We start from the raw sequence: 72,089 nt of genomic DNA on the forward strand, positions 1-72,089 counted from the left end.
TATTTTTTGAGCATCTCCTATGTACCCTACACTCTTCTAGGCACTGGATTTTCAGTAGCGAACACAACTGACAAAATTGCCTCCTTCGTGGAGCTTATCTTCTCTAGGCGAGGACAGAGAAGAAACCAAAAACTTAATATAAGTAGCATGCTTGTAGAGCACCCAACTTAATGGAGAGGCAGACACAGAAACTGAAAGACCGGACAGTGTGGCAAGTGGGATGATAAACCCAAGGCCATTTGCTAGTGTGGAGGAAGGCATACACAACTCACTCTGGGTAGGGGACAGGATGGATGGGAAGGCTTCCTGGCAGAACAAACACCTACACTGAATCTTAACAATAACTAAGGATTAGCCAGGAAGAAAATTGGGGAGGGAGTAGAAGGAAACAGTTTCAGTATGAGGAGGTGATGGACTCACGCAGATGAAAAACAGAATGTGTGTGGTGTGCTTGCAGTGCAACCAGCACCTTGGTGTTGCTGTAACTTGTAGGGGGAGGCAGGGAGTGAGGCCTGCCAGGGAACCACACTAAGGAGCTTGGTCTTTGTACAGCTGAAACTGGGAAAGGAGAGAAGAGTTGAGACAGGAAAGGGACAAGACCAGATTTTCTAGCACCTATTCTGTGCCTTTGTGGAATAGCACCAGGTACCAGACCTGCAAAGATACATGACGTTATCGGCCCGTGACCTGAAGATGTTCCTTCTGCTCTGCCCATGTTTTTTGTCCCTTTTCTTGTTCTACTCCAGACCTGCTCAACCTTGATCCACACCCAGAACACCTGTCCTCTCCACTCAGTGCAGGTTGGGTGGTCAGCGTCCAATCCCCCTCCTTTATTTTAGCCCAGATCGAGACTCAGGATGGAGGATAACAAAATTACTCCCTAATTCCCCGTCAAGATTAACAGCGGGCTTTAGTTTGAGAATCATTCTATCATCTAGTACCAGGTAGCCCTGTGCTTCACGGCACCAGAAAACTGTGAAGACCAAGAGACCTGATCCCATGGCTCCACGTTAAGCCTTCAAACAAATCTACCTTTATTGGCAGACTTTGAACCAATTTGTTCTTCAAATTGATGCACGTTTCCCCTGAGGTCTGTGGACCCCTCAAAATGTGAACCCCATCACTTTATATGCAAAATTTGAGAGCATGTGTATATCTGTTAAGAATAACCACTAAACGTTTTACATTTTAAAAAAACCCTAAAATTATTTTTACCAAGTGGCTATATTTAATTTTTTCTCTCCAACAAGTATTCTGTAGGGCTTTTCATCATTGCATTTGCATCTCTATGTACCTAGTCTTATCCCTTTTGGTCCTTATGTTCTTTCCGTTGCTTGCCGAAAGCATGTACCACCACTAGGTGTTATAAACTCCCTGTTCCCTCCCCAAAAACTATTTCCCCTTACTTCTCTCACAGCCTTCCCTTGACGACTCACTTAAAAATACTGAAACCCATCTCTTTTTTCCTAACACGATGGCTCCAATTTCTACATTTCTCCTTGTCTTGGCCCAAAAGCATACTTTTGTAGAGCTGCAGTTAAAAATATTATGTATTTATTCTATCCTAAATTACTAATCTTCAGTATAACAGCATAATTAATCTTCATTGTATTCTAGGTTATCACAATTTATGACTCCCTTATTGTTAAACATTTAGGTTGTTTCCAGTTTTTCATTATTACAACATAATGTTGCCAACACACCTTTAGGCATAGAGTCTTTGTCTTCTGATGATGTCCTTGTGTTAAGTTCCCAAGAGCAGGATTATTGACGTCAAGGTATAAATATCTTCATGGTCTTTGATATGGGGTTGGCATAATGCAAGCAAAATGTATTAACGTCTGATTGATACATATTCCTGACCTTAAGAGAGTGGCAAATTAAATCACGGATGCAGCATCTGCACACCGCTCATCTTGCATTCACTCGGCAGGAAGTTAAGGTCACGGCTTTGAGCATGTTCTTTCATTTTTAATCAACTTCTGCTCTTAAATCTTGGAGGTACATAATATCAACTACCAAGGTTGAAGATCACATCACAAAAAAACCACAAAGACATTAAAATGTTATTACGAGAATATTATACTAGTGCCATTTTCGGCTTATGACATTTGTCAATGTCATTTAACCTTACAAAAGACAAATTTATTTAAAAAGGCATTTGCAAGCAAAATAATATTTTATTGAAAATAAGAAGTTACAGTACTTTAAGACAGATATTTTTCATACGATGAAAAATAAGTTAAAAGAAAAGGAATTGACTCAAGTGCAATGATATTTACTTTTCATTCAAAAAAATCACTTGAAAAACATAAAAATTGACACTTTTATTTATTCATGGCATAAACATGTATTTACCTATTTGTTATCAAAAAAACTTTAATGGAATAATTTTCAGAGTGACCTTTCAACACATCATCTTCCTGGACCCAATTTAAATGGTAAATTACTATTAGTATCTAATTCATGTAGATTACTGGTATGTGTGTGTGCATAAGAACTAGCTAATGTGAAATATTAAGAATGAGAGTGATTCGTCATTTCGTTTATCACAGGGCAATAAATAGAATTTCTAAAGCATATTTTTTTTTACCTCCTACGTCAAAAACAACCACTTTCGGAAAGGTGGTTAGCCTGGTGAGCACTAGCAGCATAAACAAGATTAACCATAACACTACTGAAGTGCTTACTGTTAAAACCAGCCGCTTCATGTCAGGGAGCAACTTCTTACACTTTTCAGATCAAAGTTTCTCAACTTTCTTACAAGGGGAAGGTAGTTGAGCCAAAAAGATTAAAATAGACTCATTTTTTAAAAACTCATTTTACCAAATTATTTTATTCCCCAACAGAAAATATTCACTGAGCTACTGTCTTCAATAATTTTACTTATTATTGCCATTAGCTCTATTTTGTATCTTCTCCCTTTCAAATGAAGAAAAGTGAGGTCAAGACCTGATGTGGTATCTAGTACCAGTAAACAAACGCACTAGGCAGACCCTGTATTGACAACTACGATGAGGAGACGCCACCCGGAAGCTACAGTAAGACCTGTGCTTTGCCACCACTGAAATGGCACTAATGTAGATCTTTAATTAATAAATATTTTCATAGTATTTTGCTGTTAGAGAGCTTTCCTGTAACTATTATGAAAATACTGAATGAAATAGGCTCTGTTAGGACATTTACAACATGCACATTACACAAAATGCTTACAAAAATGTTAAGTGCATCACCCAAGCAAGAGGCAGAAATGGTTTTAATTAAGGAGAATCCCGTGAAGACAGAATTAAAACATAACGTGGCATTTGCTAATACAGTACTTCTTTCATTTGGTAACACCACACAAATTGGTCTTTAACCAAGAAAAACTCTAGTTCTTATTTCTTTGTAGAGAAATCTGTCCACGTGGGGAAAAGAAGATCTTTTGACCAAACAAAGTGTTTGAGAACCAGTGTTTTGACAAGTCAACTCTCAAACTAGTGAAATCCTTTCCAATGTAAGGGAATGGTGATCACTGACTCAGATCAGAGGTCATCAGAGGTAAACACAGCTTTCCTTTCTCTCCCCACCCCAGGAGTAGAAACGGCACCCAGACACCTGATGAGCTTTCAGAGAAGAGGGTATTTACTGTGCCTGCAGATGAAATGCTGAAGTCATTTTAGCCATAATGTAATGGACGAAGATAATGGATACAAAATTTGACAGGTGCAATCATTCTTCTTTTTCCAGGCCCCAAAATAAAAGCAACAGCTGGTATAATCAAAATATCTCTCCAAAAATCTTTAGAAAATGTTATGAGTCATTAAAATAAATTTTCAGAGGAAAAATACTTCCACTGATTTTTTTTTGCAAATAAAATACATTATCAAAAATCCTTAAATAAGTGCATTTGTACTTTGCATCTACATAGTATTTTTTGTGAAGAATTAAAACTACTGTCCCCGTTTAGCCCCTCTTCCTTTCTGCATTCCAACTTTCCTCTCGTATTTAGAGCACAGATAGCCTAGTGAAGTAAGCCCTGGAGGTCGGCTGAGCGCTCACTGCATGAGGAAGCCTGGCTGGTAACATGCACAGCATTTGTTCAAGCTGAATTTAAAATATTTATTGTGATGATCAACTATTCAAAATTTTGTTGAATCTGATGAATTCCATAAGGAAAATGAACAACAGGTAAAAAGGGTAAAAATAAAATTTCACACATAGACTAGAAATATTATCTGAAGACAGCTGACAAAAACCTAATAGTGCTTTCTATTAAATAATGGTTTTCAAGTCATTTTATACCAAGCTATACATTGTTTTTAAAAAACACCTTATTGATAAAGATTATATATAACAGTTTCCACGATGATTACTTTTTCTGTAACTTCTTCTGCATCCTTTCAATGCGCCTAAAGGCTCAACATAACAGATTTGACATAAAAGTATCACAATTATTGGTGATATCTAATGCAAACATTTTAAAAAGTTTTGATTCTTATGAGTTTGTACCAAAATAAAGCTTCTGATATATCTTGAGGATTATATTTGATGACTCGTTAATGATGTAAGCAAAAAATACATGAACTAAGTTAATATTTACATATAAAAATAGAGACTATATGCACTACAGTGATCCTGATGATACCGTGTGTTACAAATTAGAGTACCACTAGCTGATTAAAAAGGTCAACACGTTTTAAAGTATGAATTTAAAAAAAATCAGGATTCTTAATGTTTTAGACCTTCCACACCAGCTGAGATCTTTGTTTCGGTGAATAACTGGGCTTGAAGAAGGTGGAGCAACAGAAGGTGTTTCTCTGCAGGAAGCCTCAACATTTAGTAGGCAGTTTATTACTGTCTCGATTTTTCCTAAGCATGAATCTCATTATTCTTTTATTCTGCCCATTCAGATCACTAAAAGGCTGTAATAAGGAAGCCACAGGCTGGAGAGAGGGCACACATCCTGTATTTTGTCAGATATCTATTTTCTGCCATTAAGAAAAACAGTGCCTACAGCACCAGGAAAGGGAAGAAACAGGAGTGGGGCTCCAGTCACACAGCACACCAGGGCAGCTTCTGCCAGCCAGCAGTTACACCAGCAGGTGCTTTCTATTCTGTTTAAAAAAGGATGGCTCCTCCCCCTGCTGAGGCTTAATGACCGTTGGTGGGCTTTTCAGAGTTCCTGACTCTCTGCTCAGGTCATATACAATATTCAAAGATCGCCACTTTCAAAATAGCAAAATATAATTAAATAGATGCAACACTAGAGTTAAACTAAACATAATTTACTCTTTTCCTTGGATGTGATGTGAAAAATAAAAAATCCTGAACTTGGAATCAAAACAGATTCTCTCGATCTCAAGGCTGAGCGGTGTTGACCAAGTTACTTAACCTTTCTGAGCATCCATTTCCTCAGGTTAAAAATAAGGGGACTATATTGGATCACCTTTAAAGTCTCTTTCGAATTTGGCTGCAACACTAAGACAGAACCTGGCACAGTGCTTCTTGGTTTTCATTATGAAGATCAACCACCATTACAGAAGAGTGTAAAAATAATTCTGGTTTTTGGGATTTTCTGATGCTTACATTATAGCTAATCGAGTTTTCTATACTTCCAGGAATTAACCATAAGTATTTGGCTCTCTAATAAAAACATAATTGAGATATCTTTAATTAAACACAACGTATACTTTGACATTCACTGGGATGGTCTGGAGATTTCTGTCCCCGGTGTCCTTCTCTAATTCTCTTATTGTTGAAACCCTGTTCTCTCCTCAACTGGGTGGCAGAGTAGCATGGGGGTAAAAGAGAGAATCTTGGTTAAAGTATTTCTGACTGAAGAAGAATAACAGAAGTCTTTTTATTCTTTAATCTTAACATTTTAATTTTTTCAACTTTGAAAACTAAAATTTTGAAATTACTGCTAATACTTATAACCAAGAATCTGTCATAGTTTACCACTACTGGTAAAGAATTATAATTTACTGACAAAATATCGATACTGTGCCAAAAGAAAACAGAGTTTGGTCCTATTTTTAGGTTTATGGCAAGGTATTCTACTAGTTCTTATTTTAATCACTTTCAAAACTGAGACAAAAGTAGAAGTCTCATAATTCTGCTTCTACTATTTCAAACCGGATGTAAAGCACGTTGAATTCAAATTTAGAGAGGGACCTTGCGGAGTGCCAGCTATAACTACGGGCACGGGCGTAGGATAAAGAATTTCTTCAACAGTTACATATGTACCTAACAAGAAACCAACAACTCCAGTGAATGCTATGGAAATATTTTTCAGGATCATCCATATATTGTAGTGTTCCTTAGAAAAGGTAAGAATTTCAACTAAAGGCGGCAGGATCAGGGCCAGCGTGCTGCTGCTCACAGCTCCAACGAAAGAAATGACAATGTCCAAACGAGGAATCAGAATTGCTCCAGCACCTAGAAAACAAAACCACACATTTGTCTGGCTTAAATATCTAATACTTATGTGAATACTAAATGTAGATATTTTCAATGCATTACAAGTAATTAATGCAAGTAGGCACTATTAAACTATTGCTTGTGAAAGAGTATGTCACGTTTTGCTCTGAGCTAATAAAGAAAACAAACCAAAACAGTGAGTGAAATTTCTTGGACTTTGACTTGTCAACGGAGTTTCTTATATAAACAACTTTTAATTTTTTGCTGTGAAATTCCGGGTGAAGAAGTTCGCATAGTTTACTTCCAAAGCATTTTCATTACTCTGCTATACAGCACATTCTAAAATGCACAAAACCTGGGGTGGTATGACATAAATAAATCCTTAAATAAGTGGGGAGAAGGGATAGCTATTCCTTACACTAGAATTCCAACTAACCAAAATATAAGGAACAATGGAAACAGAAAATCATTATTAAGCAAACACCACAAAATAGTTGTTTCAGGAAAAGACACTGAAGGATGCTAAAATTAGTGGGCAAAAACAGTAGGAGAACAGGATATTTACATAGTCTCAAAATATCTCCTTACAAGATACTTCTTAATTATAAAGGGAAAAAGAGTACCTTTACAGTAGAGAAATCTTTCAGACACCATCTTAGCCGGGTGATCAAAGTTAAAATCACCAGTAATAAGACATACTGACACTAGGAAATGATGCATTGAGAAGTGCAAAGCATCACCTGTGGAATTGTTGTTAAAAATGCTTAACTTCAGGGGCCGGCCCCGTGGCTGAGTAGTTAAGTTCACAAGCTCTGCTTTGGTGGCCCAGTGTTTCGCTGGTTCGAATCCTGGGCGTGGACATGGCACCGCTCATCAGGCCACGCTGAGGCAGCATCCCACATGCCACAACTAGAAGGACCCACAACTAAAAATACGTATGGTACAACTATGTACCAGGGGGCTTTGGGAGAAAAAGGAAAAATAAAACCTTTTTAAAAAAACTGCTTAACTTCAATCTAATCATAAGAAAGAATCACAGAAATCCAAATGGAAGGAAATTCTACAAAATTACTGACACTTCAAAATGTCACGCTGAAGAAATAGAAAGACAAGAACTGTCACGAATGGAGGAGACTAAGGAGACATGACAACTAACCTCAAGTGGGACCTTGGCTTGGTTCCTGGATCAGAAAAAGGTTATCAGTGGGAAAACTGGAGAAATCAGAATAAGGTCTATAGATGCATTAGTAGGATTGCATCAATGTCAATTTCCTGGTTTTAATAACTGTATTGTGGAATGTGAGCTGTTAACATTACGGGAAGTTGAGTAAAGGGTTTATGGTAACTCTACTTTCTTTTACAACTTTTTGAAATTATTTAAAACTAAAAAGTCAGAAAAAAAATAATGCATCACTGTGGTCAACAGGATTTTCTTTCAAACCACTGATAAGTTTTCTGCAAGTTTTGATCTGGCACTTTCTTAATCTTATCTTTATCTTACCAAAGGATATCAACAGAAGGTTTGCAAAAACCAAGACTCATATTCTTTCTTCAAATAGTCCTTAAATGGTTTGGTGAATGACTGACAGTTTGGAGTTGCCACGAGAAATAACTGAGTTTGCTCACATGCAAGTTGTGACAACTATATCACCACTGCCACCAATGACGATCACGTCACCATAGTTCTGGCTGTGAGGACTCCAATTATGCACGTGTTGGCTCTCCTTTACTTGTCTTCTAAAGCTATCATCTTCCTCTCTCATCTTTGTTATCCCTTTCTTGTATTTCTAAATTTGCTTCCTTTTTATTTTCTCACATCTAGCCTCTTTGTCTCTTACTAAACTGCTATAAATATATAATTTAACTTGTGCTCTTTGTAATTAAGTCTTAGGTTTACAGTCTACTGGTTTCTCTACTTCTTAATTTTTAGTTTAGGCTTTTCTTTCCTTCTTCGATTCTCTTCATGGCTCTCAATGTTTTTTAGGAGTATGTGGAATTAATTTGGAACCACCATGTTTCTTGGAACCACAAGTTATTATTTACCATTTTCTATTTAAATTATGAAAGTTAAATCCCTAAAAATTATTTTGAAACTATAAACCTAGCCTCATACCTACAGGATTGAAGTATAATAAACCTTCCTAAATAAAATAACTGACTTTGAAGAAGTTGGAACTCTAAACTAGAAATACTTTATAAAGTGGATTCCCTGTTTAATGGATGCTTGCTACATCCTTTTAACATTTCTCTCAAGGGAACTATAATGTAAATCATAACTCTCAAACAGTTAGGACCTCTGAAAATTCACTGAATATATCCATTTTGTGGAGGCACACTTCACCTACTTCGGTAAGCGGCAGTATAAAAGGAAAGCCAGGCAAACGTGACTAGAACCTTGCCATCTGAAGAGACTTTCATTTTGGAATCTGTTTTTCCTCATTAATGTTTTCAATAATCCAAGCTGCCACTAGTAAATCAGGTGAAATATTGCTAGAAAACCAAGTGAAGGATTTTAGAATTTATTCATTCACACTAAAATTCCATTTTCAAACACTTTCAAATAATGAAATTTATCAATTGGATAAAGTCATCCTTTAAATGTTATATAACCAATAGGTATTTGCTAGTAAAAATGGCTTAATATGTTATTTGGTAATGTTATTAGCAGACAAGGAAGAGAAGTATATATACTTTAGGCAAAACCAACATTTTTAAAAGCTCAAAATTACAAAAACAATAAGTCAAAGGACAATTTGGGACAAGAATAGTTCATTCGTTACAAATATTCACTATAGGATTACTATAAATGGGTTGCTCTATGTCATTTACAGACAGCTATTATGGGTAGATCTATTAAGTACTAATTAAGCTTATTCACTAATTCCCAAAACTATATTATAGAGAAAAAGAATGTATCCTTAAGGTGCAAAGTTTCCTCTGATATGGAAAACAAAGCCTACTTTTTAAGTCCATTCTTTGCATCTGAGGAATGAAAGAGGCTATATCAGAGAAAAAAATAAAATACTTGATAATATAACATCAATAATAAAACGGTGGGAAACACTTAGAACATAAATTTTAATTACACAGTTGTTAATTTTGCTCTCCATACACCTACTGACTCTAAAATAGAATATTAGGATACAGAATGATACTTTTTCTCATCTGCAGCGGCAACTAACTCAAAGAGGGTTTTAGTGTCTTTAGTATTCTACAAACTACTAAAGATTTACGCTTTTTGGTACTTATCTAGTCATAGACTACTAAAAAGCAGAAAGCATACTCTCAAAACCAACAACTCTTCAAATCAGAAGTAGTAGAAGAGTCAACGAACTGGACAGGAACAGAAATAAACAGGATTTAACATATTTTTCAGATTCAATTCAAACGTGGAATCAAAATACTGGTCTCAGTGTTCATTACAATTCAAAATTTAACATCTCTTTCCACAGGTTTGCTTTTAAATTAGTCATGTACCCACATAACAATGTTTTGGTCAACAACGTCTGCACATACAAAGGTGGTCCCATGAGGTTAGTACCATAGAGCCTAGGTGTGTAATAAGCTATATCATCTAGGTTTGTGTAAGTACACACTCTATGATGTTCACACAATGACAAATTGCCTAATGATGCACTTCTCAGATGTATCCCCATCATTAGGTGATGCATGACTGTAAAAGGTATTTATCGTTGTCCATGGTGGCCTCTGGCCAGTTTCTATCCACTCTTCTTCCTCACCTGTGAGATGCCTACATGCCAAGTAAGTGCCTACAGGGAATATGTAGGAAGAGGCTGACCCATCTTTTCAAGCTTTTGAGTTCCACTAAGAAGATATTCTGAAATGATGATTCAAATGCTAAATGCAGACTTGGACATAACCAATATAATCCAAGTTGATAAGCCCACTACTTTGAAAACCAACACTACAAATTTGGATTCAGTCCTTGGAAAGGATTACGGAACACTGAAAGATACTCAGTGTTCAACGCAAATCCAGCTGAGCCGCCACTCTCATGGCTAGTGTTACACAGCCTGCTCTATGGACATTACAAGGTCCTGTCGGCTGTCTACACGCACATTAGTAAGGAACCTGCCTAAAAATCTTTTCAAGTGCTTTGGAGAACAGATAAAAAACATTTCAGTCATGAATATCAGTTGGCTTTTACTTAAATTTGGAAGGTTGGGCCAAAGACTCAAATGAAGTTCAGTGTCCAATGATGTATCCCAACGAAGCAGAAGCGAGTATCGCATGATTTCTGTTCTCTTTGTGCAAAGCATGCTACAAATATAACCCTCGTATATGCTTGAGCAGCTTTAACTATTCTTAACTAAAACAAAGAAAGAGCAAGGAAAAAGCTACAATGCTCTATGCTTCAGCACATAGGTAGCTCCAACATAACGATGGCAGCCAATGTGCAGAAATGGATGAAATTATTAAAATTTCTGATCTCAACATTTTTCTCAAGCTCATTTAAGTGAATTTCAGTAATTAATTTTAAAAGGAGACACACTTTAAGAATAGAACTGTCTTACACCTATTGATAAAAGGACTTTTACTGAAATTAGTCTTTTTATTTAGTATAGTTGTCAAAATTTCAATAAAAGCAGTGTACTAAAAAAATTTTCAAAAAACAATTTTTTTAAAGATTTTATTTTTGCTTTTTCTCCCCAAAGCCCCCCGGTACATAGTTCTATATTTTTAGTTGTGGATCCTTCTAGTTGTGGCATGTGGGACGCCACCTCAGCGTGCGGTGCCATGTCTACGCCCAGGATCCGAAGCAGCTGCCGAAGCGGAGCACGCAAACTTAACCACTCAGCCACAGGGCCAGCCCCTCAAAATGTTTTAAAGTAACTTTTTCATATTAAATGTTTCATTGGTCATCAGAGAATGGGTTTATTGACTTCATTCCTCAATATGATTCCCTTATTAGTTGATACAATTCATGTAAATACTACTTCGAAAAATAAGTTTCATTTCCTTTTCCCAGCTTTGTTTTTTCTTCAAACAAAATGGAATGCACCAAGTTCTTTCAAATCTAGGCATAAGCTCCACCTCAAGCTGCTCAGTGCAACTTACAGAGTTGCCCAGAATTTCTAGCTGCACCATTCTCTAACCTTCAACGGGCCAGGAAGTTTATTAATATCGTCCACAGAATTTCCAAAGCTGCTTGTTCCCCAGAACACCAGTAATCTGGTCCCTGCCATCAATCTAGGCAATCCCATCGTCAGTTGTTGCAGTCATCCTTATATTTGTGGTTACAATAATAAAGGTGACAATAATCACTTCTAGCCACTTCATTAATATTTTAAAACCCTATGAAAATGCCATAAGGAATTCTTACCTTCGTTTCATAGTTAAGAGGGGCTCAAAGGTGGTATGTAACTTGCCTAAAGACACCAATAAGTAAGCAGGCCTGAGTGTGAACCATCGGATCAGGGTGACTCCAAAACTCACACTCTTCCCACTATACCAAACTCAAGCTCCCTCTCTACAAGCCTCCATTATAATGTTATCTCCTGGAGGTATTTTATAATGTGAAACCCTAATAAGAGATTATAGACACTCCTCCAAATAATAAGTAAAATTAGCCACTGAAATTATTAAAGACCAAAACGAAACAAAACCCATTCCTGTTGGTAGTGATGGAGAGTTAAACTGTTATATATACAACAGTGAGCAGATAGGAAAAACCTGAGGAAAACTAGAGCCAAAGTAAAATGTGTATCAACAATATAAGGGGTCCCTTATGCATCTGATTTAAATACATATTTTAATCACCACTGACATCATTTTTAAAATAATCTGATTTGTTCTTTTAAGTGTGATAGGATCTGGTTTGTGTTTTTCTCATATAGTAGTAGAATAAAAAAATTTTAAACCAAAAAGTATCCCAGCTAGGTGAATAAAATTGCTTCAAAAATATTAAAAAATATACTTTCAGTAGCTTCATTATAGGAAATTCAACAATGAAAATTATTATGATATAAATATGCAGCGATACTTACAAGTAATACTAACCAAGAAGGACCTCATCACAAATTCACAGATTTGCTTCCATTTAGCGTGAAATTTGGATGTGATCACAGGGATAATGATCTCTGCTGGAACATAGAACTGGATTGAATATGTCACAAAAATGCCAAAGGAATATAGAATTTTCACTGATTGATATAACCTGTTAAAAAAAAAATTTCAAAATTTAGTCATCCTTTTCTTTCCAGCTTTATTGGGGTATAACCGACAAATAAAATTGTAATATATTTAAAGTGTACAATGTGATGATTTGATATACATATACATTGTGAAAGGAGTGCCACAATTGAGTTAATTAACGCATCTATTACTTCATATATTGCCTTTTTTTTTTGGTGAGAACGCTTTGGATCTACTCTCTTAGCAAAACTCAATCATACAATACAGTGTTATCAACTATAGTTACCAGGTTATACATTAGATCCTCAGACCTTTCTCATCACTAAAAGTTTGTCCCTTTTTACCAAACTCTCCTTTGTTCCCCCATCCACCAGCCCCTGGCAACCACCAATCTACTCTCTGTTTATATGAGGTTGACTTTTTTTTTCTTAGATTCCACATATAAGTGATACTATGCAGTATTTGCCTTTCTCTGTCTGGCTTGTTTCACTTAGCATAATGCCTTTCAGGTTCATCCGCATTGTTGTCTTAATATGAATCTAGCTTTCTTCCTTTATTTTTAATGTTAAGATAGACAAGAAATCCAATACAAACTTACCACTATCTTACTAATTAAATGCTTGTTTATAAAAAAGCCAGCTGATCTCTATGAAATTTCTAGATGACAGACAGACAATTCATTTTGACAAGCCTAGAAAGCTTGACCGTGGCATGCAAAGTTTTGGGACATCTTGTTGGAAAGATTTCATTTTAGGCTAAGCCAACGTTCTGAGGGTTAAGCTGAGCTCCGGGAAGAGCTAACGTTTTCTCAACTTTCTTTTAAAAAGTTGAGCATACTGTGTGTCTTTGATATCTCAGTGATCCGTATATAGAAGAAAAACTTCATATTGAACTCTGAGTTGGTTCTCCTTGTTTGATAATCTTTGTGGGTATGTCATTAGTTGCAGAAATGTCATCATTCTTAAGTCCAAAAGGAAGGCATCTAAATGATTTCAAGTTGCAAAGTTCTCTAGATTATATAGGAATTCCACCTATGTTAAACTTACATTAATAAGGGAAATAAAGTTGTTGGGTTGGGTGGTGGTTGTTCTGTCCAAGTAAATTTATCCTTTTGATGCCCAGTGCTTCGAAACAGCACAGCAATTTTCAGTTTTATAATTATCTTTATAATTATATTTTTTCCCTGCATGGTAGACAGCCTCTTGTCAAAACTCAGCATGCATGTCTTGATAAAGACTTTGGTAGACTTCCTTTGTCTGGCAAAAGACGACGTTTTAAATGATAACGACAGAGAGAGAAAATGTAGAAGCATGGGACTCAGAGGGACATATAGAACCTACTCCCTTGGGTTACAGCTAATAAAATGGTATGTTGTATTTTTTGAAATTTTGAATATTTTATAGCAATCAAAATAAAAACCCAATCACTCTTATATTCTTTAAGAAGCAAACGAAAGAGCAGACTATGGATGGAAAGTGCAGCAGCATTAGGGGTAATGAGTAACACGGACGTCCTTCTTCAGCAGAAACGTCATTGATAGCCACAGCCTTCCCACTGAAAAGTTCTACTCTCTCATCTAAGAGGCCTATGCACAGGAAGAGTGTTTCTTTCTTAAGAAAAAAGGCAATCATTTTAAAGGGATAGAAAATATTCCACTTTTGGTAAAGAAAGCCCTTGATATTAATTAGGCTTTAAGCTTATTTCTGAAGTCTTAAGACTTAAAGTAGTTAAGATCATAAACAGTTGTCTAAACTGTGGCCAAGAAAGAAAGAATTCATAAGTCTCCTCCCATAATGTATTCATCATAGGAGTGAGTAAAAAGGAAATAAAAAAGGTGAGTAGAAATAGATTTGAAAATACTACGAACATCATAATTAAGAAGAAACTCCTTATGGCTAGTGACAATAAAATCTTAATTTTAAAATGATCTCAGGATATATTTCTCAGCTTGAGGCTCAAAGTTTAAACATAAATGGTCAAGTTACTGAAATGTATAAAATAACTAAAAGACTCCTGCTTCATATACTCTCATACGTAATTGTGGAGAATCAGATGAATATTCTTATTAGATTATTATTCAAACACTTCCTTTTTTCTAATTATCTTTTAACTTACTTGCTTTTTTTTGTTTGTTTTTGAGGAAGATTAGCCCTGAGCTAACTGTTGTCAATCCTCCTCTTTTCACTGAGGAAGACTGGCCCTGAGCTCACATCCATGCCCATCTTCCTCTACTTTATATGTGGGACGCCTACCACAGCATGGCATGCCAAGCAGTGCCATGCCTGCACCTGGGATCTAAACCGGTGAACCCCGGGCTGCCGAAGCAGAATGTGCGCACTGGGCCGGCCCCCAATTAACTTACTTGTTTTTAAAGTATGGTTAACAACATATTTAAAAAAACATCATAATGCATAATTATAATTACTTTTCTACTGATATAAACAAGTTATATAGGCTAGTAATCTGATTTTTATTAATGACATTCAATAACATTAATTATATACAATTACTATCATTTGGTGTTACACAGAGTGAAAATGGGAAATAAGTGGCTTGGGTCTTTTAGAAGCTGGCATACTTGCTAATCATCAACCAAAGAACACTAATATAGAAATAAGAGTGTTTAAGAAAAGCCTGCAGTCTTGTAAAATCAACTGTTCCACTCTTACTTCTGTTCTGTTTCAAGAACCCACTAATTTCTATGTTTGACATCTAAATTTTCAATCATTCTAGACTATTTTTCTCTACTCAGCTTTTCTACAGATAATATCAACCTTTGTTCTCATTTTGGTTTTAAGCAGGCATCTATGGCAGGGGCCTTTATGTCTAAGTCTTAGGAATGAAGAGTTGAAGGAAGAATCTACCCAGTAAACTCTCTCTCCAAAAAATACACTTTCTTTTTATTTTTTTTTTGAGGAAGATTAGCCCTGAGCTAACTGCTGCCAATCCTCCTCTTTTCACTGAGGAAGCCTGGCCCTGAGCTCACACCCATGCCCATCTTCCCCTACTTTATATGTGGGACGCCTACCACAGCGTGGCTTGCCAAGCGGTGCCATGTCCACACCTGGGATCCAAACCCACGAACCCTGGGCTGCTGAAGCAGAATGTGCGCACTTAACCACTGCGCCACCGGGCCAGCCCCAAAAATAAACTTTCTTAAACTCATAGGAACTTGTTTTGAGGATATATAAGGACATAAAATAACTTTTAAATAATATTTAGTGTACATTAAAAGGCATTTAAAAATTCACTCCCAAAGTTCTTGCAAGTTAGACTCTGTTCTATTCTTCACTGTATTTCCCCCAACGCACTTAGTAGGTGACAGATACTTATTAAATATTAATTAAATTAATATTAATGGTCAAAAATGGGTTTGGAGAGGTAATTCTTAGAAATTACATCCAATCATCACAACTAAAAATACCTCACAGAATATAAATGATTATTGCTTGAAAACAAAATCTGCTATACTGGTAGCAAATAAATTTAATACCTTAGTAAAGCGCAGAAATGTATTTTTTAAATAAGTTTGCAGTCGATATATGAAACCAGATTATGGGAGGAAAAACAACTAACAGGTCCAGTGAAAACATGAGTTTTGAAAATACAGGATTTCAAAATTTTTAATGCTTCTATTCTTCTCTCTACATTGGCTCAAATCAATACTTAACCTAAATTCACAGATACGAACATTTAAAAATTGTTTAAAAGCCAACCTGGGAAATAAGTTGTTGACTGGCTCGCTCTCTCTCGGGTTGAATACAGAAGCTACTCTGGGAAAGAATCTGATACATGACTTTCCCTCAGGGCCGCTTCATGACACTCGGGTTAAGAATCTTGAGGGTTTAAGCTCTATTAAGAAGAAAAGGAGTCTTCTTGAGGACCAGCTACAATTCTTACCAAGAACCTCACCTCGCTCTACGCTAAACGCTAAGACAGCCAGGGTTATGTGGCATCCACCGCTAGACTGACTGCTTTGAACCACCACGCTTGCTACATGCTCACTGGAGTGTCAGGATTATGAAGAGATTGTTATCTCTTCACTGCTGTTTCTCTTGTGCCTGGAACAGCACCTCGTACATAAAAGGCACACAACAAATATCTGTTAAGTGAATAAAGGAATTTGGTAGACGTTCTTCATTTTGGATTCAATATAATTAATGACAGTCATTCTGATGAGGAAAGGCAGAGGCAGTTTTGGGCCAGGATTTCCAGATACAGGCAACTTTAATATTGGAAGAAGATTATTAAGAATTTGTGAGGGAGAGGACAGAGAAAACAGTCCAGGATACATGAATCTTCTTTCTCTAGTTACCTTAAATTTCTTTCTCTATTTCTTTATTTATTGTGCCTCTTGGTGAGTCCATTCTTGCCTAAACATTTTCATCTCGGGCAACAAGCTCCTTGGAGTTCAACCCCTTGACCGCCTGTGGGATCAATGAAGATCAATTGATTACCTGCCGCTACCAGGCACCCAGCTCCTGTATTTGCTACAAACATGGGCTTAGACTCGGGGGCTGTTCTGTTTTGGAGGGAAAATGAAGTCCCAGTTTAATTATCTTAATAAATTAAAATGCCTACCTCATCCCTGTTCTTATATGCTTCTACCCTACTTTTTGATTCAGCCTTTCCTATCCAATATCTGCTTCACAAAGAATGCCACATGTGAGACAGCAGAAGTCACCTTACTGCTTCCCTGTGTCTGTTCGTGTGAAAATCTAATACCCTTGATATTTCTTAGAAGTCCATGTCTGCTGATTTAATGAGTAACGTATGAATTTAGTCTAGGCCAGTATTTTTCAAACCCTCATCATGACCCATTAGTGGGTTAGGATATCAATTGAGTGGATTGTAAGAAGTTTTTTCCCTAATATATAGACTAGAGTAGAGAATATCACGGAACACTGTATGTAGAAAAACTAAAGGTTTTTACTTAACCTTTCACTTATTTCAGTTATTTACATGTGTGTGGGCGACGTGTACCACAAAGATTCTTATGCACAAGGACACATACACACTTACTTCTATTACAGTTTTTCCATAGAACATATTTTCCTTTCTTACTGTAGGTTGCCATTTACAAAGTTAGGGGCTGGCCCAGTGGCGTAATGGTTAAGTTCATGCACTCTGCTTTGGCAGCCCAGGGTTCACAGGTTCAGATCCTAGGCATGGACCTACACACTACTCATTAAGCCATGCTGTGGCGGCATCCCACATACAAAAGAATAGAGAACAATTGGCCAGATGTTAGCTTAGGGACAATCTTCCTCACCAAAAAAAAAGTTAAAGAGCCACTAACTGAAACCAAATAAGCTGGTATAGTAAACTGTGATGGGAAAAAGAAGAAGGAGTATGGAACAGACCTTGTGTTTCAGACTGGTAAAAAGAAAACAACAAAACAAAACTGAACAAATGAGACCAACAACAAAAAAAGATGTTTGTTCCTATGATGTATATACTATCACTCAAGAGGACACAGTGACAGAACCCAAATAAATACTATTGGCTATGTTAAGTCCTCTTAAGAACTTAGACCATCACTGATACTCAATGATTACCATCAAGTCTCTACATCTCCAACCTTCCCTGACAAGAATGACAGAAGCTGGAAACCACCTTCTGGTTTAAATTCCATAAATTACTATCAGAGGAGTCGGAGAGTATAATCTAAACACAATCGCCCAGAATATTTTCTAATGATCTGACACTCACTCAACACAAACTCAAAAGATAATACCCTTCTTTTAAAGCCTCTGCTGGGGGCCTGCCTAACTCCACAGCCATTTTTTTCTTCAGACTAATCTCACGCCAACTTTTCCCATTTGGGACCTCCTTGTTGGTGAGGAGATCCTGTAAGTTAAAGTGCTACATAGTAACTCACATCAGAACCTGAGACCATTTGTGTGAAAGAAAAGAATCCACATAAAGTGAAAGGAAAAATTCTACAAATCAATCCCGATGACAAGGAACACCATTTTATGGTCTGTGTTACTGTCACATGACCTTATTTAAATAGATTTTTGAACTCCAGTATTCAAGAGGTTCATCAGCTCCTCTTGGTGGTTTTGCTTGCCCCTGCACTGCGCCTGTCCTTCTCAGAGCACATATTCCCTCCTCGGTGTGGCAGTTGCTAAGGGTTCTCAAAGCTTTAGGCTAAACATGGTGCTGAAGCATCAATTTCACTCAAAGGTTTTTTTGAGGGGGAATTATTTTTATATAAAAAGCAACATGGAGATTATGAACTAGAATGTAAAAGTGTACTTGTTTTTAATAGAGCATGAATTGATGCAATCCTTGAGGCAGGCTATTTGGGATAATGCACCAGGATAGCCAAGGGAACGCTTTTTTTCTCTTCTCTGCCATTTGGGTTACTTCAGTGGAAATCTCAGAGAAACATGCTAAAACATCACTCAGCTAGGACTAGTAGTGGTGCCTTGGTTATATTATCAGGCAACAGGGTTTTAAGCCTAGAACACTATTTGACAAACATTTACAGCCTAAGTGCTGAGCAAGGTGCTAGATTGTGGAGATGCATCACAAACCAGGAAGATGCAGGGTTCCGGCCCTCAAGGTGCTCATGTTCTAGCTCAGAACTGTGATTTTACTTCATTATCATCTTTTTTTTTTGTTTAAAGGTTTTATTTTTCCTTTTTCTCCCAAAGCCCCCCAGTGCATAGTTGTGTATTTTTAGTTTTGGGTCTTTCTAATTGTGGCATGTGGGACACCGCCTCAGCATGGCTTGATGAGCAGTGCCATGTCCTTGCCCAGGATTCGAACTGGTGAAATCCTAGGCCGCCAAAGCGGAGTGTGCAAACCCGACCACTCGGCCACGGGGCCGGCCCCTCCGTATCATCTTTAAAATATATTCTTTATTTCAAAAACTAAATGCAAGATGTTGAACAATATCATTCATAACTAGTTTTCAAAGATGATGCCTCAATAAGATTGAGGGTAATAAATAATTAATAATAATTTGGAGCCTCTCTAATCCATACTTGCTTTATCCTGGGGCTGCTTTCTAATTCCATCTTTTCTTGTAAAAATATCCCTTACGAACTCTGAGACTTTAAGTCAATAGGGAATCAAAAGCCCTTTACAGGGCTGGCCCAGCAGCACAGGGGTTAAGTTCATGACCTCTGTTTTGGCAGCCTGGGGTTTGGAGATTAGGATCCTGAGCACAGACCTACACAGTGCTCATCAAGCCATGCTGTGGCAGCGTCCCACATGTAAAATAGAGGAAGACTGGCACAGAGGTTACTTCAGCGACAATCTTCCTCAAGCAAAAAGAGGAAGATTGGGAATGGATGTTAACTCACAGCCAATCTTCCTTACCAAGAAAAAAAAAATCCCTTTACAGCTTCTCAAAGCTAGTAGCTATTAGTCCCTAGGATCCTGTGGCAGTCATTGGCTGTCATACTTGGCCAGTACAGGGTACAGTGCACATTCTCTAACTTTGTAGGTCTACTTCCTGAAGCACAGGGAGAAAAGGGAAGAAGAGATTCATATGTGGTATATCAAGAAAGGAATCTTAGCCATAATTCCATGATTATTTTAATGCAAGTTACTCATTTTACGCAAGACTGTCAGTGTATAAGACAAGCATCTCCTCTCCAGTATCTATCAGTCGTGGCTGTTATTTTCGCTGTCCCGGCTGCAGAGACCATAAAGAAATAGACTACGGGCCACAAGAGGCATATCTCCACAATGAAAAGGTATTACCCAACAGAAGTTCTCTAAAGGAGAATACTTATCTTGATGTGCTTTCCTGTGTTTTCCAGATTTTGTTTCTTAGGATATTTGTACTAGGCTTTCCTCTAAGTGAAAAGCAGGTGTCTAGCTAGGCTTTCATGAATAGAAACTATGATCTGATAGTCCGTTTTTAATTAAGACTTGCAACTAGGTCCATTCTAACTGGAAAGCCATAGCAATTAAGGATAAGGCGAGTGGTGGGAAGGGGAGGCAGAAAAACGGAAGGATTAATGAGAGCTACGGCAGGGACAGTATCCTGCCTTCACATTTAGTTGTGAATACCAAAAGGACTCCCTACTTATCTTTGCCCACTGTCCCTCCACATGGTCTCAACTCTCTGGGGATGGGAACATCTTAACCTAACATGCACGCATACTCACTTCAGTTTCTTCTCCTGTAAGATTTTCTTTAAATATTTTTGTAAATTAAGAGTAGGGAAGAATTCTGAGCTTGTTTCCACCTACATTTTATACTTGACACTAAAAGTACTTGTCAAATTTATTTATAAAATTATTTTTAAGATTTAGTCTAAAAATTATTCTAAGTGGGGAAAAATATCATTCTATTTTCTAGATATTGTATAGTATTTGAAAAGAGGAACTATCCTACCATAATTTTTAGCCTTGATTCTCTTATATTAAGCTGTTCAAGCTTCTAGTCCATATTCAACTATTACATAAAAGAAAAAGAAACCATTTGAATGGAACAAAACTATTATAATCAACTGTAACATATGTTGTTGAAATAAACGCTAAACACTATGTATCTTATTTGTAGTCATATCTCCAGTTTAAAATAAATGTATAACATTTGAAACGTTTCCATCTTGAAATATATTTATAAACTATGTCATAGCTTAAGTAAAACTCTAAGATAAGCACACTGCGGGTGTGGCCCTTGTGCAACCTGGAAACTATTCTGGGTACATGCCCTCTACCGTAAATGGCTTCCTATATACATTTGTTCTAACAATGTTTTTGACTCCAGTAAAGACCCAGGATTAAAATGATTACTGAATGGTAGACTCTCATCAGGAAGCCAGTCAGAAGATATAATATTTAACATTTAAGGTTTCACAGACTTCTATCCAAGCAGCTAAAGGAGCAGTGACATTAACTAAATCAGCCATGTAGCTTTTACTTTGCATTTACCAAAATTAAGGAGTTACCTTCCATTTTATAAATAAGGGAGCAAGTTTGCATGGTAATCACTGACAATTTTAAACCTTTACAGACCAATCTCTGGAAGAAGAGAAAACCTTATATATTGCTTCCTTTAGCAGAATATGGTTCTAGTATTAAATATTAAGACACACCATATTATTTTATTTATTTACAATGAGTCCTAACTGTGTTCTGAGAGGCTTGGGGTACATAAAATATTGAAGCTGACCAGTAAGTTGGTCTAGTGGCTAAGATTCAGTGCTCCTACTGCTATGGCCCAGCTTTGCTTCCCAGTCAGGGAATCATGCTACCTCTTTGTCAACTGTCATCCTGTGATGACTGCGTGTTGCTCTGATGCTCAAAGCTCTGCCACCAGCAATTCAAACACCAGCACGGTCACCCATGGTGGACAGCTTTCAGTGGAGCTTCCAGACTAGACAGACTAGGAAGAGGACCTCGCCACCCACTTCCAAAAAAATTGGCTCTGAAAACCCTGTGAAGAGCAGGCAGCATTGTCTGACAGCGCCGGAAGGTGAGAGGATGGCATGAACAGACCGGGCAGGGTTCTGCTCTGCGGTACACAGGGGTGCTAGGAGTTGGAATGGACTGGACAGCACTAACAACAACAAAAAATAACAAGGGCCCTAAGTGATGGGTTTTATTATTTTATAAGAAACCCAGAGAGCTGGATTTTTTGGCAGCAAGGATAAGTATTAAATTTTTTATAAAATGAGTCCATATTAAAAGAATCCATGCTTTACTCTTTATTCAAATTTGGAACATCCTATAATTTTTCATCTTTTTAAAAAATCCCACAAGGATCCGCAAAATCATCGATAGTCTCCTCTGAAGATTATAAAATAATTCTAGATTACACAAATAAATGACAGCAAAAATTTCAAATGTTTGAACCATAAATCCAAGAACACACCTTTATCATCAAACATGGGTAAACTATAACTATAAAGTATACAAACGAGGATTAACAAACTCATATCTACCTACCATACGTCTTGGGGAAGATTTAAAGTGATGCTGCCTTTGATTTCATCGCGGAAACACATATATCCTAAGGTGGCTAAGGTCACATACAGAGTTGTAACAATTCCCATGCCAATATTCAATGCCTGGGGGAAGCGTTTTGATTCTTTCATTTGATTTTCCAGCGGAAGGACCTAAGAAGAGAATGCAAGTAATACAAGTAATTTAAAACAATCTATTATTGTCTTACACACACACAAATTAATCTTTCTATAGTGTATAATGCAAATCTTTTTTCCTTTACAACAACACTTACAATTGTTGAAATTCTTTTTCTAGGTGTTATATCTTTTTTTTATACTACAGAGTTTCACATTCTTCTAACAAAAAGATTTGAAATCAGCTCTTAGCAGGCAAACCTGTCAGTTTTTGTTTTAAACAAACTTTTTCCTTTGGAATAATTTCAGATTTACAGAAAAGTCGCAAAGATAAACAGAAAACTCCCACGTACCTGTGACCAGTTTCCCCTACTGTCAACATTTTACACAAGGTACATTTGCTACAACTAAGAACCAACATTGGTACGTCACTGCTGAACTCCACACTTTATTTGGGTTTCACGAGTTCTCCCACCCGTGTCCTTCTGTTCCAGGTCCCATCCAGGACACCACACTGCACCTGTCACACACTTCCCTAGTCTCCTCCAGTGTGTGACAGTTTCTCAGTCTTTCCCTATTGTTCCTTGTCTGGACAGTGTTGAGGAGTATTAATTAGGTTGTTGGTATAATGTCCCTCTATTTGGGTTTCTCCGATATTTTCCTCATGACTAGACTGAGATTACAGGTATAGGAAGATACCACAGAGGTGAAGTGCCCTGCCCATCACACATGCTGCGGACACGACCTATCCCTGGGAAAGTTAATTTTGATCACCTGGTTAGGTGCTATCTGCCAGGTTTCTCTGCTTGTGAAGTTCTTTTCTTCCCCCTCATACTCTGTTCACTGGAAGCAAGTCACTGAATGCAGCCCACACTCCAGGGACGAGGACGGACACCTCCAGGAGCGGAAGTATCTATATACATTATTTGTAGATAATATATATACTACTTCTATATACTTCTTAAGCATTTATTTATATTAGTATGGATTCATTTGTATTTGTTTTATACTTTGCGTATGATCCAGAACACTGCTGTTTATTTTGTTGCTCATATGTTTCCAGCTTTAGTCATGGTGAATTCTATCAGGTGGGTTCTTGTGTCCCTCTGACATGCCTCCAGTCTTTTGTTTTTTGAGCATGTCCAAACTTTCTGGCACTACACGATACTCCAGACTCATCTTGAATTTCCTTGCATCAGCCCATTTCTTGAAAGAACTTTGGTTCTTTCGTTGGAGAATGGTATTTAGAATTCAAGATCTGGGTGCTTGCTGCTACTGAGGCATGACTACTTACAGGCTCTCTCAGTAGAGAGTGCTAGGAAATCTACATACGTATGCTACCCATGTATACACGTTTATAATTGTTTCTTTGTCTCTCTATCTGTATCTATTGTCTGTCAATTTAGTGAGATGAATAAATTATTTTAAGTATGTTAAAAAAATACCTTTAACGAAAAGAAATAAAGGCTACTTGAAAAGTTAAGTTTTTTACGAAAATCTTTAGAGGTTTTGGCCATATGATTTGACCATATAATGAAACACATTAAGTAATAATAGCAAGTATTTACTAAGTGTTTACACTGTGCCAGGTATTCTTCTAAAAGCTTTGCATGCAGCATCTCATTTAGTCCTCACAGTAACCATGAGATAATAACTCTAATATTATCTCCACTTTTCAGGTTAGTCAGGTCGATATGGAAATATTAGCTGTTAATTAGAGAGAACAGAGAACAATTTGCATGCTCTGGAGATAATCCAGACCTGAAATAAGGGGATATGGTCAAGAATGGTGCCAGTGCAGCTAGAAACTAAGGAGAAAGGGAAGGAAACGAACATTTATGGAGGCTTCCCCTGTGTCAAGCAGTATCATAGGTATTTTTACATATAATCTCATTTACAAAACAGATTTGGGGAAATATGAAAGAAGAATCAACATCCCTTAATTACTGACTGGAATGGGGAAAACCGGGGACAGAGTGAAAAGAGTTACTCCAGTGTTTCAAGCTTGAGTGACTGAAAGTAAAACCAAAAGAAATAGGGAAATGAGAAAGTAAAGCTGGTTTTGGACAAGAGAGTATGTGTCCGACTCTGGAACTGTTGAATTTGAAATGTCAGAGGAATAACACAACTGGAAATGTCCGACAGTTAACTAGAGCTTACTAGATAAAGACAGAAATGAAAATCTGCAGTGATGTCTGCAACAGTGATAAGTGGAGCTGTAACAATTTGTGAGAATTTCCTAAAGGAGAATTCAGAGAGAGCAGAAACTCAAGTAAAATGGTACAAAATGGTCTCTTGGGTCTATTTTGTCTGTGATTCATATGAATAGATGTTTATAAGTGGTTTTGCTCCCATACCAAACCATTAGACTATGAAACATAAGCTGTAGAGTAGACAGCAATATTCTGTTTTCCCCAAATCTACACATTCTAGGCTTCAAATAAACTGGAAGCATCCTGAATGGGTGCTTGTGTCTCTTAGTTATTAGCTTTATGATAACATCGTTTCTCAAAACAAATATGATATGCACAAATCTGAAGGGAGAATTTATATTTGACTCTTCTTAATGTAATATAAACTTTGTAACGATTTCAATTCACATCAAATCATCCAGACTATAAAATATGACATTTGGGATTTATCTGAATTTAACTTGGGCTTGGTAGAGTAGATGGAATAGAGATAAAATAAAATTGTCCGAGTTAATCGTTTTTGAAGCTGGGTGATGCTTACATAGGAGCTCATTATACTATGCTCTAAATTTTGTAAAGGTTTGAAATTTTCCACACTAAAATGTTAAAAATCATCTATTCTAATGTCTCCATTTAACAGATTAAGAAAAAGAGAATTAGAGAGTTTAAAAAATACGTCTAAGATTAAACTCTTGGTTAGTGGAAGCACTAAACTATAATTCAAGTCCATCACACCAAACTGCAAATTGTGTTCCAGGAATAAAGTAAATAGAAACAAAAAAGAAAAACATGCATTTTTAAATGTAGCTTGACTATATAAATCTTTACGTTGACTTAAGATTTTAAAAAATAATAATAGGGGCTGGGCTGGTGGGATAGTGGTTAAGTTGATGCATTCTGCTTTGGTGGCCCAGGGTTCGTGGGTTCAGAACCCAGGTACGGACCTACACACTGTTCATCAAGCATGCTGTGGTGGCATCCCACATACAAAAGAGAGGAAGACTGGCACAGATGTTAGCTCAGGGACAATCTTCCTCAAGCAAAAAGAGGAAGATTGGCAACAGATGTTAGCTTAGGGCCAATCTTCCTCATCTAAATAAATACATAAATAATAAAGAGTAAATCCTTACCACTCCTATGCCTTCAAAAGCAAACACAGCAGTACCAAAAAAGAGTGGGTATTTTTTCCAACCAGCCACTATTGGAAGGTTGTGGGGATCTGGCATATTCTGGAGAAAGAAAGAAAAAATAAGACAAGTTACATCTTTACTTATCTTAAAGGATTTAAAGTGAAAAAGCAAAACCATACACTTCTGAGCTTCACAACAGCAAATATGTGTTACAAAAGTGAATACTTCTTTCAATAAACACTTAAAGCACCCTATGTTAAATGTAGCCAAGCTGTTAGGATTTCACTGCCAAAAGCAACTGTATCCCTCGAGCCCACACATTCCACCTGAGCTAAATGCTCCTGATTACCTGTTTCCACCTGCAAGTCCTAGGCTGTTCACACTGGCTATGGCTCCTGCCACAACAGGAAGACATAAGCATACTCAGTGTCTGAGCTGACAGCCACGTAGTCAGTCGTTACCAACTCCTGATGGTGTCTAATGAAATTCATTCTCCACTCTATTCCCATTGCTCTTTCAGTCTCTAAGATACCTGGTTCCTGACTTTGGCTTTTTATCTCCTAACTCTGTGCTGCTCCCTGGTACAGGTCTCCTCTTGGTTTCAGTGTTTTATTCTTTGACCTGACAGTTGCCATTACCCTTACTATTTGTGTCTATGCCTTGACTCTGGCTTTGATTACCTGGTCCTGACTCATAGCCTTGTTCCAGTTCTCACTATCTGGAAATTCACGAACTGCACATCTTGTTGAAGATCTCTCACTCCACAATGGCCACTTCTTCCAGCTACTCAAGTCTAAGTTCCTGCTCTCCTCACCATCCTCTGTTCTCTGCTCTACCTGACTGGAAGTGGAACTCAAGGCCAAGGAAAGAGGATGAACAAAGAACCTGAACTGTGAAGCATATGGATAATTTGGGGAAATAGAGAGGTCTAGAGCATCTGAAGCATATGAAGAATTGTGTGATATAATGGTGGCACATGATTAAAAACATAAGCCAGGGTCAGAGTGAAAAGAGTATTAAAGTATTTGAATTATTTGATAACACTAAACTGTCACAAACTCCAGAAAGCCTTAGATCTTTCTGCCTGTCCCATTCTACTCTTACATGCTATGAGTCTACGGGTTTTGGAAGTCAGAGAGGAAAAGAAAATGAAACAGAGACCCATCATAAGAGAGCTTGTAATGAACTGCTAATGGAGACTTTATAACAATTACTTTGGCAGCAATATGTAAGATGAATTAGATCAGGAAAGAATAAAAGAGAGATTCTTGACCTTTTTGGAGTCATTGGCCCTTTGAGAGATAAAAGTTATACAGCTGTTCAGTAGAAAAACATACATATCTATACAGAAACTCTAAATCTTGCAAATAATTTTAAGGGATTTTCAGACCCCCTAAATCCCATCAATGGATTCTTTTAAGGAAACTGGGTTAAGAATCCCCAGACTATGGACAATGAAGTCAGTTGAGGTTATTGCACGCTTCAGATAAAGAGTTTATTAAAGACTAGTGTAGTAGCAGTGGACTGAAGTGGTGACAGTAAATAAAGGTTCAGAAGTGAAAGAAAATCGTAAAGTTACATCTACATTCCCATGTCTTACGATTGGTTCAAATCATAAAGGAATAAGCAAAACACTAATGAGTTCTTTGTTTCATGTTAGGCAATGTACTATGGCACGATCCTAAACCTCACAACTCTAAGAGGTAGGTATTACTATCTTCTGAAGCAATGTCATAAAGCCCAGAAGCATATTCATCAAGATTTAAAATCAGATCCAACAACAAAGCCTGTGCTTTCAATCTCTGTGTCATACACTTTTCTCATTAAGCAGAACCCCCAAAGGAAACCAAAGTTCACTGATGGTCTCCTGTGTGCCATCTATGAAGTAGGGGTCTTTACATATCATTAATTGTACCTCCAAAGTCAACAAAGAATTTACTTATTAAGAAACACATGACACTCAGTTAAAAACAAGTTATACTTACCCGAACAATGTATTGATAAATTATCACAAGACTGACAGCCATGGAAACGTTGGCAAGGAATGAAAGCACAAATAGATTCTTTAGCTCACGAATGAAGACCAAAAGAATTATAAACGGAAGAAAGCAAAGCATATATATCCTTAGGTCAATACTTCTTCTCTCACATGGATTTGATGAATTGGTACTATTCAAAACAATCACTTTACTCTCCAGGAATCCTTCATGAACCTATATAGGATACCAGAATAAGGAAGAGGGGGAAAAAACTTCCATCAATTTATAATCATAGAAGAGAAATACAAAAAATTGTGGTCTATACACTTATGATAAATTCCTTTAAAATAAATATTTGCATTTTCTCAAGATACTCTAGCTTCCTAGAAATATATATGTCAAATTTAAAGGTAATTAAAATAGGATAATCTTCTTTGCAAGATAACTTCTATCATACTGTGAAAAGAAAGTTCACTAGAGATAATCAAAAGTGGAAGCATACTTGTCTAAAAAGGCCATTGGGTATTCTACTCCAACTTATTTTCTTCAGCGTAGGAAACAAGCTCTAAGTACCTCTTAGAAATGTAAAGCAGTCAAAATAAAATTTAGAAATGACAGCCTAATTTTCAAAATGTTTTATACACTAATTGTTTCTAAATTATCACCACTATTAATAAATATTTATTAAGAAACCACTAAATTATGCACAGCCATATGCTAGACAGTAGATAAACGTTTGCTAGAACAAAAAAAGGTCTACAGGATAAATCAACTTTACCTTAAAATTTATTCAGCCACTTCTATAAACCAATATTCAGTTTGCAAAAGAGACACAATGATTTATAGGCTCTATAGATTAAAAATTGCCTCTGATCAATAAATTACATAATCCAGTTTACTAAAATAGAAATGAAATTCTAGAGGACTTTAAAAACTCACAGCAGAGGTAGATCAGACCATAATTTAAATACCAGTGAAAATCTATTTGCCCCCCAAACACTGTGCCCTCCTTTCAACACAAGGATGTTATCAAGTCTCTGGATACATAAATTCTTAAGAACTAGATCCTACAGTAATAATAGCAAGCATTCTTTGTGTACTTTCTGTGTGTCAGGTACTGAACTAAATACCTTATATACATCTCTTTTGATCCTCAAAACAACTCTCTGGGGTGGGTGGTAGTATTAATCTCAATTTATAGTTGAGGAAACTGAGGTTCAGGGAGGGTGAAAAAAACTTACATAAAATGAAGTCAGTAAGTGGTGGTTCTAGGATTCAAATCCAGGCCTGAGACTCCAGAATCCAGTTTGTGACAGCTACATGTTGACCTGACCAAAACACTGCAACTCTGAAAAGGGCTCTGCCCAAGCAGCCAGCCACCTGGCCCCCACTTTGACATTTCCCTCTCTGAATATAGTAAGTACCAAGAGGCCAACAAGTAGGAGTTTAGAACAAAATTCTGATAGGATTCACAATTCAAATGTTTCCTTTAATTTTACACTTACAATCCACAATGTTCGGTGTCACTACAAATGTACACATCATCTTAAATTGCACAGAATGTATCTACTAGCTTTCAGTTACATAGGCAATTTATAACTCGTACTGGACTAAAAATCTCTCAGGTTACACCATGCACCATTTAAGAAATGCGCAGATCACATTTATCTTGTAATTGGCCGTCAAAACTTTATGCTTTATTTTCTATAATTTGAAATAGAATCAAAACTGGTAATTCACATTACTTGGCTTTTAAAGACATTTTTTTATTTCTTGGCTCAATTTTCTCAGTAACCAAATTATTTAGAGCCAAATACTTCTGTATCAAAGTACCTCCAATAATGAGATTAGGTAAAGATCAAAATCAAGCTCTAACAAGGATACCCAGCAAAAGAAAAGCAGGTACATAACCAATTTATAAAAGGGCTGTTTGAATTGTTAGGTGTTTGGGAATTTTAAATTAATTCTATCACAAATATCTCATAATTTAGTATTCTTTGGCAGAAAGATGATTATAAAAATTCTGAGGATTAAAAAATAAAATAAAATAAAAATGTAGATACATACCAGAGCAAGATTCAGGTAAACATTTGAGTCCTTTGGTGCCCTCTAGAGACAGAGATTGGCTATCTAATAGGACTTCCTATGATCTCACATGTTTACCAAAATGCAAAACACTGAAATAAATATTATAAAATAAAATTACTAATTTCAGTTGTTTCCATTTAGAGCTCATTTTACTAAAATCCACTACTTATTAACTTTTCAATGTTTCGGTAATTTAATGGTTAAAATTCCAAAGGCAGATTATGTACTTCAGTAAAGCTAAAACGCAGAATTAAAGCCATAACACCCTACATGTGTACATGCTTGACACTTACAAAGGCTTTCACAAAACTTTTGTCAACTGAGCCTCACAATAAGTTTATGAGTAACAAGGAGAGATTTTGTTACTATTCCCATTTTACAAATAAGGAAACTGAGGCTTGACCAGGGACAAAGGGGTCTTGCCCAACGTGTGAGTTAAAACAGAGAGCAGGGATTTGAATTCAGATCTTCTGACTCTCAAGTCCATGGTCTTTGGTATCACTACATTTTTTTCTCTTAACATAATATCCCTTCCCTTCTCTTCATGCAGGATTTATCTATCTGAAATTTCCTAGAGTATCTTAGAGTACGAACAGAGAGGAGCTACTGTAACCACGACGGACTGGAGTCATCGGAAGCACTACGCTTCTTTTTCCTCTGCCAACGGTCCACAGTGGCTTAATGGGACCAAGAACAGCTCTGTGGCAGTCACAGAGAAGGAGGTTCACACATCTGTATGGCAATTAAATCCTTAATTCTTTGATTTGATGAAATACTGAGCCTTCAGTTTTATGCAGATTAAGGTGGTAATAATCTTACAGTTTTTAACTGTACCAGCAGCAGTATTGGTAAAATTTAATCAACTGGTGTATCTGCTATTGGAGAGTGCTATCAAACGTGAGAGAATGCCTCTGCAGAGGGGCTGAAAATCCCCGATGACGCTGTTTCAGTGACTACCTGTCTGCTCTGCCGAGGTGATGGGTTCATCTCTCAACTTTTATGGTCTGAGGTCTTTTTCTATGTTGCTCTTTATGCCTTAAAAGAACTTTAATCTTTATCTCTACAGCAGGCATTCTCCTTACCTTCCAGAGAGTCACTTTTTCTACCTCGTCTTCTTAGGATATGTGCAAAAGAATTAAATTCTGCCATTCAACTTTGGAAGCAACTGATAATATTACATCAGAGAAAGTCACCAATCCTAAGCTTAGAGACACTTATTTTATGCATTTCATATACTCTTTATGTCATACACACTTTATATGCTCTTTAGGTCATACACACACACACAACTAAAATCAGTGTCCTGTTCAGTACTGGACAATTAATTAAAGCGGGTGGCAGCTGTGTCAGAGACTTAGGGTTCAGCCTAACTCACATGACGTAGGGCACACTGCTCATGCTTTGTGAGACTCGGTTTCCTCATTCATAAAATGAACATAGTGCTTACGTTACAGAGTAGTTGTAAAGATTAAATGATATATGTCATAGCTTATAAATTTAAGATTATAAGGCATTATTAGTATTATTCATAAATTCAAATCAAGCTTACTGGTAGCTCTCTTAGGAGATAATAGAAAAGATACAGTACTACCATGTTGCACAATCCCAGAAAGGCATCATTTCCACGGTATTCTACGTAAATGACTGGTAAAATGGTATTTCTTATCAGGTCTTGACAATAAATACTCTTTTAACTGAGTCAGTAGTCCTAGGAATATGCAACTTGTGGAATCAAATACTTGTAAAATCAAAAGCACACCATCTACAATGAGTAATGCTAATGAAAGCATCACCTGTTTCATCTATAAAAGAGGGTTCGACTCAATGAGACTTTCCAACATTAAAAATCTAAGCTGGCGGCTTTAGCAAACTATGGCCCACAGACCAAATCCAGTCTACCAACTATTTTTGCAAATAAAATGTTATTGGAATACAGCCATATCTATTTAAGCCTTGTCAGCGGCTGAGTTGAGCCAGAGATCATATGGCCAACAAAACCGAAAATACTTATCATTTGGCCCTTTACAGAAAAAGTTTGCCAATTTTTGGTCTAATTATAGAATGAAGCACACTTTACACTTAGAAAAGTAAATATATATTTATGTACATAGAAGTTCTTTAGAAAACACACTCACATCATCATTTTGCATTAAAATATCGACAAGTACTTCATATTACTATGCATAATGCCTACTATTGTACCATGCACATGTGGAAAATTAATAAATGTTATTGATTAAAATAATAATTAAAGAAGAGCAGGGGGTGATGCAGGAATAACAAAGGCAGACTTCCAGTTAAAGCACATAAAGAAACATGCTTTGGCATTGTTTTGATGGGGGAGCTTTTTTATTTCAGTGCTTTGCATGTTTGTTCAAATTGACAGCCGGTCTTGACCAAGACTGCAAACCACTCCCTCTTAAAGCAAACCTCTATAACATGGAGAGAACTACAGAACACTGTACGTTTCTAGAGAGATCTTTTTAGACAATGGCAATAATTATTGGATCTTTCTAATGTCCACTTTTTTACTTCACTTTTTGGGCTGCTGCCTAAAACCTTATATATTTCTTTAAAAAACACCAATGTAAAGAACATGCTCCCAAAACATCTGTGTATCTGCTTTTGAGATCTAAATTTCAAATAGCTAAGAATCAGTAAATTACGTCCTGTTCTGCTGAAAGAATAAGCATTATTGATATAATGGCAAGAAAAGTAAAATCAACAATAGCAGAAATCCAACTTGTAAAACAGAAGACTAAAGGAAAATCTACAAAGAAACGTGATTTATGAAAGGAACACATTTTTATATTCAACCATGGCTTACTCAGAGGAACCACAATGCCATAGTTATAGTGTTAGAAGAAAATGATTTCAGTAACTGGAGAAAAACACTTACTTGTTTCACATTTTCAGCTAAGAAGACAATATAAACACTACAGAATCCCAGCTGTGTTATCACCAGAAAAAAGTCAACCACACTCCTGAAAAGGAATACCCACAAATAAGCATCAATAAGTGCTGCTGAAATGCCAACATATATTTTCTCTTTTTAACTATTTTAAAACATTTTATAATAGCGTATATTCTTTTTACTTCCTTAAAATAAGAAACAGACTTAAAATATTTATTTTCTACAAAGATCATACATTCCTAACCAGTATGCCACTAGAATTATTATTGAGCAAAAGGAAGTTCTTTCATTAAGCTAAAAGGCCAAAATTTCTCGTTTATTTCTGAAATTCAACATTTTAAGAGTATCTCCTTATAAAATGATTTCATTAAAAATTTCATCTTTTAGATTAAGCCCATCTCTCCTACTTCTCAAAATCTTTTTCAGATTAACCTGGTATATTTCCCAGACCTCCCAGTTTCATGTCATTTGCACATATCATGAGCATGCTCTCTACTAGCCAAATCACTAATAAGACTAGGGAACGAGAAGGGACTGGGGGCTTGGCCTTAAATCATACCACCAGAGACCTCTCCAGTAGCTTAGCTCTGTTCTTATTTTTTAATGAGATACTCTAGAAAACTCTAGCTCTATAATATAGTGTGTGGAAGTGGGGAAGGGATATCACCAGACAAATTAGTATTATTTGGGTATGGTGGTTAATCAAGTTACAAATTTGCCACGTTATTAGTATATAGCCCATACTTCTCCACTTTGTCCTGGGAACAACCAGTGACTAAAATAGCACGCGCTTATTAATTCATTACAGTGTTTTTGCTTGACCATCAATGTCAAGCTGTCAAACAATCTTGTGTACAAATCTTCTGACTCTTCTTCTCCCATTTGAAACTGGAAGGGCCCTTGCCTATCTTTGTTCTTGCCATAACTCTACAGTTCTCCACGGTTCCTCAGGGATCTCATTTGTAAGTCATCTTGGTACCCTGAAATGAATTCAAGTTTCTTCTTTCTGATGAATTACATTCAAGTATTCCCTTAAGATCTCTTCATCCGACTTTGATTTTAGTAACCTGCCAACAACCATTCCAGCCACTTCGATCTGAAAGCCATTCTTCTTGACAGAAAAAAATGGACCGAGCTGCCTCTAGACTGGGGCAGAAGAAGAAAGAAGACAAGGTTCTGGGGGCAAATCCCCAGGGCATTACGCTCTGTTTTCTTCCTTCTCCTGCTCAGCAAGTCAGGAACTCTGAGGAGCTCATAAACAAATCTAACTTCCTGAGAATCCCCAGAAAAGCAATACTTAACCATAAACTACTCTACTGACACTGTTCTTTTTCTTCTAATTTCCACGACCCATATCCTTTGTACAATAGTCAGCATTTTGTTGATTGCTTATGCTTATTTTTTTAGTCCTGTATTCATTTGACTCTGATTAGCCATGTCCACTAAAGTTACATTTAAACAATAAGATAAAAGACTTATACCAAAATATATAGTTCAGATGTCTTATGAGCATGTAGCTAAACACCACAAGTTTATGTGAAATAACGAGATCATTAACTGTTTTCTTGCTTTTTTCCTTTACTTAAAAAATTATTGAACGTGATTACATCATAGGTTAGCCAGGTGCTTTATAAATATCATTTTATTTAAACTAATATAATAATCCTGTGAAGTGTTGTTATAAACTAATTTGATAGTGAGAAAACCAAAACAAAATAATAAATAATTTGACCCAGATCATAAAATTGACAGGTGGTAGAGTTGAGATTTGAACCAAGTTTGTCTAACTTTAAAGATTATGTTTATTCCCCCAACTTTATCATACTTCTATTCTTGTATCTTGTCAAATACTTAAAATTAATGTAATTTAGATAACCAGGCATTAAGAATATAGCAAATACTTACCGTCCCCACGCTGCTTGCTTCTGAAGGCAATTCCAAGGACTGACTTCCAAAGCAAAACTCACAGTGTCACTATAACCTAACGTTGACTTTTTAAACCTGTAATTAAATGACACACATGCATACAAAAAAGAAAAATTTTAAGTTGGTACATAAATCCATCCCTTGAAAAGAACATCAAATAAATGGGAATTAATCAATGCAGGCTATGCACTGACAGTTTTCAAGATTTCAAGATCTGCATACTCCTTAAGGATGTCTCAGGAAATTTTAAAATTTTACATCTGTACTTTTTACCAATATATTAGTTGTTATCTACTGTTAAAGTTTATATATTTGTAGTATTCATATAATGTATAATTCACATAATGTATAAGTATTTGTGCTTCACTGATTTAAACATTTCAATTACCTAAAAACATCAACTACATTGTTCATGCCTAAATTATTCTGTTCTTGGAACAGCATTATTTAATACATCTGTTTAATACAGGGCTTTATGATATATTTTCATATAAACTATCTTATTTAATCCTCACAATAGTCCCATGAGGTAGGTATTATTTCCCCATGTCTCATTCTCACTTTTTTTTCCAAGTATACATTCTTATTTAAACATCATATATGACTTGCCCAAAGTTTTAAGAATAAAGATTAGAATATTAGTTTACCAGAATAGGCAATATTTATTTTTTAAAAGTTAGTCCATTGTCCAGTAGTAGTATTTCATAATACAAAAATAAAGAATAAAGAATATTATTTTATCGACTATCTACCAATCCACACGTTAGTAAAGAGCATCAAAGGCATTATACCCAAAACTGAATTCCTACCAAATTGAAGACCACTACGCTATAACTAAAATAACACTGCTCCCTCCATTTCCCCCATATAACCTTCCTGATTTTCTTTCATTTATCCTGAATAAAAGAAACCATTCTATTTTACTAATAAGCCTATATTTTAAGAGAAGTAAGCACATTCCGAGCAGATTTCAACCATATGAAATGCTACCGTTTTCCATATTCACTATCTTAGACTTGTCCATATAATAGATTACAGGAAATACAACTGCTGGTTGCAAAGTACAGTAGAAATACAATAGATTACAGGAAATACAACTGCTGGTTGCAAAGTACAGTAGAAATACAATAGATTACAGGAAATACAACTGCTGGTTGCAAAGTACAGTAGAAATACAGGAGTATCTGATGCTTTAAATAAATACATAGCTTTAAAACAAGTTAAATAGACTTAACGAATCCACATTTACCTCTGACATAGAAAGTGACTGCAACGTACCAAAATGTGCATACAGTGAACAGAAATAATTCCTATAAACACAAGGCTGATTGGTCCAAGCTGTTGGAGAGAAAATTTATAAAGTTCAAATATTTAAGTTTAATAGAAATTAAGTTGCCTATAGCAATGAGACAATGGACTACTCATTTGCAGTGAAGAAGTATTTGCTGGACAAAATAATTAAGTAGTCATTTGCATAAGGGAAAATTACTAAACTTGATACAGAAAGAATTTCAGTAATACTTAACAACTACATATGATTCCATCTTATCAACTTGGCTATCCAAACCTATGAACACAGAGTATAGATAAGCAACAAAGTAGGATAGAATACAACATCACATTTCACACTAGATGGTAAGTCTATGACTATCAGTGTTCCACCATTATGATTATATGCAACCATGAATCACTATCTAAATGCCCAAAAAGCACTATATCAATCTTGGATTGTGGGCAATCCACTTTTACAGATTGCTTGTTGAGCACTTACTATGTGTGAGGAACTGTGCCATGAAAATTATTATTTGAAAAAGTGGTACATAAAAAACTTCCAGTATTTATTGACTAAAATTAAAGTAACGCCTGGATTATTAAGACACAGACAAAATACTGCCAAAGTTTATTTTTATAATCAGAAATTTTTAAGTTTCTCTAAATTAACACAAAGTCAAATGCAGAGAAAGATGATAGTTTAAACCGCTTTTTAGAAAACTGAACAATTAAAAAATGGTTAAGTATAACTTCATTACTTCATAAGTGAATTCCTCCCATGAAAATCCTCTATAATTACAATAATTGGTTCTAACAATACTTTGAATATTTGTTTTCAAAAAATATTGTTATTCCTTTCCTTAAGTACTATTTTTTAAATCTGAAAACTACAAATTTTATTCTGAATCTAAAAAACTATAAAGTTTCACCAACACAAATAATCTGCTCTATAAATATATTTGCTGACATGAGTACACTGCTTACATCTCTGAAAATCCAAAAGAATAATAAGATATACCCATACCTGGAAAGCAAATACTGTTTTGCATCTCTCTGTCAAATATTATAAATAAGTAAATAAGTTGAAATGAAAATAGTAATTCTCATTTTTTGTTAGACGTTATCATAGTTCACATAATTTTATCAATACAATGGCTAAATGATTATCTAATTGTCACCTAACCAGGTTATATTTGACTAGGCCAGATGTTAACTTGTAGTAATTTCGTCTGTCAATTAAGCCTGATAACTGTATCTTAACGAGATACAAAGTCTTACCACTATGCCTGCATTTTTAATCGCCAATGGAAGTCCTAAAAGGCCAGTTCCAATATTTCCTTTAAGAAGATGCACAAGAGTCTGTACAAATCTGAAAAGAAAAAGTCATAAGGTTTAAACGCTTTAGAACAAAAGCTATTAAGACGACACAATCATAGTTTCAGCACTAGAAGGGAACTGAAAATTAACCTAGGCAAGGAACCAAATAACATTTCATTTAACCAGAAGTTGAACGGGCCAGAAGTCATATTTGATTCAAGTCCTTGCCACTTAGAAGTAAAAATACAGAGGGTTATTTATAGAGATTAAGTGAGATATTTAAGTGAAAGTATTTTTGTACATATTAATGTAACTAAGAAAAGGTAATTTTCTCATAAAATTTTTTGCTGCTATGATATTCAGAACAACGCTGAAGATTACATATGGTTACATTAGTAAGACAGAGCAATTTAATTGACACTACCTATGTAATCAAGATACTAAACATATTTGATCTATAATTCTCAACTTAAGAGGAAGTTAATTAAAAGAAAAACATACAAGTTTTAAAACTATATGTATCATCAGGCAAGATAAATACTAATTAAGTTTTAGCCATCATGATCTCCCTAAAGGATTTCACCTAAGAAAAGTGTCAAAGAGCCATTGGACGGTCTCTTGACCAAGAAAAAAATAAACTAAACTAGGAAGAACAGCACAAACCTTAAACTTAGGAAACAAAAATGCTTGCATAAAAATACTTTTTAGTTTATACTATTCTTTTCTGATCAATTAAAATGTTACTTTGCTTAATTGTTAAATTACTATTGGGATAAGAACTTACTCAAATTTATTAATGATGACAAAATAACAAGAAAGGTTTAAAAAGTGTTCCACTGCTTTCCTACCACCATGACTTGGTTTCATACCATTCACTCAGCATAAAGAAGTGTTTACTCCCACCGTCTAGCTCCTAACCATTTCAGAAGCCACGTCTCTGAAAATTCATGTTCCTCTCAGTCATGTCTCCCTTCTTTCAAGAGCCAAAGCATCTGATACGTATCATCATTGTACTAACCCCTATACACTGCTCTGTCATTTAGACGTCTTTCTTCTTTCCCAAATAGACTATAAATGCCTTGGGGAGGGGGCTACGTCTTATTCATCTTTGTGTCTTCTGTAGTATCTAGTAAAGTGCCTTGCCTATAGAAGATGATTACAAAACATACACTGACTGAAAAGAAAAGGAGACATATAAACCGTAACACTTACGAAATGCCCTCCTGGTCATCCAGCTGGTAATGCTTCTGAACAGGCAGCAGCTCTTGCTCATGTTCTTCATCTGATGTCCCATCAAAATTCTGCTCATTTATTAAGGGCCTCATTACATCCATATCTTTAAAAAGAAAAACAAAGTACTTCACTATCATTTTAAAAATTGGGTTAAAGATGGTATAAATGAAATTTTGTAAGTAGGATATACCACATATAGTCATCTTTACTATTTCCATCCTAAGTTAATTCGTATTAATACCCTGAAGTTTCAGTATATTTAAAAAGTAACAACGAGACTTATTTGCTGGATATTTTGTCTGGACTAAGCAGTGCAAAGTAACAGGCGTTAAGTCTTCAATGTAAAATTTTTCTGCTTTGTCTACATGAGGTTTACAGTAAATGACCATAGAACTATGGGATGAAAAATGTGAAGAAATAATCAAATGAATTTTCATCTCATGTTAGCTTCAAATCAGACTGTATCCATAAACAGCAATCATATTTTTAAATGCTTTAAGAAAATTGTAAAGCCATTCCAATCTTTAAAATTTTAATACCAAAATTTGCTTTTATATCTAACAATTTTTAGCATAATTTTGCTCCTCTCAGGGAGAAAGACAACACTAGTCATCACTGTCTATCTTGTTCTAGCAAAATTCACTAAATTCAAATTTATTAGATGACTCACACGCATTAGTAAGGTCTGAAGTACAGGATGTTTTAAAGAAATGAAAGTTTGTTCCATTCAAATAGATAATAAACCTAAGTTAACAGGAAGCTGGAGTAACCTAAATGATTTACTTGAGAATGACTGACTGACATATAACTTTTTAAAACTTTTTATTTTGGAATAATTTCAAACTTATATTAAATTTGCAAGAATAGTACCAAAAAACTCTTACATATCCTTTACAGATTCACTAATTTTTTAACATTTTGCCACATTTGCTTTTTCTCTCTCAAATGTATATTATGTTTTATTCACTATTTGAGAGTAGGTTACATATATTGTGCCACTCCACCCTGTCATTAGCATGTATTCCCTAAGAACAAGAATATTTTCTTGAATATTCACATTACTGTTATCAAATTCAGGTAGTTTAATATTGATACTTTTCTTTATTCTACATTCCATACTCCAACTCATCAACTGTACCAATAAAGTTCTCTTAGCAACATTTTTTTTCAGTGCAGGGTCATGTATTGCATTTACTTGAGTTATTCTGCTTGTTACCTTTGCCACTATATCTTTTATGATGCCCTTATTCCCCTTTTTTTCTTCATCTTTTACTATCTTGTTCATTAGTTTTAAATGGTATCCTCTGAATTCCACCTATTACCTATACAGCAATTAATGGTCTTATTCTAATTTTGCTTTTCTCTGTCTCTTATCCTCTCATTTTTCAGTTGTATTCTTTCAACTTTGGCAATATATATGATGTTTTATATACTGTTATTCCAGTCACGTCCCCACGCACGTCTTAGACTCAAATCTCCAATCACTGTGTTAAACGCTTCCATCAGTGTTCTGCCAAAGTCTCCTCAATCATCCCTTGACCGGGAGAAGTTCATCCTCTAGTAGAATGTGCATCAGAATGACCTGTAGGGCTTGTTAAAACACAAATTGATGTACTCCACCCCAAAGCTTCTCATTCCATAGGTCAGGGGTGGGCCTGAGAAGATACATTTCTGACAAGTTCCCAGGTGATTCTGACGTTGCTGGTCTGGGTACCACACTTTGACAACCACTGCTCTAGTAGATTCCTCAGGAAGGGCTCATTGGCACAGTACTCCCTGAGTTTTTGCATGTTTTAAACTGTTTTTCTATAGCCTTGATATGAAGGACAGCTAGATATAACATCCTTGGCTCACACTTTCTATCCTTGAGTTTCTTGAAAATGCTGCTCCACAATTGCCTTGCTTTGTATGCTACTCTTGAGAAGTCTGATGCCAGACTAATTTTCTTAGTCAGTCTGTAATCTGTTCTTTTTGCTTGAGATCCTAAGGACCTTTTCTTTGTCTTTAAAGTCTAATGGTTTTACTATGATATGTCTTGGGGCTGAGCATTCTAAGTCAATTTTCCCAGGGACACAGTTGATATGTAGATTTAGGTTTTGTCTTATTCTGGAAAATTTTCTTGGATTATAGCTTTAAATATTTGTTTAGTTCTAATATTTTGTTCTTCTTCTTTAGAGATCCTAATTACATGTTGGATCTTCTTTGTCTTCCATTTCAGCCACTTTCTCTTTGACCCTGTTGATGTCTTTCTTTACCTCACTTAAACTCTTCTTTGAAATTCAATGAGTCCATTAAATTTCCATTTCAATATCTTCTCCCTTGGACACCTTGTAATTTATTATTTATGATTCTTCCTATTGCCAGGCATTTCATGGACATGGACCCTAGTTTGAGAGTATTCCCTTCTGTCAGGATAGGGAAGCTCAGTTTATTTTGATGATGTGAGTTATTAGGGGTGATAGCGAGTAACTGGCATGTCTTCTGGGTGTCCTTCATTTCTGCGTGATCTTCAATTTCCCCCATTACTTCCTTCTTTCTCTTAACTTCCAGGTATGTGAGGGGCATTTCCACTGCTCTTTTTATCTACTCCTCCTCCAGAAGCAATGTGTTGCCAAGGCTACCCCCTCTATTCCTGCTGATGTTTAAATTCCTTCCCTGGGGGCCAGCCTGGTGGTGGAGCGGTTAAGTGTGCATGTTCCACTTCAGCGGCCCAGGGTTCGCAGGTTCAGATCCTGGGTGCAGACATGGCACCGCTTGGCATGCCATGCTGTGGTAGGCGTCCCACATATAAAGTAGAGGAAGATGGGCTTGGAAGTTAGCTCAAGGCCAGTTTTCCTCAGTGAAAAGAGGAGGATTGGCAGCAGTTAGCTCAGGGCTAATCTTCCTAAAAAATAAATAAATAAATTCCTTGCCTGTACTCAGTGCTGTGAATTACCAACTCCCAGACTTGACCTCTGTTTAGACTTTTAACACTTTACTTCAGAATTTCTCTTTCTGAAGGAGATTTTCACTGTGCTTCTTCCAAGCTTCTTGCTTCCCTCTCCTCTTTTTGAGAGAGATTCTAAGACCCCTCCCCCACTCTCTATGCTATTTATTTTTCTATTTATAGACAATTTAAAGTTTGTGGTATTCTTGGTCTCCTAGTAATGCTAAAAGAATAATTTCATAAATGGGTTTAGTTGCGCTCCTTGTTAAATTAACAGGTTTTTGGGGAGGATATGTGGAGAAATTAGGATTCAGGCAGCCGCCATTATACCAGAAAGCCAGCCTTAGTGGTCTAGTGGTTAAGATTCAGCACTCACTACCACCACAGCCCGGGTTCATTTCCCAGTCAGGGAACCACACTACCCATCTGTCAGTTGTCATACTGTTGAAGCTACATGTTACTGGGATGCAGAAAGCTATGCCATCAGTATTTCAAATACCAGCAGGGTCACCCATGGTGGACACGTTTCAGCAGAGCTTTCAGACTAGACAGACTAAAAGGAAGGACCTGGCCTCCCACTTCCGAAAAAAATTGGCCATGAAAACACAATGAATGGCAATGGAGCACTGTCTGATACAGCAGCACCTGAGGGTGAGAGGATGGTACAAAAATACCAGATAGGGTTCTCCTCTGCTATACACAGGGTCGCTAAGAGTTAGAGTCAAGTCCTCAGCACTAACAACAGCAACGTTATCCCAATGCTAACTGGAACTCAGCACAACAGTTTTTCATAAGTTAAGCTTTTTTTCTTTTCCCCCAAAGCCCCCCAGTACACAGTTATATATCCTAGTTGTGAGTGCCTCTGGTTGTGCTGTGTGGGACGCCGGCTCAGCGTGGCCTGATGAGCAGTGCCAGGCCCGCACCCAGGATCCAAACTCGTGCAACCCTGGGCGACCGAATCAGAACGCGGGAACTTAACCACTCGGCCATGGGGCTGGTCCCCATAAGTTAAGCTTTAAGATAGTGCAAGGTGCTTTAGCTTTGTAACATGTTTTTTTGTAATATATTTTGAAATCAGGAATTGTGATCAGCTTTATTCTTCTTTTTCAAGATTGTTTTGGCTACATGGGTCGTTTTTAAATTAAAATAGTACAATATCGGCATAAAGACAAACACATAGACCAATGGAACAGAACAGAGAGCCCAGAAATAAATCTATGCATATATGGTCAACTCATCTTCGACAGGGGTGCCAAGAATACACAATGGGGAAAAGAAAGTCTCTTCAACAAATGGGGTTGGGAAAACTGGATAGCTACATGCGAAAGAATGAAACTGGGTCTTTATCTTACACTATACACAAAAATGAACTCAAAATATATTAAAGACTTAAATATAAAACTTGAAACTTATAAAACTCCTACAAGAAAATACAGGGAGAAAGCGCCACACATTGGTTTTGGCAATGATTTCATGGATCTGACATAATAAGCACAGCCCAAAAAAAGCAAAAATTGACAACTGGGACTACATCAAACTAAAAAGCTTCTGCACAGTAAAGGAAATAATCAACAGATTGAAAAGCAAGCCGACAGAATGAATATATTTGCAAACCATCTATCTGATGAGGGGTAATTTCCAAAATATACAAGGAACTCCTACAACTCCACAGCAAAACAACTAATCTGATTAATAAATTGGCTAAAGATTTGAACAGACACTTCTCCAAAGAAGACATACAAATGGCCAAAAGGTATAAGAAAAGATGCTTAATGTCACTAACCAGTAAGGAAACGCAAATCAAAACCACAATGAGATACCACTTCACACCTATTATGGCGGCCATTATCAAAACAACAAAAGGCAACAAGCTTGGCAAAGATGTGGAGAAACTGGAATCCTTGCACACAGTTGACGGGAATGCAAAATATTGCAGCTGCTATGGAAAACAGTATGGAGATTCCTCAAAGAATGAAAAACAGAACTACCATAAGATCCAGCAATCCCACTTCTGGGTATTTATGCAAAAGAACTGAAATCAGGAGCTTGAAATATTAGCACTTCCATGTTCACTGCAATGCTATACACAATAGCCAAAATGTGGAAACCTAAATGTCCACAGACAAGTGAATGGATACAGAAAATGGGGCATATACATAAAATGAAAAATTATTTAGCCTTAAAAAAGAAAAATCTTGTAACATGCAACAACATGGATGAACCTTGAAGATATTATTCTAAATGAAATGTCACAGTCAGAGAAATTCAAATACACATGATTCTACCTACACAAGGTGTCCGAAACAGTCAAACTCATAGAAGCAAAGAACAGAATGGTGGTTTCCAGGGCCTGGCTGGAGGGGGAAATGGGAAGCTGCTAGTTAACATGTATAAAATTTCAGCTATGCAAGATAAATAAGTTCTAGAGATGTGATGCACAACATTGTGCCTATAGTTAACAATACTGTACTGTACACTTGAAGGTCTCTTAAGAGGGTAGATCTCATGTTAAGTGTTCACACCACAATTAAAAAAACAAGATGCCTGAAATGAGTCTATTCTTAAGTCATTTAACTATTCTTCCTCTAAAAATGTTACTGATACGTGTAAAGTAAAATCCACTGAATTACCAGAAGTTCAAAATTCCTGGAGTCCAAATAAATGAGGATTTTCTATAATTCAAATGCCCCAACTTTTTGTCTTTGGGTGGTTTTTCTAACCCTTTAATCTTTGAGACATTCTCCACAGATTGTTTTGTAGGAGTTTCTTGCTTCTTGTTCTCCAATATCAAAAATGGCTCAGCCTAGACACGTGCACAATGAAAATTAAGGAAATTAAGTGTTTCCCAGTATTAGGTCTACTGGACTATCTATTACCTCACATTTACCCTAGATATCTATTAATATTATAAATCACGTTCATCTTTCGCTTGAACAGATCCTATATGCTCTTCTATACCAAGTAAATGGGTGCTTTGTCTTGTAAATCCATTGTATTAACTTGCTAGAGCTGCCATAACAAACTACTACAAAATGGGAGGCTTGAATGATAGAAATTTATCGTCTCACAGTTCCAGAGGCTAGAAGCCCAAAATCAAGGTGTTGGAAAGGTTGGTTCCTTCTGAGGGTTAGGAGAGAAGGATCTGTTCCACGCTTCTCTCCTTAGCTTGTAGATGGCTGTCTTTGAGTTCACAGGGCATTCTCCCCGTATGCGTGTTTGTGTCCAAATTTCCCCTTATTATAAAGACATGAGTCATATTGGATTAGAGGCCCACTCTACTCCAGTATGGCCACATCTTAACTAACTACATCTACAATGATCCCATCTCCAAATAAAGTCACATTCCGTGGTACTGAGTGTTAGTACTTCAACATTTGAATTTAACCCATAACAACCATCATTATTAGTTGTATCAGCTTCAAACAGACACGTTAGTATTTTCATTCCTAAATTTATTCCATTGCCCTTGCTGACTCTTGAGTTCATTTGCATTTTTTATCAACTATCCAAATTGTCAATTATTTGAACTCTCTTCTTTCTGCCAAGAGGCTGTACATATGTTTTGGACAGTATGCAGTACTCAGTATACCATTTAAGTTCTCAATAAAGATAGCTATCATTACCAATATTTCAAAAACTGAAAAATCTGTTATTGAAAGTACACTTCCCAAGAGATCATAGCAGCAGTGGAAAGTGAAGATGAAGTAAATTTCTCATAACTTTAAAAAATATGAAATCTAAATGGTAAGGATACTTTTAACAGTATCATAAGAGAATTTATTTTTAATATCTTTTTAGGTAAACCTGAATATCTGAAATTGTTAAAATGATCTATAAATACTAGTTGTATAATTTACAGAATCAAGTTTTTAAAATAGTATTACAATGTGCACTCATATTCCCAAGGAAAAGTTAGTTGGTCTCTCAATTTAACAAATTTACATTGTATAGCAATTGTCTTATTTAATCTTGTTGAACAGTGTAATGCCTTATGGTTTACACTTTTCCCTAATTCTTAAATTCATTATTTCTAAATTTCATGTGGTCTAGGAAACATTAAACATGACTTACTATGAACAGTAGCTTTTACATATATTTCCTCCCTTTAAATACATTTGTCTTATCCTCCATATTTAAAACCTTAATGAAAATTTAATTATTCCAGGAAGCTTCTCTAACTAACCTTCCCAAAATGAGATTAAAAACAGTTAATTTTTAAACTTTGCAACTATTTGAGAGAAAAATACTTATTAACAATGTTAAGAATTTTAAAAGTACATATTTACATATTGTTTCAATTCTACCATTAAAGCTGTGAGATATTATTAGCTAACTTCTAACTATATCCTTTAATATATTTTTAAAAACTACATTAAAAAAGAAAGAACTGAGGGGCCAGCCCAGTGGTGCAGCAGTTAAGTTTGCATGTTCTGCTTCGGCAACCCGGGGTTCGCCAGCTAGGATCTGGGGTGTGGACATATGTACCGCTTGGCAAGCCATGCTGTGGCAGGCGTCCCACATACAAAGTAGAGGAAGATAGGCATGGATGTTAGCTCAGGGCCAGTATTCCTCAGCAAAAAGAGGAGGATTGGCAGCAGATGTTAGCTCAAGGCTAATCTTCCTCAAAAAAAAACAAAAAAAAAAAGAACGAACTGAGCCAGCTTTGATGGCAAGTTTGGCAAGCTCCACTTTGGTGGCCTGTATTCAGTTCCTCGGTGCAGAACCACACCACTCATCTCTCAGTAGCCATGCCATGGCAGTGGCCCACACAGAAGAACTAGAAGGATCTACAACTAGAATATACAACTACGTACTGGGGCTTTGGGGAGGAAGGAATAAAAAAGAGAGGAAGATTGGCAATAGATGTTAGCTCAAAGAAAATCTTTCCTAGAAAAAAAAGAAAGAACGAACTAAGACTTCCCCTGCTGTTTTAGTCTACATTATTTAGGCAACATTACATACTAAGAAGTATGTATTATTAAACTAAGTAAACTAAGAGTAGGTGAAGCAACCAGGTTTCAGGGCTGAGTATGTTAGTTTGAATGGTACAAAATAGTTCCTGAGTCTAAAGGATAAATTAAAAGACATCTAACTACAAATATCTGGGAAAGTGATATCCTTACATACCCAAGAAGTTGCATCTTTAAAAAGTAATAACCCGGGGGCTGGCCCTGTGGCCGAGTGGTTAAGTCTGCGCGCTCCACTGCAGGCAGCCCAGTGTTCCGTTGGTTCGGATCCTGGGCGCGGACATGGCACTGCTCCATCAGGCCACACTGGGGCAGCATCCCACATGCCACAATTAGAGGGACCCACAACAAAGAATATACAACTATGTACCAGGGGGCTTTGGGGAGAAAAAGGAAAAAATAAAAATCTTTAAAAAAAAAAAAAAGGTAATAGCCCATTTAAGCCTAGATCTCTGAGGATGAGATTTATTAATAAATAGAGTCAACTAGTTATTTATAACTTTTATAAGCTCCAGGTAATACTAAATATAAAATGCAAAACTGTATTTTTGTTCCAAAGTTAGGCATACAGCACAGGAAAATGCAATAATATTATTTTCTTATATTTAATTCTTCAATTTCTTAGGAGCGGTAACAGCATTGGCATCAGCCACGAGACTGAGTGGGGCATTCTAGGTTTGAGAATACACACCTGCTTGATAAACTTTACGGTGGTTTAACATGGCTGAAACAGAAGGTACATGTATACAACAGAAAATTAACCTGGAAAGCTTGAAAAGATTTTACAAACTGTGCTAAGGAATTTGAACTTCATCTTACAGGCTGTGAGAAGCCAGAGAAGGACTTAAGGTTTAAATAGTCAGATCTGCATTTGAGCAGTACCACCCTGGCAGCAGTGAAAAGGAGCAGCAGCAGAGCCAGAGACCAATTAGAAGACAGTCCAGGCAAGAGATAGTGAGGGCTTGAACTAACTCAGTTCGGTTGAAGAGAAAAGAATGGTTACTCAGAGGACAGAAACAAGACTCATTGATTCACCACATGTGGAAGGTAAAGGAGTTGAGGATGCTTCCTAGGTCACTGTCACAGAGAAAAAGGAATGGATGGTGATATCAGTGAGAACGGAAACACAGGGAGGCAGGGTCGTGTGGTCAAGAGCCCATGATGGCACCTAGGTTGAAACCCAAGCCCACCAGCAGTAGTTCTGGGAATCTAAGTTAGTCTCATGACTTCAGTTCAGCCACAGGAAATTATTTCTCCTCCCTTGGTGGCCTTATTTTCTCTCGCTTCTGGCCTCATATAGGCTGTTCCTGCTGAATCATACTCTGTTCTCCCATTCCTTCTTCTTTCTTTCCAGCTTTATCTAACTGCTATATGTCTTACTCATTTTTCAAGTCTCAGTTTACACACCATTTCTTCCCAGTATCTTCCTTTACCCCAGTCTGGCTTAAGTCTCTCCCCGAGGTATTCCCACAGCACCCTACAATCCCCCTATATTAGCACTTAACACATTGCATTGTAATGGTCCATTTACTTTTCTGCATTCTCTACTAAGAGACAGGAATGATGTCTGACTTGTCTAGTGGTGTAGCCTCAGTATTTGGAACATGGTAGATACTCAACAAATGAATAAATAAATTCATGAAAGAAAAAGCATGTTAAGGAGGAAGTATGAGTTCAATTTTTAAATCATTTAACCTCAGATTGTAGTGAATGAGTAGTTAGAAATGGAGTCTGGAGATGAGGAGAGAATTCTGAGCTGAAGATGAAGATTTGAAAATTACATTAGAATGAAGGTAATAAATAATTGGAGCCAAAAGACAGGATGAGGTCACTCAGAGATCGTATGGAGAAGAAAAGAGCTGAAGACAGAATACTAGGGATCCAGTAACATTTTAAATTTAAGGAAAAAGTTGGCAAAGGTAACTGAAAAGGATTGATCACAGCCTCTATTAGTTTGGTACAACAAGCACCTAAAATTGTAAGCAAAACATTAAAGTTTTCACATCAGTCCTGTCAATAAACACAATCCATTTCCCGTGAGCAGTTTCTAGCTCAGGTTCCGGGAAGGAAGCACCCATCACCACTCCCATATCCTTCCCTTGGTTATTTCACACTGTCACGTCACTGTTGCCTCTCCAATCTCATTTCCTACTCCGCCCCTTGCAAACTCCTCTGAGTGCTCACTCGCTGCCAGAGAAGTAGGAGGTAAAGAATTAGTGTCCATCTTCTCTCCTGGAACCTCCTGTGGGATTCCCAGAAAGATGTGTATGTGCAAGCAGTTAGTTGGATGTCATGGACTGGACGTTTGTGTCCCCGCCAAATTCATATGTTGAAACTCCTGGGGCCAGCCCAGTGGTGCAGTGGTTAAGTGCGCACATTCTGCTTCGGCGGCCCAGGGTTGGCTGGTTCAGATCCCGGGTGCGCACATGGCACCACTTGGCACGCCATGCTGTGGTAGGCGTCCCACATATAAAGTAGAGGAAGATGGGCATGGATGTTAGCTTAGGGCCAGTCTTCCTCAGCAAAAAGAGGAGGATTGGCAGCAGTTAGCTTAGGGCTAATCTTCCTCAACCAAAAAAAAAGAAAAAAGAAACCCCATCCCCCAGTGTGATAGTATTAGGATGTAGGTCCTTTGGGAGGTAATTAGGTTTATATAAAGTCATGAGGGTGGACCCCCATGATGGGATTAGTGTCCTTATAAGAAGAGGAAGACTATAGAGCTCTCTTATTCCACCATCTGGGGACACAGCACGAAGATGGCCATCTGTAAACCAGGAAGAGGGCTCTGACCAGGAACTAAATCAGCTGGCATTTTATCTCAGACTCTTCCACCTTCTGAACTGTGAGAAATAAATGTTTGTTGCTTAAGCCACCCAATCGACGGCATTTGTTATAGCAGCCTGAGCTGACTAAGACACAAGCGTTGCTTTCCCTGGCACAATGCATTCCGCCAGCTTACCCGCCAACTTGCAGGTGAGAAGGGTGGCAAGGACTAACATGGCTTTGCGCCCATCAGCATTGCAGGCAGAGCACAATACAGGAGCTGGTGCAGAGGCACAAGTCCTCCCACAAATTTTATTGGTTGCTGGCCCTTTTCAAGAGCCTCTGTTAATGGACTGTCATCACCTCCCACCAATACCTACTAACAATAGCCCCTCATCACAAACGGTCTATGCCTCCTGACTGAATGAATGCAATAAAAGAGGTTGCAATCTTTTTCAATTCAGTTTCACAAATATTAACGGAGCTCCAATATATGTGTCAGATACTATTAGATGCTGGGAATGAAGCAATTATCGAAACTAACAAAAATTCTTGCCCTCATGGAGCTCAAATTCTAGTGGAGGAAAGACAACAAATACGCAAAACAGAGTATACTAGTGTTAAGTGCTAAGGAGAAAAATAGGGATTAGGAGGGAGAGCCTGTAACTTTAGACAGGATAGTTTTATGGTTTTAGGTCTTACATTCAAGTCTTTAATCCTTTTTGAGTTAATTTTGGACATGGTGTAAGATAGTAGTCTAATTTCATTCTTTTGCATGTGTCTGCTCAGTTTTTCCAACACCATTTATTGAAAAGACTCTCCTTTCCCCATTGTATATTCACAGCTCCTTTGTCATAAATTAGTTGAGCATATACGCGTGGCTTTATTTCTTGGCTCTCTATTCTGTTCCACTGGTCTTTGTGTCTGTTTTTATACCAATATCATCATGTTTTGAATACTACAGCTTTGTAAGACAGTTTGAAATCAGGCAGCATGATACCTCCAGCTCTGTTCATCTTTCTCAAGATTGCTTTGGCTATTTGGGATCTTTTGTGGTTCCATACAAATTTTAAGACTGTTCTATTTCTGGAAAAATGCTATTGGAATTTTGATAGAGATTGCATTGAATCTGTAGATTGCTTTGGGTAATATGGACATTTTAATAATATTAACCCTTTCAATTCATGAGCACAGAATATCTTTCCATTTATTTGTGTCTTCGTCAATTTCTTTCATCAATGTCGTATAGTTTTCAGTGTACAGGTTTTTCACCTCCTTGGTTAAATTTATTCCTAAGTATGTTATTCTTTTTGATGCAGTTGTAAATGGGGTTGTTTTCTTTATTTCTCTTTCTGATAGTTTGTTGCTGGTGTATAAAAACTCAACAGACTTTTGTATATTGATTCTGTATCCTGCACTGGACTGAATTCGTTTATTCTAAAAGTTTTTTGGTGGAATCTTCAAGGTTTTCTTATATAAAATCATGCTGTCTGCAAACAGTGATAGTTTTACTTCTTCCTTTCCAATTTGGATGCATTTTATTCCTTTTTCTTGCCTAATTGTTCTGGATAGGACTTCCAATACCAAGTTGAATAAAAGTGGACATCCTTGTCTTGTTCCTGATCTTAGGGGAAAAGTTTTCAGCTTTTCACCATTGAGCGAGATGTTAGCTGCGGGTTTGTCATCTAGGACCTTTATTATGCTGAGATATGTTCCCTCTATACCCGCCCTGTTGAGAGTTTTTATCATAAATGGATAGCCAAAGTAGGCCGCACTGAGAAAGTGGGATTTTAAAGAAGATCTAAAAGAGGAGTGAGAGTGAACAATGTGGATATCTGGGGGAAGAGCAATTAGGCCGCGGGAACAACAAGGGCAAAGGCTCTGAGTTTGCAGAGCACCTGGTGTATTTAAGAAGGAAGGAGGCCAGAGTAGCTAGAGAGGAGTGAGCAAGGCGGAGAGCGGTAAGAGAGGAGATGAGAGAGGTAACAGAGGACGGAGGTACACAGCCTTGTAGACCATTCTGAGTGACACAAAAGCCACTAAAGCAGTGCTGCACCATAGAAACACAATGTGAGTCACACTCATAATTTAAAATTTTCTAGTAACCGCGTTAAACAAAAAAGCAACAGATGAAATTAATTTTGATGATATATTTTATTTAACCCAATATACCCAAAATATTATCATTTCAACATCTAATCAACATAAAAAATTATTAACAAGATATTTTACATCCTATTTTTCATACTAAGTCTTGGAAATCCACAGTGTATTTTACATATACAGCATATTTTAATTCGGACAGACCACATTTCAAATGCACATATGGCTAAAGGCTACTGTACTGGGCAACAGACCAGCAGAGTTTTGTGCAGAGGAGTGACGTGATCTGATTTATATTTTAACCAGGACTCCTCTGGGCCCATCTTTTCACGTGTAAAATGAGAGTACTAACTTCTGTCTCACGGGGGTCTCGAGATAATGAAATGAGATAATGTATATGAAGCACAGAGCCTGGTCCTTGGCACATAATAATCAATAAATACTAGTTTTCTTCCCCTTCCTACACAAAATGATATACTAGAAGGAAATTATGTTGTCTAGGACTTTTCAATGTAAATCTTTGATGAGAAATTAATTTACTTCTAATAATTAGTAATTCTCAGTATTTATGAGCTACAAACTGTGCTATAATACTGAGTATGGAAAGAGAGGCAAAATACATTACATCAGCCAGAAGGAAATAGAGACTAGTGGAGGAGACAAATACTTAAAAACCTAACATGATAAATGCTTTAAGAGAGTTGATAACATATGAAATAAAATTGGAACACTCATGCAAAGTAATGAAAAATTACAAAATTCAATTTACATTAGACATAAAGTCTATTATTTGCCAAAGTCTTCCTGTAATTTTTGGCCAAGTACTCAATCAGGCAGCTCTGAAAAACGCTATGTGATTACCACAGGTAAGAATTAACAATGCTTTATAATAAAAAACACAATTAAGCAATGAATATCAAAAGATCTAGACATAATTATTTCTATTTACAAATGGAAAAATTATAGACAAGACAGACCAGTTTCATTCAATATTATACACTACACATTATACACCATATGTATATTAATGGTGTATACAATTGGAACATTCTTAAATTAGGCAGTGCTGGTATGCTCTCTTTTACTACCCAGACAACTGTTTCAACCTCAATTTCCAATCTAAAACCAAGAATCAGGAAACTGCTAAATTAACTACAGCACATCCACTTTATAAAGTATTACACTGTCATTAAATTATGGTTTTGAAGTCTAAGTAAAACAGGGAAAAATGTAGCATTTGCTGAGTGGGAAAAAGCTGGATAATCACAGTATGAGCACAATGATGTTTTTAAAAAAAATAAAAATGAAAGGAAGGAAATAAATATATCAAAATGCAAATAAGTTAACAGGAATATAGATGTACAATGGGCTCATGAGTACCTTTTTCTTTCTCTGCAAAATGTAAAAAAGAAGAAGAAAATAATAAACTCGCATTACTTTTATAATAATAAAATTAAGGAAATCATTTACTTATATTCTGTTAATGGACACATGAAAAGAAAGTAGAAACAGTTTTTAAGATAACACAATGTTGCACCCAAATGTATAAATTACTAGCTATATAAGACAGGAAAAGTAACTATTTTATTCATTTCTGAGGTGGAAAAAATATGCAGAGCAAGAAAGCTTCCAGAAGTCCCCATTGCCTAGGAGATAAAGGGCAGACTTTCATCTATTTATACAGTTGAAGAAAATCTGTATTTTAACATCTTTACCAGTGATTTTCACACAGATATCCAATTTTTAAAATTCTTTTCCAAATTAAATAATATTTGGTCATCGCAGAAAAGCAGAAAATATATAGATAAGCAACATTTTTGAAAGTAAAATTACCTTACCACCCAGAAGTTACCACTGGTAACATTTTAGAGTAGACGCAAGCACACACACACACAATCCCAGGCATTCTCAGTCAGTTCCACGGCTTTAAATACTATCTATACGGGGATGACTTCCAAATTTGTATCTGCAGACGAGACTTCTCGCTAACTCCAGACATAAATCCAATTGGCTACGTGACATCTGCACTTTGAGGTCTAACAAACATCTCAAACCTAACATGCCCTGAACCGAACTCCCGATCTTCACCACCAAAACTGCTCCTCCCGCAGCATTACCCATCTGTCTGGTTCTCTATTGCTGTATAACAACTTATGGCTGTTGTCAGGAGGCCTCACTTCCATGCAACATGGCTTCCTAAGGCTTGTGTATCTTCACAACATGGCAGCTGGCTTTCGCGCAAGTGAGTGATCCAAAAAAGAGAGCAAAGCACAATGCCTTTTAGGACCTAGCTTTGAAGTCACACATCACTTCCACCATAATCTAGTCTTTAGAAGCAAAGTACTAAATCCAGCCCACACTCAAAAGGAAGGAAATTAAGCTCCTCCTCTTGAAGAGAGAAACATGAAAGAATTTGTAGACATATTATAAAACCACCAATAACATCTCAGATGATGGCAATTTCATTCTTCTAGATACTCAGGTCCCTGAAGTCATCCTTGTTGCCTCTGTTTCACCCTTGCTCCTCATCCAATCTGTCAGGAAATCATTCTGGTTCTACTTTCAAAATATATTCAGAGTCTAACCATTTCTCTCCACTCCCACTGCTACTACCACAGTGCTGTGAAGGACACGTACATCTCTTTCCTGAATTGCTGAAATACCCGTCTGCTTCTGCTTTTACCCCTTACAGTCTATTCTTCACACAGCAGCCAGCGTAATCCTTTTGGAATTTAAGTGAGATCATGTCACTCCTTTGCTGAAACCCTGCACTGGCTCCCCATTCTCTTAGAATAAAAGCCAAAGTCTTTATCTGACCCTAAGACCTTACAGAGTCTGGCCTTATCACCACCTTGATCATTTGATCATTCTGCTTCAGCCACCCTGGCCTCCTTGCTATTCCTGTCTTTACCCTAACTGTTCTTCCTGCCTGGAATGGTCTTTCCCCAGACATCCACTTAGCTAATTCCCTCACCTCTTCCAAGTCTTTGCTCAAATGTGTTTTCAGTAAGGTCCATCCTGATCACTTTATCAAATACTATAAACTGCCCAGCCCCACCCTCGCTCCTGATTTCCCTTACACCGATGTCTGTCTCCATAGCACTTTTCACCTAAGGCACTATATAATTAACTGATTATCTTTACTGTTTATCGTCTGCTTCCTCTTAATAAAATAGCAGCTCCACAAGAGCAGGAATCTTGGTCTGTTTTGTTCACAGATGTACCTCAAGTGCAAAAACAGTGCCTGGCAAATAGGAGAAGCTCAATGAATATGTGGTGAATTAAAGAACAGATGTAACTTTAAAAAAAATTTTACATATTGGGGGGCCGGCCCCGTGGCCAAGTGGTTAACTTTGCGCGGTCTGCTTCGGCAGCCCAGGGTTTCCCTGGTTCAAGTCCTGGGCGCGGACATGGCACCACACATGAGGCAACGCTGAGGCGGCATCCCACATACCACAACTAGAAGGACTCACAACTAAAAATACACAACTATGTACCAGGGGGCTTTGGGGAGAAAATGGAAAAATAAAATCTTTTAAAAAAAATTTTACATATTGGAAACTGTTCTAGTTAATAAAAATGTATACGGTGAACATCTTCCCATGTTACTTTTAATTGTTATTCAGCATATGACTATATGGCTATATCATAATTTACCTAAACAATTTCCTTTAATGGGACATTTAGATAGTTATCAGCTTTTCTCTACTATGAGTAATGTAATGAACATTTTTCACTATGTTTCTGTTTCATGACTTATTCCCTTGGGGAAATATTTCTAGAAGCACAACTGCTGGGTCAAAGGATATGTGCATTTTTAAGGATAAATATATTTATCCTGCTCTTACCAGCAATGCATGAGAATGCACATTTCCCCACATCCTAAGATGGGTTATTAACGAATTTAAAAGTCAGATAACTTGGGTTCATATCTGGGTTCTGCCATTAATGAGCTTTAAATTACTGTATCTATAAAATGGGAATAATAGCAGTTCCCTCACCCGATCGTGTGAGGATTAGGGAGACAATGCATATGCAAAGTACTTGGCACACGGACACAGTGAACATTCAATAAAATGTTTATTTCTACCATTATTATGACTTGGAAGAAATCAACTGCTAAGTGCCCCGCACATTATTACAGGAATGCCAACCTATTAGTTACTATAATAAAGTATTTCTTTAAAGCTCAACCTCTTTTTTCATTATTTAATCATTCAGCATCGAATTAAAAATATTCCTAAATATAATGCATATCCTTCCTTTTGTTTTCCTTCTGACAGCTGGAAACCACAAACGACATTCGCTGTCGCCAACAAGAGAAGAGGCCCGAGGAAAGCAGGAAAACAAACTTTGCCAAGGGAGCAGCTACAGGTTATCTCCTGTCCAGGCTGCTCAGCACGGCCTGCTCGCCACTCCTGGAGTGGCCGAGGGTAAACTAAGGATTCCCTGGAACCCAGAGCTGGGCTGCCGCGTCTGAAAAGCCAAACAATGACAACTTCCTTAAAGCAACAGTGGAAAAACCCGCGGGAGGCACAGCGCAGGCTCTGGCTTGCCTTTGCCGTGTGGACCCTGCGCACCCTACCCACAACACACACACACACACACCCCCACCCAAACACACCCAAACAAACACACCCACGCCCATTTTGACGCCCTTTATCGTCCCTGGCTTTTCGCCTGGGAACAACCGGTTTCTGTGCCCGGGCTGGAGCCGAGGTCAGTCCCCTCCCAAACCTCAGCTCATCTCGAAAGTCCCGGGGAGGTTTGCTTGGCTGGGTTTTCAATTCAAAGCCGTGGCAGACCCACAACCCCAAGCCTGGACCAAAAAAACAAAACCCAGTAACAACAAGAAAACCATCCCGCGTCATGCCCGGTCCAGGTACAAGCAACTTGAGCCCGGACGCGGCCGGGCCCCGCGCGTGGGGCAGGGTCTGCGGCGGCCCGGCGCCCGCAGCCGCCTCCGGGCTCGAGGCCGAGCGCGGGCCCTCAGCCCCCGCGCACCCCACGGCCGCGCAGCCCCGCGCCACGTCGGCCCGCGCCCCTGCCCTGCGCAGCACCCACCTAGCTCCTCGCGCCCCGCCGCCTCGGCCGCCGCCGGCGCCGCCGTTTCCATCTCTCGGGGGTCTCCAGGACGCCGCCGCCCCGGTGCGCCCTCCCCCGCCGCGGCGTGTCCGGCGTCCGGCCGAAGCCTCCCCAGCCGAAAACCACCCGCTCCTGGCGCCCGCCTCCCCGCCGGCGCACCCCACAGGCCAGGCGAGGCGCATGCGCAGTGGGGCGGCCCGCCCCCGCCGAGGCGCTGGGGTGCAAGGGGCCCTCCCGGGGCGCGGGGCGTAGAGGCGGGGCCTTGGCGGTGAGGGGCGCTAGGGGTAGAGGACCAAAGTGATGGGAGGCCAGGCTGGAGAAGGGCAGAATAACGGAAGAGGAGGGGCGTTTGGGGATCACTGGAGATAGGAGTTTAGAGCTGGGGGAGACCCAGCCTATAGCTCCTTGGGGGAGAGAAGGGGAAAGAGGAGTAGCAATAAAGATAACCACGAACTTAAATTTGAGGAGCCGGTCTGCTTGTAAGGCTTTAACATTCTATAAGGCACCTTGGAGAATGCAAAGTAGGAGGGGATCTGCCCCTCTCCATGTCGGAGGTCTGACTACTCCTTGGTTATGCGCCTCCCGAATCCCCTGCGTAGAGATTCAGGATGGATGCACTGTAGCAGAATTTAATTTAGTTAAATAGTTTCACTTTAAGGATTTTTCAGTGCCGGTCAAAGATATTTGACGTTAACCACAGGGCTGAAAGGAAATTAAGGTTAAGAGTAATTATACTGATGCCTTGTCAAATACTCTTAAGCACTGTACATGCATTGTCTTATTTAATTCTGATGACAAACCTGTGAGATAATTCTAATGTTTATATCCATTTTACAGATGAGGCAACTAAGGCACACAGAGCTAAATAACTTGTCCAAGGATAGTAAACTAGTAAATGGCAAAGGTGGAATTCTATCTGCTGCCAGAGCTGGGCCTCTCAACAATGTGCAAAGCTGGCTTCTCAGATGGGAACCAATAAATATTTGGCTAACCAATGGATGAAACAAGCTTTTGGATAGAAAGGAAAAGATTTTAATTTTGAAATTACTTTCATTTTTTCCATTTCATACTTCTTTAAAGTCAGGACACCAGACAACACTTTTTCTTTTGTCTGTTCCATTTCGGTGGAGTTTTCTTGGGAAAGTTGTTTTTTTTTTTTTGAGAGGTGTGTGGGTGTGTCTAATTTCTAGGATCACTGATATAACTATGTGGTGATGGTGTTAAATATTTAAAATTCCAAGACTAAAAAGGTACATAGTTACGTAATAGCTATATCTTTCCTCCTGTTGCATCCTTTGTTGGTTTCATTAATGATAATGATGGTTTACCAAAACCCTTTGTTTTCCTTTAGATAAACCCCAATTACTCACACACATACACATTCAAACCCCAAAGAAAGGTTTTATTTAAAATGTTCCTGACGTGTAACAAAGATGTAGGGGAGACACACGAAAAAGAACTCTATCCTGGATCATAACGAGAAGAATAGTCCCTAACCTGTGTTGGGGTGGGGCACCCAGTTAGAGATCACTGGGAGAGGAGACGCATCAGACAGGTGATTGTTCATAAAACTACCTATTGTAATGAGAACACTTGGGACAGTGTTTGAAAGAGGAACATTATCCTTTAAGTGTTAAAAGGGATCAAAAGCCATTGTCCTCTAATGTCAGCATCAGGAAAAGCAGATCTGGCAGTGTGGAGAGAAAAAAGGCCTGACCTCTTTGGAGAAGCCCGGGCTAAAGCAGGCAGCCAGGCTTAGCGTCTTTGCAGAGCGATATAGAGATAAACCAATCTCTATGATAGGAATGATCATAAGATTCAAGAGAATTATGGGTTTTGTCTACCACTCCTTGAGAAGATATTTTCTGTGACTTCTACTCCAGGTCTTGTAAATTGGAAGGGGGTATAGGGAAAAGCTGTATCAGAATTGAGATGTTGTAAGGAATTTGACGGTTTGAACCCTGGCAATTCCTTTTCTCACTTTAACTTCCTGGATCATATCTCAATTGCTTCCTTCTTTGTAACCGCGGCACTTTGTTCATATCTCTGTTTTAACCCTTCTCCCCATGTATTATAATTATTTCCCTATCTGAGTCTTATGCTATGCTGTTGGCCCTTGTAGGAGAGAAGCTGTGTCTTTGTCTCAACAGGGCCTAGCAGAGTTCCGTGCGTGTACTACTCGCTCAATAAATAGGGGTCAAAAGTTGTTCAATATAGCTTCATGGATACCTGAAAGGAAATATTTAGAAATCTTTAATTTATCGAACGCATTTATGGAGCACCTTCCTTGTGTCAAGGGCTGTGCTAGATGCCGGGGCTGTAATGACGAACAACACTGGTATAGTCCTGGCCATCAGGGAGTTCCTAGTCAACTACAGGAGCATGCAAAAGAAAAGAACTAAACAAAATACTAATTTGTAATTACAGTTGTTGGTGAGGAAAATAGGAGAATAGCTGCTGGAGAACCTGCTTTAGATTGGGTATGCAGGACAGGCTTCTCTGAGGACATGTAAGCTGATACCTCGAGGTAAGAAGGTGTTGGCTAGGTGTATGTACGCAGAAGAGCAGTTCAGGCAGTGAGAACAGCCTTCCCCATTTTATGGGTGGAAAAATGGTTGTGTTTTAGGCATGTTGATTTATGATACCTCGATGTGGAACATCTAGATAGCGTTGTTTATTATACAGTAGTTGGATCTATAAAGTTTCCTCATGTATAAAATAATATTACCAACCTCACAGGTTGTTGTGAAGATTTGAGATAAAGTTTATAAAGCATTACTACATTGCCTAGTTCATAGAAAGCATCTATTAAACTGAGCGTATTAGTTAGGAGTTTTTATTGCAATAAGAAGGCAAACTCAACTAGCTTCTGCCAAAAGGGGAATTTAATGAGGATGTTGAGATCCCCTGGACAGAGATGTGGCTGGAGTCAGGAACAGCTGACTTTGATGCCTCTGACATGCTATCTCCTTCTCCAGTCGTTGCTTTTCTTTGTGCATCTGTGTGCTTTTCACTGCAGAATTCCTCTGCTTCTCAGCTTCACCTGGCAGGACACATGGTTCGTAAAAACTCTCAATTTCTATATTTTATAGTTCAGATGTCCAGAAAGATACTAGTTTCTTTTTCTCAGTTCCGGTTTAAAAATTTCCCAGGGTAAAATTGTGATTAAATCACCTTGGATCAGGTTTCCACTCCAGACTAGTCAAGTGAGTAATGAACAAAGTCATATATTGTGGTAGGTACTGATGGAACCATGTGGGTGACAGTGAGGGGAAGGGAACAATTCTTGATTTATCTGCCACCGATCCTCCAAAGGTGGAGCTAGAATTCAAAACTTAGTCTGTGTATTCTTTTCTTTATTGTAATAATTGTAGCTACTATTTATATGCTGGGCAAAATACTATGTACCTGATGACTTTCTCCAGCTGTCTTCCATTTTTCCTCCAGATCTGCTTTCCCTCTTTTTCCATCTTGCTCTGGACCCCTGAAGGCACTCCCATATAGAATGTTTCATGGAGTTCCCTTGAACTCTGGCTTCCAATTAGGTTTGACAATTGGAGGTAGAAGAAGGAGACCAAGGGACAGAGGTGACATAGATCAGGAGTTCATTGCCCTGGCGCCCTCCTTACTGAGTCACTACAGGTTGGCCGTGTTCCTCTATGAAATCCACAGCTTCCATCAGGCAGCCCTCTCCAGGGGTCCTATAAACGCTCCTTCCCATTGCCTGTCTAGGCCCAGAAGTACGACTACTCCTCCTCCCCACTGCCTGCCCCAGGATACTACAGCTTCCCCTGTTGGTTTTACTAAAAATCTGCCCATACCATTGTAAATAGTTCCTTCATTCAACCCCCCTCAATAAGCAGTTTGCGTGGGTGTGTGTGCCATCTGTTTCCTAGTGAGGCCCTTATAAATGCACACGCATAATCTCATTTATTTCTATTAAAAAACTCCAAGTATTATGTCCATTTTACAAATGAAGAAACTGAGATTAAGAGAAGGTAAGCAATTTGGTCAAAATCTAATAGTAGAGTCAAGGTTCAACTGTGCTGTCCCCAGGAACATTTGTTCAGGCAATGGGAAATCACATCCCCATCCAGAAAGTTCTCAAAATCTGGAATCCAATGGGCTTTCATTAGCACCTCAGTAAGCCTGTTGGGGATGGTTCTTGATACAGGCCAATAATTGTCAGGGTGGAGGACACTGGTTTACTGAAGCAGCTGTTACCTTGATTTTGGCCAAACACCCGGGCCTCTGACCAGAAAAATAAGTATGCTAGATAGAGTGGTACATGGGTACCAAGTGAGGGCCCATGTCATACATCATTCACTCTGCCTATTCATCTGTCATCTCCAGCCTCTTCCCCTTTCTTCAGGGCTGTTAAGTTGGGAACAAAAATTTCTACAATCTCCTCCTCTCATCTTCCCTTCCTCCTGTCCAGTCCCAAGAAGGCCCTACTGAGGATAGATTCTCCTAGGGCTGGGCCATAAGATTGTAAATTATCCTGGAACAATGGTCCATGAAGTCTCCATTTTTCTGCAGTGGGGCAGGGATGAGGGTTAAAAATGGGGTGAAATGATAGGAGAAGGGTTACTTGGGTTCAGTTTAGGACCCTTAACTGGATTTTTACTCTTGACCTTTTTCTTCTCTTAGTCATATAGAAAGAAAAAATGAGTTTTCACATCACAATGGTCGAGTTAATTTTGTTGAAAGTAGTAATAGTAATAAAAATAATAGCAAGGAAATCTGACTTTCATTGATCCAGGCTCCATGCTAAGGGAGTTTCAGCATTACTTCATTTATCCTGCACAACAGCCCTATGAGGTAGGTGTTGTATTGCCCCATTTTTAAGTTGAAAAAACTGAGGCTTAGACAGACTAAACAACTTGCCCTAAGTATCACAGCTGGAAACCAAGTTCAGTTGCAACTGTAGGATGTGTGCTCTAAACCACTCTGCCTCACGGCCGCATGAGGACCTGAGCTCCGAGCTGGCAGGCTGGGGATGCCTTTCCATACTGCTGACCACTGTTTGGTGGGGTGGTTTAGTTGTTAGAGCATCTGACATGTCTGTCTATCCATTCTCATATAGCTAATGAAAGATTAGGAAAATCAGCATGAACTCAAGTGTTTGAGCTTCACTGCTGGGGCTGAACTCTGACATATCACTACTAACATATCTAACTTTGTCTTCTGAAAATATAACTCTTTGAAGGGCAATAGAAAAAGTGACCTATGGCAAGTTCTAGGAAGCACACACTTATTTTCCCACATGTTATTTATTCCTCTTGGTATTTAACGTAAATGGTAAAAAGGCTTTAATGCTGTACTTAAATAAATCCCAAGTGTATTTCCAAAGGCTCAAAAGAAAGAATACTTTAAAAAATTTGCTTCTTTCCATTTTAAGCATTATGTATTGGTTAAGCATTAACCTACAAGGAAATCATTTAACTTATGCTGTCTTCTAATGAAACTATTGTCACGCCAAATACAAAAGTCTCGGTTTTCTCTGGACACTAAGAATTCAAGATCCTCACATATAAATTTAATTTGATAAGTCCTCTCTGTTTCAGGATTTTAACATCAAAGTCTGGCTTGGGATTTGATTTGAAAGGCTGTACCTGTCAGCTTTTGTGTAGGCTACTTTTCATCATAGTTCAAAGGGAACGTGTGAAAGACTTACTTATGGTAAGTAGGTCACCCGAGACTCATGTCATGCATAAGGAATCCTAGAATCCTGCTACCTGAAACACTTTCCATGGTGATTCGAGGATGTTGCTCGCAACTTTGTAACATTGTTGAGTGATACCAGCCACATTGGGAAGGAAGAGAACCATGCATCACTGGGGAAATCTGCCTAAGAGCTGCCAAGCCCCAGTAGACCTCATTAGAAGAAGTAAACACAAACACATAACCCGCTTTTTTGTAACAAAGGAAGTGGCTTGGAAGTTAGAAAGCTTCCACTCAGGAGGAAGGAGATGTCCTAGTTAGAGGATTGCATTCCAGCTCATGTCCTCAGAAGCTTTTAAGACAAGAAGTCCTTAGAAAAAGTTACTATTTTAAAAAGAAATTATCACCAACCTGTTTCCTTTAAGACCAGGCTGGTAGCCAATCACATTAGGCTCCATTTATGTAATACCATTCCTGTCAATTTTGTTTTTAAGTCACAATAACACATAATTGTTCATCTGATTTTTTCCTCATGGAAACACTAAGCCACTTTAACCTGGTTTTCTCAATAGACAGTATCCTTTCTATAATAAATTAGATCAGTGACTGATTTCTTAAAGATAAGTCATTGTATAAAGTCAGAAAAGTGAGAAATTGAGCAAGGAATAGTTCATTTTGCATAATATAAATGTTTCGTAATTCACTCTCTAGTCAGCTCTTCGGACCTCCATTAGCTGTGTCAAGAGACTCTATACCATCCAACAAGTTTGACCTTATTTTCATCGGTGATCACTCAAATGTGGCTCTTTAAGGAAATCAAAACCAAAGTTATTTATATCACAACATTTAGGTTTTTAAAAATAAAATTCTTAATTATATCTTTATTTTCACGTCAATTATCAAAACTTGCTTCTGAAATATGGAGCTCCATGGGTAAAACTGGCCTGGCCTCACACCTTCTGGACGCGGCCCAGTACAGTAGGGGTGGGGACAGAGAAAACTTTCTGTTCATGGGGGATAAATCTTCCGTGCATAACAGGGTGTGTCCTGAAGCTGACCATAAATTACAGCCTCACGCTGTTCTAAATAGTGCCTCTCAATTGCTGTGCATCTCCCCCAGCTTGATTTCTCTAGATGTGTCCTGGAATCAATGAAGCCTCTAGCCCAGATTGGGCTGAATTCTGGTTTGTCACAACTGAATGGTCAAAGAATTCCAAAAAAAAAAGCTGCTCTCTTATACACTGTAGTCCAAAGCAACAGAAGAGCATGTTGTTAACTGCTGCCATTTGCAGGAACTGGTTCCTTGCAGGACTCTTTTGAAATGCATTTCACTGTGTTTATAAAGATTTGCTGCTGAAACATCTGCCATCTTTATAGCTCTCTTCTTTTACTGTTGAGAAAAAATATAAGCCAGGGAACATTTAAATGCTGTGCTCTACAACAGAATTTTCCACCAAGTCTACAGTAGCATACAAACATATCTTAATGCCTTAAGTGATTATTCCTCAAGCAAATTGTTATTCCCATGCCCCCATTTTCCCTCTCCTTCCACAACTTGTTATTAGCATCGTTGCTATAACAGAGACTATTCATTGTCCCTTCCCTTCTTTTATTGAAATACAACTTTTAACTGTTTGCGTGGCAGCCTAGCCATCTCTGCTATGTGACTAGACTCTGATCAATGAGATATGACAGGAAGAATATGTGCAACATATGGGTCTTGCCCTTGTGCCATGCAAATAAAGGCAACGCGTAGGGACGGTCAGTGGACACAAGAGAAGGATCCTGAGCTCTTGATAATTTCCTACTGTAGAATTGGTCATATCATCTTGGACTTTTATGTGAGAGAGAAATCTTGTTTAAGTCATTGTTATTTTGGATTTCTGTCACACACGTGCTTTCATTCAGATGACTATAAGTTAGGGTAAATCCTCTGAAGAAAAGATTACAGACTTTTACTCAAGTCTGCGTTAGCTTAATAGATAATGTCAGAAAAGTTCCTCCACTCAAATCCTGTGTAAAATTTTGCATGTGCTTATCCAGATATACAAAGGAAATCAGTTTACTTTTCAGTTAACTCAGAATTTACAGAGATACTTACCAGAAGTTTTTCTGGAAGGATTCTTCACTACTTGGAGAGCAAAAGGGCTTGGGCAGTATCACGTTCTATCGACTTACTTCTCAAAGTCAGGTTCACGGACCAACAGCATCCTCATCTTTTTCAAATGCAGAATCTCAGGCCCCACGCCAGATCTATTGAATCAGAGTCTCTATTTTTAGAAGAATACCAGATGATTGGTGTGCACATTCAAGTTTGAGAGGTACCATTCTAGGAGATAACATGGAAGAGCTTGATGGAATTTCTATGTTCTAAACAGTAGTTCTCAAAGTGTGGTCCTAAGACCAGCAGCGTCAGCGTCACCTGAAACTTGTTAGAACTACAAACTCTTGGGCTCCACTTCACACTTACTGACTCAGAAACTCTGAGGGTATGTACAAGAAATTTGTCTTTTAACAAGCCCCCTAGGGTGATTCTGACACATGTTAAAGTTTGAGAGCCACTGTTTTAAAGCAATATTTTCTGAAATTTATTTTTTGGAATAGTAAAGTCTCTGTAAACAGATGTTATGTGAAAAAGGTTCCATGATCGAATAAGTTTCAGAAACATTGGGTTAAGCAAAACTAAAGCTTTATTTAATGCAGAATTTTTTATAGTCTTTAATATGATAATGTGCATGACTCTATCTCCAAGGAGGTGATATAGAATGCAGTATTTAACATCTCACTTGACGTCAGAACCATTTTTCATGAATCAACTCTTAGGACTGGTGTTCTGTGGACCAAACTTTGGGAAATGCTGTTCTGTAGTTTCCCAAATTCACTCAAATATTTTCAGGCTGAGGAGACAGTTCACAATTGGTTGCATTTAGCATGAAAGGTTCCAGAGAGGCCAATTCAAACTTCAAGATTATTATTTCTTTACCACACTCCTTTCCAGGTATCTGGCATCAGGTACAATCAGTAGGGTTCTTTATTCCTCTTTTTCTCACAACCACTCCCATGCTTCTGTCCTGTAATTACAGGATTAGACATCCCCTAAAACAGCATCAGTGGCCCATTCAGCTTGACAATTATTTAACATTTACTGAGTATGTATTCTATTCTAGGCATCATGCTAAGTGCTTTCTTGTATGTTAACTCATTTAATCCTTATGCTAGCCCTGAAAAATAGATGCTATTATCAATATTTTAAAAATAAACAAAGTGATGCTCAGAGAGGAAGTGAATCCCAAAGCCCCATAATCAATAAGAACCAGACTCAGGAGCCCAGCTCTGATCTGATGGATTGCAAAGCTTCTACTCATTCCACCATTTCCCCTGCTTACTTTAGGCTTCCTGCATCACCTTGCAGCCTGAAATATTGACTCCATGCCCCTACACCTCTAAGGAGTCTGATGTGAATTCCTGATTATGATAGATTTTTTTTGGTTATACATTCAGAAATGAGGGGAAAGTCGAGAATAGCTCTTCCATTCACAAAAAAACCAGGGTGGTTCTACATACAAAATAAACTTTTCAAAATCAATAAGTATTGTTGATAACTAAGTCATGTGGATAGAGGAAGGACAATAATACATGGTTCGTATGCCCAATCAATTTGGGAAGACAAAACTATCCATAAAAAAGAATGGTTACCAATATACAGCAGTATATGCCAAGGGCCAACTGGGTTGAACAACTTCTCAATGCTACAGGGATTAAAAATAAGTAGAGATACCTTCTTGTTGGGCTGGTGTTGAATTTCCCCTTAAGTCTCAAGACCTATGGTAGAGAAGGCCATGGCGGTTCTGAGGAAGGAGAAAGCAATGGGATTTGGAGGACAGGAATTCACCCCACAGTGAGACTTGAAAATAAGGCCAGGATTTGGAGAAGCCCTGGGATGACCACTTGGCTGGAGAGTTCAGAAAACATTGGATGCAGTGAGTGTGACTGCCAAGTTCAGGTACTTGCTTCAGCCTTCAGGCAGAGTCCATGCCTACCCATTGCCACAGGGTGGTATCCACAGGAGAGGCCTGACTTTCCTCAGCTGCCCAAGCATGACACACTCTTTTCACTGAGAAGCCTGCTCTTACACTGGGTCACAGGGCAGGGATTTATTGAATCAGTCCCTTAGCTTTGTTCAGTTGCTTCAGGATTAATCCAGCACATCTGGAGTATCTTTACATTTTCTCTCAGGATTCACACCTTCTCTTTTGGCGCTCGTTTGGAGCTGAGAGAAGTGGCTGACACTGACTCCATTCCTAATGGGGTAGTCCATGATCTGATAGCTAAGGTCCGAGTTGCCTGGGATAATCTCAATTTACTGTGTTATTTCAAGTGTCGTGGTTTGAACAGTAAGTTATATGGCTTCCCTATGCATAGCACCAGTTTTCTTCCAACGTGGGAGCATGTGCCCAGAGAACCACTTTGGTCCCTTATCTCAGCAAGGCAGACCTACATTTCTGGTACTGTTCAGACCTGTTTCTGTTCACAGGGACATAATGTCGTGGGCCAATATCCTCACCTCTCCAGGAGCGTGGATTTGAGTAAGGCCGCTGCCCTTTGAAACTCATTCTCCTTCTAAGCCAATTAAACAGCTGCCTGGCTAATAATCATGGCAAATTATCCAGATATTTTGACTTTTAACAGTATGTTATGCTTTTCAAAGAGCGCCGTTTATACATCAGTCACAAGTTCTGCTCTGCTCCACAACTCTGGTCCTGAATACTCAGAGGAAAAGTTGAGTGTCTGGTGTTGCGACCCAGTGAACTGTTTTCTCTTTACATTGCTCAGAAACAGTGGGAGAGGTGTGCTGAGCAAATATCAGATGTAAATGTTACATTAAGCAAACAGTGGGAGGGAAGAATACAGGATAGGTCAGAAGCGGCTCCATGCTGCACAGCTGTTCCAGGGGCACACAGACCATAGTGTTCTGGCAGACAGCATGTACTCAGCAAATGTTGATGTCATCTTCCCCCAGCTCTCACTGCAAATTCTTTTGCCATGTAAATGCACTTTTAATTTAAAAGCCTCCAAGTCAGTCTCCTCCCTTACTCAGGCCTGAGACAAAACATGCTGGGCCCGAAGGCTGGAAACGCCCCTGAACATCTGGTTCTGGCTGGGGTGGCAGTTAACATAAATCATTTAGAACTCAAATGAAAAGAAGAAAAATTTCTTGAGCATATACTGTGTGCAGGACTAAGTGGAAAATGTAGAGTTTTGAATATAATGACGTCCCTGACCAAGGCAGGGTTCACCAACAAGGTTGCACTTTACCAGGGGAGGTAAGGCAGGTGCAAAAATAGCTGTAAAGTGAAGCAGAATCTGACAAGTCTCCTAAAAGGAGTCGAAACGAAGTGCAACGGCAACACAGAGGAAAGAGACAGTTCTGACTTAGGGGATGGTAAGGATTCATGGAGCTAGAATTTTTTAACTTCTCATCATCCTAATAACAACATAAACTAGTGTTTATGGAGAGCTTATTATGATTCAAGAGCTATTCTAAGGGCCGGCCCAGTGGCGCAGTGGTTAAATTCACACGTTCCGCTTCAGTGACCCAGGGTTTGCTGTTTTGGATCACGGGTGCAGACCTACGCACCATTCAGTCAAGCCATGCTGTGGCAGGCGTCCAACATATAAAGTAGAAGTAGATGGGCATGGATATTAGCTCAGGGCCAGTCTTCCTCAGCAAAAAAGAGGAAGATTGGTGGTAGATGCTAGCTCGGGGCTAATCTTCCTCAAAAAAAAAAGAGCTATACTAAGTAATTTAAATGTATTTTTATCTAAATGAGTCTCATTTAAGCTTGCCCTTGAAGAAAAGGTATAATTGAGAGAAACAGAAATGGAGAAGAAAGGGTATTCTTGGTAGCAAGAACAGACTAACGAGAGGTGTGATGTCAAGAGGCATTCAGGAAACAGTAACTATCATAATCCATTTTGGCCAGACTTTGGGATATGTAAGGAATGAAGGGAGCTAAAAGGCAAAGCAAAAGTTAGTGCCTTAAATATCATGATGAGAAATCTGAGATTTATTCACTAGGCCTTGAGGTTCCATTACAACAATGACTCTTAACCACAGGTTGACATCAGAATCCTTTAAGGAGCTTTCTCAGAATGGACGTGCCCGTGCCCAACTCCCAGACACTGAGTCAGTGAGTCTTATGTGCAGTCTAGGAATATACACTGTTTCAAAACGCCTGGGCGATTTGGGTGGACATCGCAGTTGAGAAACTACTAATATAAAGGTTTCTCTTCTGGGAACTGTTATGATTAGATCTGAGTTTTAGGAAGACTTAAGCAGAAAAGTAGAGTATAATCGGGTGGTGCACAGCCTGGTTTCAGGGTGCTGAGTTAGCAAACCCCTGCAACAGCAAGTGAAATGGAAGGAGGCCTGATGGGAGGTGACGGGGGGCATGTTCTGCTGGGGTGAACGCACCACAGAGCTAGAATCAGCGGGATCTGTGCACCGGCCAGATGGGAGGACGGAATTAGAGATGACTCTGGTATTTCAGCCCGTGCTAGAGGGATGGCACTGTTCTTGGTAAAGATAGGAAAGACAGAAAAAGGCTCATATGTGAAGACTAAAATGATGATTCTGGTTTTAAATTTAAGGAATTTGAGGCGACAGTAGGCGACCCTCTGTGGAGATGGGCACCAGACAATCAGAAATGTACATCTAGAACTTGGACATCTTGTTGGTGCTTGATGACACCTATTTGGAGTCATTTGAATTGAGGTGGTGGGATTTCTGGTTCATTCAAATTTTTTGAATAAATGAGCATGTAAAAATGATTCCCAAGAGTAAGATTTTAGGAAGCTTCCCATTAAGGGGTAGGAGAAAGAAAAGGAGTAACAGTGGAGACCAAGAAGATGCTGAAGGAGAAGAAGCCAAAAGAATGCAAAGGCAGCAAAGACACACAGAAAAAGATTTTCAGCAGGCAAGGGTTTCTTCAACATCCAATACTTCTAGATTGTTAAAGAGGGTAAGAGAGTGAATTGGCTAAGGGTGTTTGGGTGTAAAGAACAGAAGTGGATTCTGGCTAGCATAAACAAAAAAAGAAGTGAGTGAAGGCCAGTGTATGAAGGATTCTGGAACAGCTCACAGAGAGTTATGGGGAGAGACAAGCAAGAAAGGCTCAAGGAGACTCGGAATGAGGGAGCCCTGGGGGCCTCCCAGGAATTCACAAACCCTTGCTACAGGTGGTGCAGCCATGAATGCAGCTCTGCTCCAGAGAATTCTGTGCCTCTCAATCCCATCTCCAAATCCCAGGACAGGGAAGTTTGATTGGCCCAGCTTTGACCCTGTTTCTTTCCCTGGAACAATCTGCTATGGCCAAGGGAGCACTGTCAGCAAAGCCAGGCAGTCACCCCAGCTGGGGTCTGGCTCCTGGAGTTTGGCACTGATCATAAGGACTCCAGTATTCTGACAGTAATTTTTTATTGAAAATTAATCAGTTGATACCCTGTTGGGACAGATGCTGCTAATTGCCTATCCCATATCCTTGTTTAGTGACACACTGTCACCACTGGTCCATGTATGGCTCTCTTTTATTTATTCATTTGATCACACCATTGACAAATAAAAATAAAAACAATAAAAATTTAAAACTACAAATAAGAGATACGCTGGTTTGTGTATCACTCTTGTAAGGTTGATTAAAGTATGAAACTAATCCTTAGAAATAAGTTTTCTCTCCATAGATAGACAAAATGAGGGTTCTTGGTCTATGTGGGTAAATTGAGGTCATGATGCCACCTCAGGAGGCCTGTGAGAGATCGCTGAGGGCCTCCTCCTGGAAGATGTGCCCTTGTCGTCATTGCTTGTTCTCTGCAATAGCCATGGTAGACACAAATGCTTATCTTTCCTTACTCCCTGTTTGGATCAATGGAAAATGTTGGTGGAACAAATACAACTGCCACAACTCTTGGTCACAGTAAAGAAATCCATTTCTTAACTTTTAGCCTCTTGCTTATATACCAGTAGAAATTAGCTGATAATTTTTGAGGTACAAAAACTAAAAATAGCTACCAGAAAGTAAGTTTTAACTATGTGCTGTGAACAGCACAATACGTTGACTTATGTTATCTCGTTGAATCCCGTCACAATCTGCCCAGCGCCCAGTGAGAATAAGCTCCTGGTACCTCGGCCACAAAGTGTCTGGAACATTTTGAGTTTACCCAGCTGTGACCTCTATTTCCTGCCGTGCCCTGATCTTGGCTCCTCACCCTCTGTCCCCAGCAATGCCACAGCCCAGGGATCCAGGTCTTACCCTGATCCTTTTGAATCTCCTCAGCCTTAGTTACTCCCACCCATCAGGGCAGACATTGACTTGTCTGGCTCCAGGCTGGAACACAGATGGGCAGCAACTGTCCTGGCTGCAACCCATGGAGCTGGCATCCCCTCTAGGCTTGCCCCAACCCCTCCAGTGGGCAATAAGACACTTCACTTTTGTACCTCTCCCTGTTGCTCTCATACCTTGTGTTGGGCTGACCACCTCCACACTCTCCTCTGGAGATCAGGAGCACCAGATTTGTGCCACCTGAAGTACATCAAGTACCCCAGCTTCTCCCTTCTACCTCCTTCCCCACTGGAGTACCCAGCTTCCTAGTGCTAATCCTTAGTGCTCTACTTCTGTTGTTAAAATCATCCCAGTAGTGTTTTTCTTGATTTGCTAGAAAGTTCTTTAGAAAGAGAGATTTAGTTCCTTTCTAACTTTTTTTAATTATTATTGATATTATTATTAAGATGATAATGATGATGTCTGTTCAATAAGCAGGTCTTTAATGATTTTCTTTGAATGCTATTTTCATCTTCTGGAGAAGCCTGACTGATCAGATGAAAACAGGAAAGGGACCAAATAGCGCCATGATCCAGGATGACCAAATCGTCCTGATTTGCCCAGGACTTTCCCACTTTTAGCCCTGAAAGTCCCTCATCCTTGGAAACCCCTCAATCCTGGGCAACCAGGGACAGTGGGTCACCTACCACCTCTAAAGAAAAGAGCACAGTGACCTTAGAACGATCATTAGATGGCCTGTAATGAACACTTTTATTCACTCAAAAGTTTTTTCTACTCTCTGATCCTATTGAAGGATAGAATAATATTAACAATAACAACAGCTATAATAATGCATTTATTGAGTGATTGCTACATTCTAGGCAATATGATAAGTTAATGCAAGAATGCTGTGAAATCGGTCTTATTCCCATTTTCAGATAAAGAAGGTGAAATTCAAAACAGTTAACAAGATCCTACAACCAGGCTTAAACTCCAGTATGTTCAATTCCAAAGCCCATGCTTTTAATGATTTATGGAGTTAATATTTTATGTTAGGTAAAAAGAGAAGGAGAGGAAAAGGTTGAATGTCTGAGTAAAGCAAAAGTCTAGTTCCAGTTTCATTTATCTGGACAAAAGTGAAAATCAAGAAACTGACAATTTATACTATAAATTACAACCAAAGCAATTATAATTTGATAAACTTAGGATAAAGGATGCTCCCTTCACACAAATTCCTATCCTAACTCAATAGAACACATCACTTTTTATGGTAGATTACAAGAGGCATTCTACTGAAGTCAGGAAAAAGACAAGCCTGCTATCACTGTGACTATTCAATTTCACCCTAGAAGTTTTAGATTCTAAAATAAGAATATTTAAAAGACTAAATAAAAAATATCAGAAAAATGTCAACATAATTATTAGCTGAAAATCAGGATTGTCTACCTGGAAAAGCTACGAAAATCAGATGAAAAACTTCCAGTTTTAATAAAAGACATTACACATATATCCAGAAGAATGTGCTTTAACAATGTTTAACCACTGGAAATTTCTAGTTGGGGATTATGGGAGGAGTTTTATTTTCTTCTTTTTCTCGTGTTGC

The 72,089-nt window shown here is 38.1% G+C and overlaps 1 protein-coding gene across 1 annotated transcript; it reads right to left on the minus strand.

Moving 5' to 3' along the window:
• Positions 1-2,314: 2,314 nt before the first annotated feature.
• SLC36A4 (solute carrier family 36 member 4) lies at positions 2,315-56,640 on the minus strand. Its single transcript, XM_046685626.1, has 11 exons — positions 56,484-56,640; positions 38,640-38,763; positions 37,389-37,479; positions 36,088-36,176; positions 34,818-34,913; positions 32,898-32,982; positions 27,917-28,144; positions 25,932-26,030; positions 22,476-22,645; positions 12,411-12,580; positions 2,315-6,420 (listed from the first exon to the last, which is right to left on the minus strand). Exons 1-11 carry the CDS (start codon positions 56,533-56,535, stop codon positions 6,107-6,109), a joined length of 1,518 nt encoding a protein of 505 aa, XP_046541582.1. The 5' UTR covers positions 56,536-56,640; the 3' UTR covers positions 2,315-6,106.
• Between the last annotated feature and the right edge of the window lie 15,449 nt (positions 56,641-72,089).

Source organism: Equus quagga, chromosome 14, assembly GCF_021613505.1.
Source record: "Equus quagga isolate Etosha38 chromosome 14, UCLA_HA_Equagga_1.0, whole genome shotgun sequence".
Taxonomy (NCBI): domain Eukaryota; kingdom Metazoa; phylum Chordata; class Mammalia; order Perissodactyla; family Equidae; genus Equus; species Equus quagga.

Coding starts and splice junctions, on each gene's coding strand:
- SLC36A4 (XM_046685626.1), bottom strand. CDS start 56,535: ATGGAAACGGCGGCGCCGGCGGCGGCCGAGGCGGCGGGGCGCGAGGAG. Junction 34,914..36,087: donor AGTCACTTTCTATGTCAGAG/GTAAATGTGGAT, acceptor ATTTAATTACAG/GTTTAAAAAGTCAACGTTAG. Junction 6,421..12,410: donor CTTCTTGGTTAGTATTACTT/GTAAGTATCGCT, acceptor TTTGTTTTCTAG/GTGCTGGAGCAATTCTGATT.